General features: G+C 40.4%; 2 protein-coding genes across 3 annotated transcripts; both read right to left on the reverse strand.

The window, feature by feature from the left end:
- Positions 1-653: 653 nt before the first annotated feature.
- Positions 654-27,691, reverse strand: SSR1 (signal sequence receptor subunit 1). Of its 2 annotated transcripts, none has more exons than XM_015890767.3 (8): positions 27,488-27,691; positions 15,445-15,563; positions 14,174-14,261; positions 13,794-14,056; positions 12,620-12,696; positions 12,035-12,113; positions 10,420-10,525; positions 654-1,903 (listed from the first exon to the last, which is right to left on the reverse strand). In XM_015890767.3, exons 1-8 carry the CDS (start codon positions 27,573-27,575, stop codon positions 1,836-1,838), a joined length of 888 nt encoding a protein of 295 aa, XP_015746253.1. In that variant the 5' UTR covers positions 27,576-27,691; the 3' UTR covers positions 654-1,835. The 2 variants fall into 2 exon arrangements, with proteins under 2 accessions (XP_015746253.1, XP_007422195.1); XM_007422133.4 differs by having other exon boundaries at positions 10,432-10,525; positions 27,488-27,690.
- A 20,848-nt stretch (positions 27,692-48,539) lies between these two features.
- On the reverse strand, positions 48,540-49,717 carry LOC103065867 (hemoglobin subunit alpha-A-like). Its single transcript, XM_007422134.3, has 3 exons — positions 49,560-49,717; positions 49,248-49,452; positions 48,540-49,080 (listed from the first exon to the last, which is right to left on the reverse strand). The coding sequence occupies exons 1-3, from the start codon at positions 49,652-49,654 to the stop codon at positions 48,952-48,954; spliced, it is 429 nt and encodes a 142-aa protein (XP_007422196.1). The 5' UTR covers positions 49,655-49,717; the 3' UTR covers positions 48,540-48,951.
- Between the last annotated feature and the right edge of the window lie 7,283 nt (positions 49,718-57,000).

Here is a 57,000-nt window from a genome sequence, read left to right on the forward strand (position 1 = left end):
AGCTCTCTCATACCTGTATTTCCTTTACCAGTTCTTTGCTGTGTTCCTACTGCTATTAGTCCCAGCCTCAGCAATGGAGAGGGATAAACACATCTATCCACCTCTGTGAAAACTACTAATTTGTCAGAACTGTCATCTTTGTTCGATTTGCTCAACATGAATAATCTTTAGTAGTAGACAGCTCATCTCATTTACTATGCCAACTGAACAGTTTTATTAAAACAAGAACCATTAGAAATATGCATTTTGAGAATATATAATTAAAATACAACCTTCATGATCATAACTCCATTCAGTAAATTTCTCTAAGCTAAAGAGAAACCGTATTGTCAAATGGAACACTGAGCAATACAAGTTATTAGTTTCAAAAGACGGCCTCAGAGGAGAAAGGTGTTAAAATAGGGATACCAGAGGTTTCAGGCTATTTCAAGTAACTGATGGACAACTTTATCACAGCTTACAGATATTCTAAGACTCTGGCTTGGTACAAGTCCCAGAAGTACCTTCTGAGGTAAGGAGGATGATGCAAAAATATTATGTCTCAGTTTCACATCCTGAATCCCCCTCCCTTTCTTTTTTGCTCCATGACCAAGGTTAAAAGAATCAAATATTAGGACTTAACATATTGCTTCAGCATAGCTTCTAATCTTCCATTCTACTTTTAGAAACTGGATTTTATTGTAATAGTGTAACAGAATATTATATTCTAGTAGTACGCACATTATCACACACCAAGGAGATCAAAATTAAACAGTATAAATTATGGAATTAATATAGTTTCTGGTTCTGAAACATGCAAGCTAACTGGAAGTTAACAGAGTTCAAAACAGAAGAAGCACCACAAAATGCAAAAATAAAACGTAAGTTACGTTTTTACTGTCATTTCAAAACTTATTTCATATACAATCAAATATGGGAACACGGTTCTGCTGCATTGCTTACAAGTTGTTATCCAAACACACTTTCATGAACGTCAAACCTTATATCCAGCTTTATCTATGCAATTTAATAGATTTTGTTATCCATGATTGAGTTTCTAAATGGTGGGAGAATCCCTGAACTTATACTGATGAGGCTCAATTTTAAACAATTCGAACTAGCATTCAAAACTTACCTGGCTAAACCACCAGAACACTTGACTGAAGTCAAATTACTAACGGTTACAGATGCAGAGTTATATTGCAATCAAAAGGAGAAGACAGATGTCAAAATGAGCACACAACCCAAATTTCAGAACTGTAACTCTGCTGTACAGAGTATTGGACATATACGCAAGAACATATGGGGTCTCAGATTCTGTGCACACTTTATCACATCAGCAGCCATTAAAAAAATACTGCTAAAAGCAGTTACACCTGCTTGTGCCTTTAGAATAGAAGCTACACAAAAATGTGATTCAGTGCTTTATGAGATTCAACATGCGTACTAAAAATAGCTGCATACATATAGCAAAGAGTGAGATCAATGACTCAAGTACGAAATAAGAAAATGAATAAAGACTGTATAACAGGGTACAATTAGAATAGGGTGGGAAGTGACATTTTCATTTGTGACAAAGTCAGAAACAAAAGCATGCAAATGACAAATCAGCATTATGAAGAGACTCTGAAGGCACATTTCAGAAAGCACAATGATTTGTAATTAAAAGTTTCTTTAAAAGGAACTTGAAGTGCATTCTAAGCAATGTTCTCTGAACACAACTAAATGCTTAGTTCAAATATTTCATAGTATTCTCCTCAGTCAATATGGCTTTTCAGCACAACTCCCAATTCAAGCCAAACATGAGGGAGGGGTTTGATGGCTGGGTTAGTAAAGGTTGACTGTGCTAACAAAATTTACTCATCCGACCCCACTGATCTTTTCTGTGACCTCTTGCGTGGCAACCGTCTTGGAGAAGCTTTATCTGAAGTAAAAAAAAAAAAAATGAACAACAGTTACTTAACATTATCTGTTAAAGAAAGCATTCTTTGGCAGAGGAAGTTACATTCTCATTTACTTAAAAAATTATCATGCAAGCATCACATCCAAAAGTATGATATGTATTAATTAAGCATATGCAACTACTATCTATTTCTTATGCAGCCCTAAAATAATGGGAAACCAGATATCCAATCCTAGCTCTGCTCTGGAAATGGGACAGCACTTAGTGAACTCTTTTTGCTCAATTCATTTCCTGTACTTTCAGCAGGAGTAACGTACTTCTTGGTAAGCTGCTATAAGGAAGAAGGAAACATGATGCCCTGTTTTCTTCTATAGCTCAGGGCAGCCAGTTCTAAAAATAAACTTCACATCCACATGTTTGAGAATTTCCTATCTATACAGTTATACTTTGCACTAAGCAGAAAGGATGTAGTAGTATATGGCAAAAAGATATGACATTTGGAGCAAACACGAAGTTTACACTAACTTATATTATTAGAGAGCCAGTTTGGTGTAGTGGTTAAGGCACCAGGCTAGAAACCAGGAGACCATGAGTTCTAGTCCTGCCTTCGGCACAAAGGCAGCTGGGTAATCTTGGGCCAGTCACTCACTCTCAGCCCTAGGAAGGAGGCAATGGCAAACGACTTCTGAAAAACCTTGCCAAGAAAACTTCAGGAACTTGTCCAGGCAGTCTCCAAGAATCAGTCATGACTGAACAGATACAGTGGGGCAAAAAAGTATTTAGTCAGCCACCAATTGTGCAAGTTCTCCCACTTAAAAAGATGAGAGAGGCCTGTAATTTTCATCATAGGTATACCTCAACTATGAGAGACAAAATGGGGGGAAAAATCCAGAAAATCACATTGTCTGATTTTTAAAGAATTTATTTGCAAATCATGGTGGAAAATAAGTATTTGGTCACCTACAAACAAGCAAGATGTCTGCCTCTCACAGACCTGTAACTACTTCTTTAAGAGGCTCCTCTGTCCTCCACTCGTTACTTGTAGTAATGGCACCTGTTTGACCTTGTTATCAGTATAAAAGACACCTGTCCACAACCTCAAACAGTCACACTCCAAACTCCACTATGGCCAAGACCAAAGAGCTGTCGAAGGACACCGGAAACAAAATTGTAGACCTGCACCAGGCTGGGAAGACTGAATCTGTAATAGGCAAGCAGCTTGGTGTGAAGAAATCAACTGTGGGAGCAATAATTAGAAAATGGAAGACATACAAGACCATTGATAATCTCCCTCGATCTGGGGCTCCATGCAAGATCTTACCCCATGGGGTCAAAATGATCACAAGAACGGTGAGCAAAAATCCCAGAACCACACGGGGGGACCTAGTGAATGACCTGCAGAGAGCTGGGCCAAAGTAACAAAGGCTACCATCAGTAACACACTATGCTGCCAGGGACTCAAATCCTGCAGTGCCAGACGTGTCCCCCTGCTTAAGCCAATACATGTCTGGACCCGTCTGAAGTTTGCTAGAGAGCATTTGGATGATCCAGAAGAGGATTGGGAGAATGTCATATGGTCAGATGAAACCTAAGTAGAATGTTTTGGTCTAAACTCAACTCATCATGTTTGGAGGAGAGAGAACGCTGAGTTGCATCCAAAGAACACCATACCTACTGTGAAGCATGGGGGTGGAAACATCATGCTTTGGGGCTGTTTTTCTGCAAAGGGACCAGGACGACTGATCCGTGTAAAGGAAAGAATGTATGGGGCCATGTATCGTGAGATTTTGAGTGAACACCTCCTTCCATCAGCAAGGGCATTGCAGATGAAACGTGGCTGGGTCTTTCAGCATGACAATGATCCCAAACACACCACCCGGGCAATGAAGGAGTGGCTTCGTAAGAAACATTTTAAGGTCCTGGAGTGGCCTAGCCAGTCTCCAGACCTCAACCCCATGGAAAACCTTTGGAGGGAGTTGAAAGTCCGTGTTGCCCAGCGACAGCCCCAAAACATCACTGCTTTAGAGGAGATCTGCACGGAGGAATGGGCCAAAATACCAGCAACAGTGTGTGAAAACCTTGTGAAGACTTACAGAAAACGTTTGACCTCTGTCATTGCCAACAAAGGATATATAACAAAGTATTGAGATGAACTTTTGATATTGACCAAATACTTATTTTCCACCATGATTTTCAAATAAATTCTTTAGAATTCAGACAATGTGATTTTCTGGATTTTTTCCCCCCATTTTGTCTCTCATAGTTGAGGTATACCTATGATGAAAATTACAGGCCTCTCTCATCTTTTTAAGTGGGAGAACTTGCACAATTGGTGGCTGACTAAATACTTTTTTGCCCCACTGTATATATTATTGTTGTTGTTGGTCACACAGTCATCCAGATGTTTAGACTAGATTTGGCATTTTTATCCACCTATTGAGTCCTTCCCAAGGACCTGGGATAGGCAGTTGTTTGATGGTGTTAAAAGTTTCATCACAGGATATAAGCTGTTTATTATTATGGCTGGTTGCACAGACAGCCAGATGTTTAAACTGGATTTGGCATTTTTATCCATCTATCAAGTCCTTCCCAAGGACCTGGAATAGGCAGATGTTGTTTGATGGTAAAGGTATTATCGCAGAATATAAGATGTTCCAAGTAAAGCTCCCTTTTACAGTTGACTGATGGTGATTTTGTCAATGATGATAGTGTTCAAGTGGTGCTCCAGATGTTTTGGGATTACACCTAAGGTGCCTATAACTATGGTACTATTTTTGCTTTCTTTTGTCATAGTCGTTCTACTTCTATTTGCAGGTCTTTATATTTTGTGATTTTCTCCAGTTCTTTCTCTTCTATTCTGCTGTCTCCAGGTATTGCAATGTCCGCTATCCAGACTTTTTTGTCATCGTCATCATCATCATGTTTTTTGGAAAAGCCAAATCAAGTTAACATTCAATAAGCCACACGACATTTTGAACAGAACTATGAATGCAGTTGAGCAGCTTATAATTTCATATCCATGTTTATCCAGCTGCAATTATTTTTGGGCTTTGGTTTTCATCTTAAAGTTTGCAATTCACAATACTGCAATAACAGCAGAAACTGTAATTAGCAGAATAATAATGCTAATTAAGTATGATAGCAGTCTTTCTTTGACAAGTAGGGGAAAGTTGATACATATTGTGGAACTAGCAATCTAATACCATCTGTCAACTTCCAGTACCAAATTGCTCCAAGCCTACTTTGACTCTCCACTGTATTCTGCAAATTTTTATAACCTCCCATATCTATTATCCAGTATTTTGCCCCAGCCACAACCTCAACTTCATCATTAATTGTTTGCTTAGGATTCTGAATTTTAACCTCTTTGTAACTCTCACAGAAAATGTTTTGCTAATTGATTTAGTTCCTGAAGCAACGAAATATTTGATACAATTGCACCAATTAATGCAGCATTAGACTTTTCTCCAGTATTAATTGCCCACACACCAGCCATAACAGAAGCATAAAGATCAAGTCCAATCAACCAAAGCCTTTTAAGTAATCTCCTTCAAAAATTCATAATAAATTTCTAAACAGTAACACCCTCGATTCATAATATAGAATTAATAAGATAATTATATTAAATATGCCACAGCATGAATTCTGAAAATTGTTAGGGATTTTATTTAGTCTTTCAAAGAAAATCCCACATTTTTTTTTAGGAAATTATATATCAAACACTGTAGCACATCTAGACAAAGCATTACAAAGAGAATTTTTAATTCTGAATTATGCTAATGTGGTACATTAATGCACTTAAAAGTTAAATAAGGAAATCCCATATCTGTTATTTTGCCTAATAAATATCACTAAACCACCCTTCCCTAAACTGGTGCCCTCCAACTCCAATATCTCAGTACTACTGCCAGCACAAGAAATGTAATTAAACACATCCAAAGATCAGTGTTGATGAAAGCTTCACTAAGCTATTATCCCTTTAGTTAACTTACACTTTACTCATTTAAGAAAGGGCAAGTCTTTATAGCAAGACATATTACGTTCCCTGCAGAAATAACAATTTCTCTGATATTTAAGTTTTAATTTGTAGAATTCAGAAATGAAAGAGTAGACAGTACATTAAGAGATGTAAACTCTTAATAAAAGAAACTTTTATTATTACAAACTATTTATAAGCTTTGCGCTGAATGAAAGCATATAGTGCAGTCTATATTTTAAATATTTTATATTTTAAAATAATCTATTCAGGACATATGCTGCACCTAAGTTTAAGCTCCTTTAGCTTCTCTAAGGAAGAGTTCTGAGATCAACAAAAGCTTCAGTCCCAGACTCATGCTGCAATTCTATACAGGTAGTCCTTGCTTAACGACCACAATTGGGACCTGAATTTAGGTTGCTAAGCAATGCAGTCATTAAGTGAATTACCACATGACTGCTTCGCTTAGCAATCGCAGTCCCGGCACTCCCAGCTGCCATCATTAAGCAAGAACTGGGGGTTATTAAGCAATGGAGTCCTAGGTAAGAAGAGCAGGAATGACTCGGGGATGGGGGAGGCCCGGGGAGGCCTGGCACAGGCCACGCACAAGTTGGGGGGGTGCTGCAGTGTGGTGCAAAGTTGCAGCCACCCCTGGAAGCCTCAGCCACCCCAGCCTGGCCCAGCAGTGCTTACAACTGCAGAGGTGCTGCAACTCCCCCCACTTGCCTATCTCCCCCTCATCTATGCCCTTTTGGCCGCCCTGCACAGCAGCACTTGTTGGCGGCAGCATCAGGGCTGGAGCCATGCTTCTCATTCCTTTCCTAAAGCTGGTGTCCCATTCTTGTGAAACCTGGGGAAGACCAGAAGGCTTCCGAAGGATTGCCAGAATGAGATGCCGGCTTGTAGAAGGCATGGGACACATGGCTTTGGGAAGGAATGGGATGACGGCTTTAGGGAAGGAAAGAGAGGTGCAGCTTGGGAAATGGCACAAGGCGGTGAAGACCAGCAGTGTGGGGCTTGAGGCAGCATTTCTCAGTGGCGGCAACAGCGCTGGGGCTGAAGTTGAGGCCTGGTGATGGTGGCAGCTGGCTGAGACTGCTGAAGGCCTTGGGGCTCTACTTCAGCGCCAAACCCGGTGCTGCTGCCAACAAGTGCTGTTGTGCAGAGCAGCCAAAAGGGCATAGCTGAGGGGGAGATAGCCTGGTGGGGGGAGCTGCAGCGCCCCTGTGGTTGTAAGTGGGGGCGGGCTGCCAAGCGCCTGAATTCTGATCATGCTGGGTGTGCTGCAATGGCCATATTTTCATAAGTCCATTTTTTCAGCGCTGTCATAATTTTGAACAGTCACTGAACAAATGGTTGTTAAGCGATGACTACCTGTATATACTATCTTAGATATAAAAGCAACCAAGAGTTTTATGGTACCTTAACTAGCAAATTTGTATCACAAAAGCCAATCACATTTATGCCTTGCAAAGCATGTAGAACCATAGTTAGGCTCATTAAAAAAATCCAAGTGAATTCTAGTTGACTCCAGTGGAACTTAAGCAAGCAACTTTTTAGTAAAGATAAAATTCTGAACTATAAAATTTGAGATTAAAAAAAAAAAAAAGGAACCTGGGTATTAGCCAGTCATGTATACAGTTTTCTTATTATGTGATACAATTTCAGAGAAAAGCAAAATAATATATTGGTGTAGGCTCTCATGGCCAATATCTGTTGGGCAGTGTTGGGCTTCAGGGTTTAGTGACCGCGGTCTAGACAACAGATTTCCTGACATTTCAACAGCAACGTCAGCAATGTGCCTCTGAAGATGCCAGCTGTAGTTGCTGGCAAAAGATCAGGAAATCTGTTGTCTAGACCACGGTCACTAAACCCTGAAGCCCAATACTGCCCAAAACCAAAACAGTTTGGATGTTACTGATATATCTCAATCTGTGTATTTTAATACAGCCCAGAAAGAAATTGTAGTGGACTATGGTCCTTTCCTTCATCATACTAATTTTTGATGCTACTCTGGTCTGACAAATACAATTCCATCTTAAGTAAGCCTCTTACACCTAATCAGAAATCAGTGGGCTGGAAGATATTAAGCATGTAATACATGGCCATGGTCAAAGAACACAGAAGTAAATCTCACAGCATTATACAACTGAACAGAGTGGAAATAATTTTGAAACTGAAAAAATGGGATGGATGTTCTGAGCATGCTGAAAGTAGTCCAACTTCAGAATGGAGGTGGGAATGATCTATTCTAAGGTCAGAATATTTCAATTTCTAATTGGATAATCAAGTTTATTTAAACTCCTACAAAATCCAGTGGGGCAAAAAAGTATTTAGCCAGCCACCAATTGTGCAAGTTCTCCCACTTAAAAAGATGAGAGAGGCCTGTAATTTTCATCATAGGTATACCTCAACTATGAGAGACAAAATGGGGGAAAAAATCCAGAAAATCACATTGTCTGATTTTTAAAGAATTTATTTGAAAATCATGGTGGAAAATAAGTATTTCGTCAATATCAAAAGTTCATCTCAATACTTTGTTATATATCCTTTGTTGGCAATGACAGAGGTCAAACATTTTCTGTAAGTCTTCGCAAGGTTTTCACACACTGTTGCTGGTATTTTGGCCCATTCCTCCATGCAGATCTCCTCTAGAGCAGTGATGTTTTGGGGCTGTCGCTGGGCAACACGGACTTTCAACTCCCTCCAAAGGTTTTCCATGGGGTTGAGGTCTGGAGACTGGCTAGGCCACTCCAGGACCTTGAAATGCTTCTTACAAAGCCACTCCTTCATTGCCCGGGTGGTGTGTTTGGGATCATTGTCATGCTGAAAGACCCAGCCACGTTTCATCTGCAATGCCCTTGCTGATGGAAGGAGGTGTTCACTCAAAATCTCACGATACATGGCCCCATACATTCTTTCCTTTACACGGATCAGTCGTCCTGGTCCCTTTGCAGAAAAACAGCCCCAAAGCATGATGTTTCCACCCCCATGCTTCACAGTAGGTATGGTGTTCTTTGGATGCAACTCAGCATTCTCTATCCTCCAAACACGATGAGTTGAGTTTAGACCAAAACGTTCTACTTTGGTTTCATCTGACCATATGACATTCTCCCAATCCTCTTCTGGATCATCCAAATGCTCTCTAGCAAACTTCAGACGGGCCCAGACATGTACTGGCTTAAGCAGAGAGACACGTCTGGCACTGCAGGATTTGAGTCCCTGGCGGCGTAGTGTGTTACTGATGGTAGCCTTTGTTACTTTGGTCCCAGCTCTCTGCAGGTCATTCACTAGGTCCCCCCGTGTGGTTCTGGGATTTTTGCTCCCCGTTCTTGTGATCATTTTGACCCCATGGGGTGAGATCTTGCATGGAGCCCCAGATCGAGGGAGATTATCAGTGGCCTTGTATGTCTTCCATTTTCTAATTATTGCTCCCACAGTTGATTTCTTCACACCAAGCTGCTTGCCTATTGCAGATTCAGTCTTCCCAGCCTGGTGCAGGTCTACAATTTTGTTTCTGGTGTCCTTCAACAGCTCTTTGGTCTTGGCCATAGTGAAGTTTGGAGTGTGACTGTTTGAGGTTGTGGACAGGTGTCTTTTATACTGATAACAAGGTCAAACAGGTGCCATTACTACAGGTAACGAGTGGAGGACAGAGGAGCCTCTTAAAGAAGTAGTTATAGGTCTGTGAGAGCCAGACATCTTCCTTGTAGGTGACCAAATACTTATTTTCCACCATGATTTGCAAATAAATTCTTTAAAAATCAGACAATGTGATTTTCTGGATTTTTTTCCCCATTTTGTCTCTCATAGTTGAGGTATACCTATGATGAAAATTACAGGCCTCTCTCATCTTTTTAAGTGGGAGAACTTGCACAATTGGTGGCTGACTAAATACTTTTTTGCCCCACTGTATGTAACAGCTATTTGCCAAGTTAAAATTAAAGCTGGTGAAATCCTAAACGCTTTAGTATTATTTTATCACCACATGCAGTTATATGCATATACCAATCACCAGGAATGAATTCTAGGTAAAATTTTAAAAGCCTCAACCCAGTAAAGTGTGTCTCACCTCTTCTACTTTGCACTGAAGGCACAGAAAAACAAAAATAAAACAAGATGTTAGCAAAGTTCAAAAGCATTTAAAAGATGTAATGTATTTGGATTTATTTTTGAGTTAAATAGAAGCAGCAAAATTTAAGATCCCACAATGCCCTCAAATCGACAGAGGCTACTTAACATCATCAATAGTCATGGAATTATAGGGCTAGACACTAATGCCACTAATGATGCCATTCTGACAAAATGGAATCTTAACATTCTAAATCTGCTCTTAAGAGAAGGAAAACCTCTAGAACACAAAGGAAAGATAGGGGAGAGCAACAGGAAGTTCTGTTGTATTTTTTCAGCACTGAATATAGGCTAAAGCTTTGTCTAAGAGCACTTGCCATTAAATATACAAACAGCCTAATATATTTAGAAAGTACATTTGTAAGTCAATGTTCCATTAAGAAATTCACTTTTCTTACAATGCAAATCAATTTATTATCGGACAACCTACCTTGATACTTACTGATCTGATTTAAAGTTTCTTGAGGAATCCAACTCATGTCAACATCATTCTGATTAGAGGTTCCCATCTCTACTTTTTGAGCTGGTCTTTTTCTCTGAGGGGATTAGAAACAAAATGTAATATATAAAATATTATTCTCTCTAATGACACAAAAGCAGACTATTAAATTATTTGGGCATGATACCCAATAAATGAAAATAAGCATTATCCAACTATTAATGTAGATCTATTAACTAGAAATCCAGTTTTATAACAGCTACTTCATTAATTGTCTCCTTTTCAACATTTATCATTTTTTAATTAAAACTTTTATTATGATATATAAAAAGCAGTTAAAATACAAATCTAAAAGTATAACGAAGAAAGAAGAACTAAAAGAAAAAGACGAAAAACTAAAATAGTGAAAATAGAACAGAAAATGACATCCAACTATCTCCAATACAGATATAAATACAAATTTTAAAAAAATTAATCTCTTACTACTATGTAATCCAAATTCACATTATTTCTATCAGCACAAACCATTAAATCCCACAATCAAAGTTTCATTTTTTCCCACTCAAGCATGTAATCTAAGAAGGGTTGCCATGAGGAGACAAATTTAGAAACAGTATTATCTCTTAGTAATGCTGTTAATTTCGCCATTTGAGCCAAGTCCATTAATTTAATAATCCATTCTTCCACTATAGGTATTTGTGAATCCTTCCATTTTTGCACATATAACAATCTTGCAGCTGTGATCATATATATTTCTTTATCATTTAAAATATCTTCCAAGTATAAAAAAGACCCCTTTGAAATGCTGTTGCTGTTAAATTATTGGTATCAGTTGAAGCCATTCAACTTATAGTATTTTTTTACAATCCTAGTAACAGTTAATTTTTACACAGGTATTGACTTGCCTAAAATTTTTAGCACTTTCAGCACTGAGCAGTATGGATATGATTAGCTCTCTATGTGCATATCTTACAGGTAGGCAAATATATGGTTTGGGCTGAATCCATACAGTGTTGTTCCTCATCTCTGAGCTGTTTCTTGTAAGATATTCTTTATTCTGGATGAATTAAACTACACAGTGTAGGGAGAATCAAGTTAAACCCTGACTGCAGATTTTGTATATATCGCAAATGCCACAATTTATCAGTCTGATGCAGAAAAATTATTGCATTTTTGATATTATATGTAAGGAACTAAACTGTGCTTAGTTGCATACCTGACATAGTAAATATAACAAATGACTCCATTTACAACACTCTGTGTGACCAAATATGTGTTGATAAAGTAATGTATTCATTAACTTTACAGGACTGTAAAATAAATCTTTATGAAGATATTCCCTGAAACAAATGTCTCCAAATTAGTTAATTTCTACTATATGATTAATTTTCTATATGTATATTTTCTTAAGATTTGTTTAAAAAAGCACTAACAAACCATATGCCATCATCTTTCTTCTATGGAATTTAGAGCAAGGCATACAAATTTCACAGTCCTGCACCAATCCACATATTCAGTTAGTTCTTGAGACCATCCTCTTAGCTCAGAAGGAATACTGATATCATTCTAAAGTCAGGGAAAAGGATAATTAAAAATAGTTACTTACCTTCCTAGATTCCAACAACTGATGTAGACCAACAATGACAAGCAAGCCAAGTCCAGCCAGGAACATATACATAAAGATCCTTATTTAGAAAGATGAGAAACTCTAGTAAATTCTCAATTCTCTTTATGGCAAAACTTAAAAAAAAAAAAATCTGAACACTCTTAAAAGCTTATGCAAGGCAGCTGATATCCTAATACAAGGTCTTCCTAACAATAATCCAAAGATTTGTTCCCAAATAATAGTTGGACTCCCCAGATTATTCTATCATAAATTAATATGTGACATCACTATCTAAATAACCTTGGTGAGACAGCCAGCTGCTAATCCCAATCAGTGTTCAATTATTGTTGTGCATTGTTTGTTATTATATTCAAATAACAAACAGTGCACAGTACATTATGGTTTCTCAGCACTCATGATAGCAAGCTGCTTCTTCTCTCCCTGTCCCCAGGCTTTGGTGATTAAAAAAATAAGGAAAATCTTAATTTTTCAAAACCTAAGTGAATATGCATGTTCTTTTATAATAGTATAAAAAGTCTGGTTATCACCATTATAAAAATCAGTCAGTAGAATAATTAATCTTACGTTTCACCATCTAATCCATCTTCTTTTTCAATAATTGTAACAGTTTGATTGAAGACAGCATCTTGAAAGAAATTCCCCTAAAATGAAACACATTAACAATAAAATAAAACAAAGCTATCAGATTCAGGCCATCAGATGGCACTATTGTTACATGGGGACTCCAGAGAAAAACTGAATTCCTTGCACTTGCTTCTAGCTATTCTGCAATGTGTTAAAAAAATGAACAGCATTTGTTAATTATTTGGGATTGCCAATCTTTTTGCAGCTGCACTTTTAAAGTTATTTTTCAACTATCAGTTTTCAGTAAATGAGGGAATTACATTGTGTCACTATAGGAGATGAGATTTTCAAATCATTTCTCTATTCTCCTTAAATATTAGGGTGTGGTAGTTTTGGGGTGGATGCAACAAGCTTACAACTACATTAACCCTACTAGAAAGATTTACACTCCTAATCTGGAGTTTTACTGCAATGGAGTAAAACTCCATTGTTTTAATGGATACTAAACCATTATTTAGCAGTTTACTATCAAATTCCAGTGATGCATTCCTGAGCCTGAAAAGAGACCTGGATGCTAAATGAGGCCCATAACTTGTATTGCCTTATCATAATGAAAGCCCTTAATGCCTTGGGTTTTGAAATTTTAAAACAGTATTTCTCTTCAAGTCAGAGCAGTTATTAAGAAATTGTTTTGGATAAGATGAACAATACACTTTCTACTGGGTTGCTGATGAGGTGAGGAAAATAACTAAAAAATAATGAATATTCACTAAATACTCTCAATAAAATATGATTCCATGGTGATCCAAACAAGATATAAAACATGCAAACATATAGATATACTGACATGGATGTTACTGGGTGAAGTCAACATGCAATTTTAAAATGCCTTGTCCTTTACAGCCATTAACTTTCTTAAAATGCTTTGTTCTTCATAGCCAATATCTTTATTAACCTAATCCAAACCAGGCTACAAGACCAGCCGTAGCCTATAATATCTCATTCAAAAATCATCCTGATGCATGATAGCAGAACAGCTCCCCATGGATTAAGAAAGGCTAACTGGATGACCAATTTTTGCATTCATCTCAGGTAACATTACCATAAAAACACAGACAAATACTAAACAAATAGCTTCACCTTAGAGATAGCCAAATCCCATATTCTCACTCACGTTTTGATCTTTGTAATTCAAATTGATAACCAGTCCAAAGGGACGGCCACCCATTGGCTCTGCAGGAATGAAGGAATATTCAAATGTGGCTTGTCTCTGTGGTGGAACAACTGTGTTCAGAGGAAGAGCAGTGAAATTCTGAATAAAAAACTGGTAGTCTTGTGGGTACCGGAATGAAGCATCTAGTGATTCTACAATGAAGTCTTCTGTACCCTTATTAGTAAAGCCTACTAAAAACTTCACAATGTTGTTTGCTGGAAAATCTAGAAGGAAAAAAAAGAATGTAAATACTTACAAAGTGTTGCATTTTTAAGCTGCAATTTTAGAAGACAGAATTGATAAGATATGCTGGCTTGAGGTAGAATACAAACTATGTTTACCTTCTCCTTTCACAAACAAGATTGTTGTATCAGCATTAGGTGATGCTTTAGGTTCTCCTGATAGGTCATCTTCCTCTTTCTCTTCTGTCTAATATAAAATAATGTTTTGAAAAGCCTATGAGAAACAGTGAAGCAATGAATATCCAGATATTGTAAAGTTTTATTGTACTGTATACTCCCACATAAAAGTATTTCAATATACAAAACACATTAAAAATCCTAGATTTGGGGAGAGTTAAAGATATAACGACAAAAATGATATTCAGGTCAGGGTGTTTCAAATTATGTTCTGCGGAACTCAAGATTTCCAAAAAAAACTTGATGGGGTTCTGTGAAATATCAAAGCCCCCCCCCCCCCCCCCCCCAAGAGCAGCCAATTTTCTATAACTAGTGTTTTGCTCGTTGATCAGCGGTTCTGGGAAACTTTGTTTTTAACGAACAGGTTCTATGGAAAAAGTTTGAAAACCCTTGACTTAGATGATGAATTAGGTGCAGCTTAGGCTGATTTCCAAGGAAAAAAAGGATAGTATCTAAGCCTACCTGGATCCAAGACATGTGTCTAATTCCCAACAAAGAGCACAATTTTTTATGGAACAGAGATCCAGATTTTGCTGGACTATAACTAAGGCACAGACTATAACAGGCATAGATTATAACTAAGCCAAATATATTTAACAAATTGATCAGATACTCCTAAACCAGATGACTAGATTGTTAAAACTGAAAATTTACTACAGTTAGTTCAATAACTCGGAATATAATAGCATTTAATTGAGTGCTTCCTTAAAACTCAGTTGTAACCTACACTGAGTAGCCAGGGATCTAGAAAAATGCACTGAAGTCCTGAACTAAAAGGGATCAGATTCACTATATTTTTAACTAAGAGTATGAGATATTAATCTTATACTGTATAAGCACTGCCTATCTCTGTATCAGAAATTACTGTATAATTGAACAGAAATAGTTAAACTCATAAAGTATATTTAATGCCGTTTCATCAAATCAGTTTTTTATTTAGATTTACTACAATGTAAAATTTGGCACTATATACATAATTAAATTTGTCTCACTGTCCCTGCACCAAACTTTTTAATAACTGGTGGCACAGTTATATGTTTCAGCTAGCAAAACTCCTTAGCATATCCTATTTCAGCTGGGGCCCACAAATATCATGCTTGTGACAATGTTAACACTCTTGGTAATATATCTATTGTACAAACAGTGCTGATGGGAAACATCAGCATGGAATTTAAAAATTCTTGTAGCTGTACCAATTCTGTGGGTTCATCTTCTTCAACTTCAGCTTCATCATCTTCATCCTCAACTATTGTATCTTCCATTGCTTCTTCATCTTCAGTAGCATCTTGAGCAGCCACAAGCAAGCTAGAACCTAGAGACAAGTGAAAGTTTGCCCATATTAGAAGTATTAGAGAACAATTCAAAAGGAGCCACATACTGTATTTAGTTTTTTTTTTTTTAATTTACAATTTACTCTCAGAGGTATAAAACAGTTGTCAATGTCCAGGTTACCTGAGAGATCATCTCACCCCCATTACATTGATCCATTCCACCTGGTCCGGCAGAGAAGACATGTTAAGGATCCCGTCAGCAAGAGAATGTAGACTGGCGGATCCCAGGAGGAGAGCCTTCTCTGCCATTGCCCCCACCCTATGGAATACTCTCCCCCAGAGGTGAGGCAGGCCCCTATCCTCCCAGTTTTCCAGAAGGAATTGAAGACCTGGCTCTGCCAACTTGCGTGGAGTGGGAAGAGATACAACAAAACCTGGGGGTGGCTAGCACCCTGAAGACACTCCCCAAGCTTATTAACGCCTAATTAATATCAGTCTCTTGGAAGTATTATATAGGAATCTTGTTGCTGTAGTGTCTTTTAATTAATTAATATTTATTTTATTTTAATTAATATTTATTCTGTTTTTACTGTAAAACACCCAGAGTCACTCTGCAGTGAGATGGGCAGTGACAAATTTGAAATATAAATAAATAAATAAATAAATAAATAAATATATTTATGTAGTAATTTTTCTGCAAGATACCACACACATTTTATTTGGAATACCATAATTATAATGCAGTTTTAAATTACCGTACTCAAAGGACTTTTCAGTACGGGTAATCCTCGGGATACAACCATTCATTCAGTGACCAAAGTTACAATGGCGCTGAACAAGGGGGACTTAGCTTCTCAGAGTTCCAACCATCACAGCGCCCCCAGAGTCACATGATTGCGATCAAGATTATGTCATCATAGCAAGCTCTGGTCATATGATCGTGATTTCCAACATTTTCTGCCAGCTTCCCACAAATGACAGCAACCAGGACTGCCAGAATTGCCACAACTGACGTAGTCATGTGATGTTGCACTTTATGACCATTTTGCTTAGCGACAGAGTTCCTGGCCCCAATTGCCATTGTAACCCAAGGACTACCTGTAAACCAAAAGCCAACTTAAAACCATGCTTCCTCATCTCCTGATCCTAAAAGCCCCTTCCATACAGAGACAGAGTAACAATTGCAATTCTGGTCCCAACTGCTATTATAAACCAAGGACTACCTGTAACTTTGCAACCAATCCTCACATTTACAACCTTTGCAGGTCTGTAAAGTAAAAGAAAACTGAAGTAAGATAATAAGCACAATTGTGGTCTCACTTAGTGACTGCTTTGTTTTATGATCTAGTTGCCAGTCCCAATTTTGGTCACTAAACAAGGGCTACCTGTAGTTTATCTTGGGTATTACATTCATGTTGATATTGCAATAGATCCTAACCAAGGTAACTTTAGGTTCCTCTACCGTTCAAGGTCTCTTTTAATCTCTTGCCATAATTTAACATAGTTATTTAGATATATTTCTTATTTCCTGTCAGGTAGAAATCAAGATATTTCCCTGAATGGGCTGACAACCAGATCCTTCTTGCAAAAAAATTATTTCTTCCTGTGTTAAAAATCTTGTAATTATTTTTGTTTTCAGAATATTGAATTTATATCCAAAATAGTATCCATAATTATAAATTGTTTTCATTAATAGCTTTATTGCCTTCTGTGGGTCTATGATAGTTAATATTACATCATCTGCATAGCATTTAAGCTTATATTCCTCTCTATGAATTTTGAGACCTGTTATTTGTTTATCACCTTAGACTTTTTCTGTCAGTATTTCTAACACAATGATAAATAGTAAAGGAGAGAGTGGATATCCTTGCCTTGTTCCTTTACTGATTTGGAAATCTGCAGAGTGCACTCCATTAGCCATCATCTTTGCTTTTTGCCATTGATATATACTTTTAACCCAAGCTTGAAATTCTTCTCTGGGGTTCCTTTTACTGAGTACTGCCAGCATGAATTTCCACTGCAAACTGTCAAAGGCTTTTTCTGCATCCAAGCAAATTAGTGCTGCTTTCTTCCTTTTTTTTTTTAATTTATGTGTTCTATTGTAATGATTACAAACCCACTGTTGTCCTTTATATTTCTCTTTGGGGTAAAACCAGTTTTGTCTATGTGTACAATATGTAAACACATTTCTTTAGTCTGTCAGCTAATATTGTAGTGAAAATCCTATAATTTGCATTCAGCAAGGAAACTGATCTACAGTGGGGTAAAAAAGTATTTAGTCAGCGACCAATTGTGCAAGTTCTCCCACTTAAAAAGACGAGAGAGGCCTGTAATTTTCATCATAGGTATAACTCAACTATGAGAGACAAAATGGGGGAAAAAATCCAGAAAATCACATTGTCTGATTTTTAAAGAATTTATTTGCAAATCATGGTGGAAAATAAGTATTTGGTCAATATCAAAAGTTCATCTCAATACTTTGTTATATATCCTTTGTTGGCAATGACAGAGGTCAAACGTTTTCTGTAAGTCTTCACAAGGTTTTCACACACTGTTGCTGGTATTTTGGCCCATTCCTCCATGCAGATCTCCTCTAGAGCAGTGATGTTTTGGGGCTGTCGCTGGGCAACACGGACTTTCAACTCCCTCCAAAGGTTTTCCATGGGGTTGAGATCTGGAGACTGGCTAGGCCACTCCAGGACCTTGAAATGCTTCTTACAAAGCCACTCCTTCGTTGCCCGGGCGGTGTGTTTGGGATCATTGTCATGCTGAAAGACCCAGCCACGTTTCATCTTCAATGCCCTTGCTGATGGAAGGAGGTGTTCACTCAAAATCTCACAATACATGGCCCCATACATTCTTTCCTTTACACGGATCAGTCATCCTCGTCCCTTTGCAGACAAACAGCCCCAAAGCATGATGTTTCCACCCCCATGCTTCACAGTAGGTATGGTGTTCTTTGGATGCAAGTCAGCATTCTCTCTCCTCCAAACATGACGAGTTGAGTTTAGACCAAAACGTTCTACTTTGGTTTCATCTGACCATATGACATTCTCCCAATCCTCTTCTGGATCATCCAAATGCTCTCTAGCAAACTTCAGACAGGCCCAGACATGTACTGGCTTAAGCAGGGGGACACGCCTGGCACTGCAGGATTTGAGTCCCTGGCGGCGTAGTGTGTTACTGATGGTAGCCTTTGTTACTTTGGTCCCAGCTCTGTGCAGGTCATTCACTAGGTCCCCCTGTGTGGTTCTGGGATTTTTGCTCACCATTCTTGTGATCATTTTGACCCCACAGGGTGAGATCTTGCATGGAGCCCCAGATCGAGGGAGATTATCAGTGGCCTTGTATGTCTTTCATTGTCTAATTATTGCTCCCACAGTTGATGTCTTCACACCAAGCTGCTTGCCTATTGCAGATTCAGTCTTCCCAGCCTGGTGCAGGTCTACAATTTTGTTTCTGGTGTCCTTCAACAGCTCTTTGGTCTTGGCCATAGTGTAGTTTGGAGTGTGAATGTTTGAGGTTGTGGACAGGTGTCTTTTATACTGATAACAAGGTCAAACAGGTGCCATTACTACAGGTAACGAGTGGAGGACAGAGGAGCCTCTTAAAGAAGTAGTTACAGGTCTGTGAGAGCCAGACATCTTGCTTGTTTGTAGGTGACCAAATACTTATTTTCCACCATGATTTGCAAATAAATTCTTTAAAAATCAGACAATGTGATTTTCTGGATTTTTTCCCCCATTTTGTCTCTCATAGTTGAGTTATACCTATGATGAAAATTACAGGCCTCTCTCATCTTTTTAAGTGGGAGAACTTGCACAATTGGTGGCTGACTAAATACTTTTTTGCCCCACTGTATATGGGTGTGGTTTCTCTGGGTCATTCCCTTCTTTACGAATCAGAGTTATATATATATATATGCCTCTTCCCATGTTGGTGGTATTGCCTTTGTTTCTTTAATTTCATTTATTGTATTTGTCAATGGTTCTCATAATTCTTCTTCAAATTCTTTATAATACTGAGCGATCAACCCATTTGGAGCTGGTGCTGTTCCTAATCTGATTTGTTTTATTGTTTTTTAAATTTCTTGAACAGTTATAAGTGTACTTAATATTTGCCTATATTGATCATTAAATTCTTTGATAACCAATTTTTCAATATATTCATCATAGCAGCTTCATCAACATTAGTCTTGGAATATAATTATTTAAAAAAAACCTGCCAATTCTTCTTTTATTTCCAATCTTGAATGTAACAATTTGGGCCCTTTATTTAACACTGATATTGTTTATATTTCTTTCGTGTTCATTTTTTTTCTTTTTAGCAAATTTTATTTTCTTCTATAATTCTTCTGTTTCTAATAAATTTAATTGCAGTTCAGTTTATTGCAGTTCTTTCATTATTTGTGTCTTTAGATTGCTTTTATGCTTTTGTTACAATTCTCTTATTTTAACATCTAACTGTTCTTTTTGATTATTGTATTCTCTTGTTTGTTTTTGGGGCTAATCTGATTAAAGGGCCCATCTTATATGCTTTGCTGGTTTCCCAGACAATACTATGAGAGATTTCTGGTGTCCTATTTGTATTGTAGAATTCCTCTTTACTTTTTTGTAAAACAGTGTCATGGAGTACAAGCCTATCACTCATTTTCCATCTGAAGAGTAGTTTTCCACCAAGGCTCCATGTTATTAAAATTGGATTATGATCTGTGTATGTCATTGGGAGAATCTGTACTTTTTTGAAAGATGGTGTTAAAGTCTTAGAAGCCCAGCAAATATTTATTCTAGAGTATGACTGATGTCTTGCCAAAAAGAAAGTGTAGTCTCTCTCTGTTGGATTTTGCTTCCTTTCAAGATACTGCATTCCACTTTTTAATTTTTCCTTCTTTTATAAGCTATATAGCATAATGTTTACTAAAATAAACATTAAGCATTTTTATTTTCTCTAACATTTTACATTCTGTGGCCACTAAACATATTCAGTTCCAAAGGGCTATGAAGGAAGGATTCTAATATATTGTGTTTTTTAATATTTTTTTTCCTAAAGCTTGCCCAACTGATAATTTGGGCATGGATTCCCCCTTTTAGCCATACACAATTATATATGCAAGGATACATATTTGGTGACTGTCTTCTGTATTAATAACAAGAAAAAAGTTGTAATGATATATCAGTATTAAGCTTATTTCCCATATTGAAATATTTTGGATTTCCATCGCCAAGCAAATTGAAGCCTTTACTCCGGACAAAGAAGCTGAGGTCAAATAATTTAGCAGGAGCCACTCACTTTCAAAATGAATCCATGCTCCCCTCTCCAGCTCTAAAATAGAGAGCTGGAGAACAAAGTGAAAAACTGCAGTTAGTTTAAACTTTTTAATGTTGTTTTAGTTACTTCATATTTCGCCTTAAGTATTTTACATTGCAAATTATTCTGAGTCAGTTTTGCCTATCTGCCTCATCACTGCCAACTTCTAAGAAACCTCTGAATTAAATGAATTACTTTACCTGAGGCTGTGTTTTGGACGAGTACTTATACCTTTCATAACCTGTGGTCTTAATACTAATTTTATTAGTACTTATTCCTTTATTATACATAAACTGTCTTAGTGGGGAGGGGGGTTGCCCTTAAAAGCAGCCGAAAATATTTTAAATAAACTAAAATTAAATACATTTACTTGGAGGCATTGACATAATTCTACCAAACAACCAGGTGAATGTTGATGTTACAAGTTACCCAATCAGAACACACAGCAAAGCCTGGTGGTGCAATGCAGTCTGTAAAATGTTCTTTGGTGCTCTCCAAGGTCCCTACCCTATTTTTTTTTTAATTACAAAAATGTGAAAAAGCCAGCATGGTACAAAACTATTTTTAAATGATTATTACAATTATTACTACTATTATTATTAGAGAATTTACATGGGCTATGCATCTTATATATCCAACTCTGGAGGTGAACAACAATCCACAAAAACAAACTAATAAAACCTCCATCAAAAAACAAAAAGTAAAATTAAAATAGTCATAATACAGTAACTGAGGGACCATATCCAAACCTATAACACAACCACACTTATATAGGGCTCCTCTGACATTCCAGCCCAACACCTAGGGGCATAGCACAGCCTTCTGGAAGACCAGGAGAGTTGAGGTCCTCCAGATCTCAGGGAGGAAGCTGTTTCAAAGAGCAAGTACACCTCCCAGGTCCCACCAGATGACACTGTTTAATAGAAGAGACCTGGAACACATCTGCCCTGTCAGATCTGGTGCAACAGACTGAAATGCTCAGAGATAGGCAGTCTCACAAGTAATCTAGTCCTTTGTCATTCATGGCTTTAAAGGTGATAATCAGCATCTTGAACTCACCTAGAAGCATACTAGGATGCAGTGCAGTTTGTGCAATAGCCATGTAGCACAGGTTAATATTGCCCAGAACTGTTGCATTCCGGACCAACTGAAACTTTAGAGTATTTTTAAAGGGAACTCCCATGTAGCCCAATTGCAATAATCCAGTCTGGAAGTGACTAAGGCATGAGTGACAGCAAATAGAGCCTCCTGGTCCAGGAATGGACACAACTGGTACACAAGACGAATTTGTGCAAAAGTCCCCCTGGCCACGGCTGCCAGGTGCTCTTTAAGCAGGAGCTGTGAGTTCAGGAAGACTCCCAAGTTGTACCGCAACTCTGTTCAGGGGAGCACTACCCTACTGAGAGTTAAAGATGAACAAACTCCAAATCCAGGGGGTCCAAAATCTCAAAGCCACTCAGTCTTGCCAGAGTTAAGACACAGCCTTTTCTTCCCCTCACAGCATCCAGGCATCTTGACAGCATCACATCTTTGGCCAAGGTGAGATGTACAACTGAGTATCATCAGCATACTGATACTTCATCCCATGCTGACAAACGATCTTGCCCAGCAGTTTCATTTAGTTGTTAAACAGGAGTGGGGAGAAAGCAAAGCTCTGAGGCACTGCATGTAAGAGATCTCTGACCCCACCAACATTGACTGGAACTGGCCCTGGAGGAAGAAGGAGAATCACTGCAGCGCGCTGTTCTGCCCCCCAGCCCCACGCCTAACCTTCTAAGTCAGTCCAGAAGGAGACCCTGAATGATGGTAACAAAAGCCACTGAGAGATCCAGGAGGACAAAGATGAATGCATCCCCTTATCCCAGTCTTCCAGAGGTCATCCACAAGTGCAACCAATGCCATCTTGGTACCTCAGCCTAGCATGAATCCGGACCGAAAAGGGTCCAGATAATCTGCTTCTCCCAGGGGCCTTAAACTGTGCACCTAATACCTTCCCAATAACCTTCCCTAAAAAGAGAAGGTTAAACAAAAGTTGTCTAGTACTCTTGGACGCAAGGATGGCTTTTTTAGGAGGGGAGGGACTAGCACCTCCTCCTATCAGCCTCAAACACAGCTCACATGACCAACAGTGCCTTTAAGCTCCACATAACCCAGAAGCTTTCTTAGAAAATAAAGTGTATTTAAAATAAAAGCTCAATGATTTTTAAAATTTTCTACTATATAGGCATTTTGTAATTAGATATTACCTACCAATGATAACCATTTTTCAAGGGTGCCCTTTTCATGATCTCAAAATTTGCAGAAAAAGATGGTTGCTACAGACCTGTTTGCCAAAACTGGGCATAGCACTGCATGAAAGAAATGCAATAAAGGATTTCAGGACATTTTCTTCAAATAAGAGGGTCCAAAGCAAACTTGTCTATCAGGGAGGAGAAACAATCAAACTTCCCTTTTTCTTAAGACATTACTTTGAAAAAAAATTAGTCTACCAAGCAGCCACTGCTTAAAAATTTAACCTGAATTAAAGCTGAAGATCAATAATTTGCAATGTATTAAGCAGAACATAACTTATATCAGTAGTAGCCTCAAAACATTGAAATTAAATAAAACCTGTAATAGATTATTCAAGGATAGAAATACTTCAAAATATGTAAAATATTTCTTTTATTTCCCAGTTTTAATTATTTCATTTAATTACTTCTAGCTACTGTTTCAACAAAATATTCTTTAATGGTTTCTCTAAAAAGAAACACAACAGGCATCTGAAACGTAAGCTCATTTCATTTTTTTCAAGCCTCTAGTATGCATTTTAGAACGAATGATGATGTGGCATCATAGTGGACAGAAAAGAGGGTACTGAACATCTGTTAAGGCAGCCAGACACAATCTCAAAAATTTAGGGTAATGGTATCTTCCACTCTTCTGATACAAATACAGTAGTTACTGTAAAGGAAAAAAGCTTGAATAATGTTTGAAGGCTAAAGGAAAATGAAATCCTCTAGCATTCATTTGTGGTATTAAGTTAATTCTCAGTCAGAATATCTTGCTTGGCAAAATACCTAAAAGACATAATACAGACACTCTACTATATACTGCTGTCATACAGGCATAATTTTAAAAAATCAAATTAATGTATAAATTCCTTCCAATGAATAAGATTTGCATAATCAATAGAATATACACCATTCTTTCACTAAGAAAGCGTCATCCACCCCATGAGTAAAACATATGATTTCACTGTGGCTAAATTTGGCCAATGAATGTATACAGTTTACATTTTAATATATATTACAGACTCTCAAACTTTGCAGGACAACTACCCACTGCAGCTAGTGCAAGCAAAATGAGTAGCAAAGCCCAGAGTAAATTTTGTCAGCATTTCTACTTAGCCTAGGCAAGACTAAGTTTTTTTTTTAAATGTGACCCCCTGCTCCCCTAAGTCTCTTGTTATCCCCCAAGATTCCCACCCCATAGTCTAAGAACCCCAGAATGGCCAATAACCTTGACATGAAAAAAATAATGATCCAACAAATGAACTTGTGGTGAATAAATAGAAAAGATGTTGGGGCTGTGGTGGATAGGTCAATTAAAAATATCAACCTATATGGGAAGTTGGCCATAGTAAAAATGTATAAAATAAAACACAGTTTTATAGTAATATTATATATATCAATAGAGCACCCACACTTGAAATGCTGTGAATAGTTCTCTCACCATCTACTTTATTCAAGTCTTTTGGCCACAGTAAATATTATGCATACAAAATACCATCCATTTTAAAATGATACCATAGAGAATATCAGCTACATCTATCAGCTGGAGCCTCTTATCCATAAGAGAAGATTGCATTTGGGGTTATGCTTTGGGCCTTTTAAAGGAGAAAAGGTGACATGACATACAATTCTATTAATATTATACTTGTAGTGCCGTACTCCCAGACAATAATGCATATAACTGCCTAATAGGAAAAGGGTAGAAATTTATAAAAATGCATGGTAGAAAAATGAACAATTTTTTTTTCTTTTCCCCAATATCTCAGTAGAAACTGGTAGGACACTGAGAACAAACAAATATAAGTTTTCACATTTATGGGATTCAGTCCTAGCTAAGACATTATGATAATGGCTGCTCAAGTGTTTTAAATGGATATTAAACAAACCATGAATTTCTGTCAGTAGCAATTGGACAGAGGTATGGCTTTTGTGCCTTGCTTATTTGTTTCCAAGAGATGGCCTATTATTGTAGGTAACAAGATGCTGAATAAGGATGACTTCTGATTTGTCCAGTAATTAATTTATATATTATGCATTATGCAAAACTGTATTACATTTATATCCTGCTACAATCCAACAACTCTCAGTGGCTTACAAGATATATAATGCATCAAAATGTTAAAACATTCATGGTATGATTAAAAATATTAATAAAATAACAGTCATAAAACCTCAATACCAAAAACACAATATAGCCAAAATAAAATAACAAAAAGTAAGAGAATAAAAATGAATATATTGTGTACCCCATATAAACCTCTCTAATTACATCATATGGAACTATATATTATTTATTCATTTTATTAAATATATATACTTGTAGATCTTGCAATTATAAAAAACTACATATAATACATTTTTCTAATTTTGATATACATTTTCTCATGTTGAGAAATTAATTATCAGAAAATAATAAATAAGCATACATAATAGAATAACTTTTGAGCTGTTCTCATGTAGAGATATAGAACATACAGCATTTACACTTGGTATAAGACACCTGCAATTATTATTTGATGCTGTATTTTATAATTTGTATGAAATTACACATTACATTTTCAGTAGTTTGTCACAATAGATGGCAACACCTAGACAACCTTGTCTGATCTTGAAAATCTAAGCAAAATCAGAACTGGTTACTACTTGGATGGAAGACTACCAGAAAATCCAAGACTGAAGGCTACATTGAAAAAAAATCCCAAAAGAAAGGAACAAACCACTTTCACCAAGAAAACAGCATAGTCACCAGGAGTTGAGTTCAACTTTAGGAGCATTTTACTTAAAAAAAAAAAAAATACTCAGATTATATAATATGCAGAGCTATGTGTTAAGAAATAATTCTACTGCCTTATGAGACATCCACTTAGCTCATCCAACAATTTACTGCTGCTTCCAGAATGGTGAAACTGCTAGTGTAATATTATGCTCGTTTCTCTATATCCACATATATAATACAAGGACAAATCAACTATTCAATATTACCAACAATTGTATGGGTTCCTATTTTTAAATAAAGTGAAGGTCTGGAAGATATTTTATGTGGTATAAGAAACTGCAGATAATTTATAAGAGACTATGCATAATATTTGTCAGCATTCTCAGGTAAGGAGCACATAATAACTTATACTATGGTCATGTGCAAAAATGGCTTAACTCTGATAACAAGCTAAAAATATGTGTTTTTATCCTCCAACCCTGTGTTCCTTCAGATGTATTACACTAGAGTCACAGCTGTGCTAGCCAAGTATAATGAAAATACAGTCCAAGAGATCTAGAGAATGACCAAGCTGCTAAAGAGTGAACATGGGCTAATAACTAGGTCCAATTCACATATTTCAGCAACTTTTTCTGAAATTTTTACCCCCTTGCCACAGGGTACCACAGAGCATGCCTAGGACATTATCTACAATCACATGCAGCTATACTGATTTTCAGTTAAAAGATAGTGAAGAATGGAATAATGACTTCATGGGGTTTAGTTAGCATTAACATTATTTCACAATACAGTAGAGACCAACATTCGTGGCAAAAATTGGTGCCAGTTATTAATTAAAATTATTTCAAGAAAACTTGATTGAATAGTGCAAATGCTACAAAATGCACAAGTTAGCATGACTTTTTAATTCTATTAGGATGAAAAGAACTTAGCAAATTGCAGTTGGACTTAATACCTATCCAACAAATTGTCTGTCAGGATCCTGGCAACTGGAAGCACATTACTTCTGTTTGATGCTTGCATTTCAGCAACTCTCATCCCTTTTTTAAAAAAACCAATAGAAGCAAGCGTTCTGATCGCTGCTCAATGGCCAGAGTAGTATCGTACCCGAATTAGCTCCTAAGACTTCTGGTGCGGTCAAAGGACAAAGATGAGCGCAACGACTCAAGAGAAACTGCATGTGGTTTCAGAAAGGAGGGAAGGAAGAAGCAATCACAGCAACATCGGGGTGTTAAGCAACACACCACTTGTGTCAACAATTAAAGCAGAGTAGAGTTGGGGACTCGCCTTCGGCCTTAGCACGTGTCACATTTATCGGCCCTCAACAAGACAGCCGAAGCCGCATCATATGGAACTAAACTAAGTTCCAAGTCACCCATGAAAATAAGGGGTGTCGGCGGAGTGATCTGACACGTCAGCCGCGAGCGGGGAAGGGGAGGGGAACAGCGCAGCCCCCCCCCAAGATCACGGACAGGCGCTGAGGCGGAGCAAGCGTTCGCGCTTTCCGAATATCCACCGAGCGAGCCGACCCAACAGTCCCCTCACGCGCTGTTCTCATTTCAAATAGGCGACCTCCCTCTCCTCCCTCCACTGCCCCACGCGCCACGGCCGCCTGCAACGGCCATCTCTCCGACACTGGTCTTGCTTCAGCCCTCGCTCTCTCCCTCACCTGGGCCAGATCGGGCGCCGCCGAGAAGGAGGACGGCGGGGAAGGCCAGCAGCACGAGCAACAACAGTTGGGTCAGTGACCGCCTCATGGTTGCGAACCAACTACCGCCTTCGGTGGCAGTTCCTACTTTTTTCCTGCCACTATGCAATGGCGCTAAGCTCCCATCCGGCCGACGTCCCGCCTTTCTTACTCCGCGACGTCCTGACGTCACCGGGGCGTCACGCAGACCCGCTAACCCCGCCTTTTTCTTCCAACAGTACAGCAGACGTGTCTTCCCCTGGAAGGAGGAGGGAAGGGCACGTGACTCAAAGTTACTCCTCCGGTAGGAGGTTTCCTCAGAACTCTCGTGGCTGTCTACAGGTGCGCTTGCGCAGTGGGTTCTCTCGTAATCTCAGACTTTCCTGTTCTTCGTGGTTGCTGACTCCTACAGCGCCTTTCTTTGCCTTTGGCGACCTTTCCGCAGTGCGCGCGCGTAGCTTTGCCATGTGCGGTGGAAGTCGGGATAGAGTTTGGGCTCCCTTCAGGGTTTCGCAAAAAATCGCGGGCGGATTTGTTCCACATAAATAAATTTATTTTTGTATTTGTATATTGCATTAAACTTTTTTTCTCCTTTCTACGGCGGCTTAGATGAGACTGAGCAAACTCAGGGAGGCAGTGAAGGACAGGAAGGCCTGGCGCAATATGGTTCATGGGGTCACGAAGAGTCGGACACGACTTAACGACTAAACAACAAAAGTAACTCCGAGCTAATCTGATCGGAAGATCAAACTTCAACAGCAACAAATGGGCTTTGGGGATGGAAGGGCCTTTTTGAGTACAGGCTGAGTACTCAATTTACTAGGTTCTTTTTTTAAAAAAAAATCCTATTTTTAATTTTATTTTTAAGTTTATTTATTTATAAATCAAATTTATATCACCGCCCAACTCCCCCACAAAGACAGACTCTGGGCGGTTCACAACCAAACAGTTAAAACCAATAAAAACATAAATAGTACAGCATAAAATACAATTATTAAGTATGATAACATCCAAGCGATGGTGGTATTGTTGCAGCCTGGGACCAGATAAAGTTGGCCTATTGTGAAGTAAATGCATATGAAGTCTTAAGATTTCCATTCTTCACTATCTTTTATCTGAAAATTAGTATTGCTGCATGTGCTTGTAGCTAATGCTCTAGGCATGCTATGGCAGGGATGTGGGAATACTCCAAAAGTTTACTGCAGTACATGAAATAGACCTAATTACTGCTCCATGTCCACTCTTGCACAGCCTGGTCATTCTCCAGATCTGTTGGGCTTATTTTCATCATACCTGGCTGGCACAACTCTGAGATGCTTAGGGTGATACATCTGAAAGAAAACAGGTTGGAAATTGATTGATTGATTATGTGCCATCAAGTCAGCTAGCAACCACATAGATACATTTTCTCCATGACAATCTCTCTCCTTCTTTCAGGGCTCCTAGCAGTGTACTCTTTGCCTCTTTAACTGAGTCCATCCACTTTGCTGTTGGTCATTCTCTTCTCTTTCCATCCACCTTTCCCAGCATTACACCCATCTCCAGAGAGCTAGGTCTTTGCATAATGTATCCAAAGTAGGATAATTTGAGCCTGGTCATTTGTGTCTTGAGTGAGAACTCTGGGTTGATTGGTTCAATTATCCCCAGGTTTGTTTTCTTGGCTGTCCACAGTATTCTCAGGAATCTTCTCCAACGCCAAAGTTCAAAGGCATCAATACTCTTCCTATCCTGCTTCTTCAAAGTCCAACTTTCAATTCCGTAAGGTGTCACCGGGAATACCATGACTTGCACAATTCTGATCTTTGTAGATATACAGTAGACACATCACAATTGATAAGGTGATATATCTGAAAGAAAACAGGTTAGAGGAGGACAAGATAAACCATAAGTTTTGGCATGCTGTCAGACTTAAGCTGTTTTTGCACATGGCAATAGTACAAGAGGTACTACTTTCCTGAGAATGCTGACAAATGTATTGCAGAGTCTCTTACAAATTGTCTGCAGTTTCTATACACAAGAATGTCTTTTCACCCTTCACTTTATTTAAAGGTGGAAACCAACCCCTACAGTTGGGCTAATATTAGATGAATAAGTTAACCCTGTATTATTGTACGTACATATGGAGAAACAGGAATATAATATAAAGCTAGCAGTTTCACTATTCTGGAAGCAGAGGCAAGTTATTGGTTGAAATTGGCCTTGATCAGACAAAACAGTCGAGTGGAGTCCTTGGTGGTCTCTGAGCTTGGTTGTTTGCTTCCAGACAGTTCATTACCCGACTAGGTAACATCATCAATGCTAGTGAGTTTGGGGTTTACTCCCTGTTTATACACAGTAGCTTGCCCTGCCAGTGTTGGTGGGTGTGTGGTTTTCTCCTTGGTAATTCCTTGATCAGGGTATTGTTTTCTGCTTGATTGTTTCTCTAGTGTTAATCCCTGCTTATCTGGGTGTAGGCTGCTGGAGAGGATGTGTTCTGGTCTTTTTGTTTCCTCTCCAGCCAAAACCCAGCAGCAGACTTTTTAAAAATCCAAGGTATTTGGCTACACTTAGCTTTAGTTTCCTTTAATATCAAGAACTCTTCCAGTTCATAGCCATTTCTCCAGTATGCCTGCAACTTCCTCAACTAAGTCTTCCCTATTATTAGAATCAAGTCAAGATTAGCTGATCCTCTTATGCCTTTCTCTGCCTTATGAGGAGACAGTTGTCAGCAAGATAAGAATTTCCTGGAAGGACCATGCCTAACAGAATTTGCCTCCCAAAGATACTGGGTTATTAAAAATATAGTAAACTAAATAAATTGCTACTTTATGCCTCTGATTTTTTAAAAAGCATCCACAACTTCTCACTGATCTGACAAGCAATAGCAGATAACCAAAGCAGTATTGTTTTTATCCTCTACTTATTTCAACCCAGATGCTTTTTTATAGTATTGTCAAATACATTCATTTGAATGTTTGAGCAAGTGTGGATACTTCTAAACATACTGCAATTTCTCTTCGCTTTCTATTGTTCGGTTCGTTTTGAAGTAATTGCTTCCTTCAAATGCTGAATTCCAGTCATGGAGATCATACCCCCTGGTCTCCATTACATCTTTTAAATCATATTTGTTTTTCTGTTTTAGGGAGGTTTGGCTTGTTTCCCATATTCTAAATATTAGTGTATAGATAAAACCATAAAATTTATGAGCCTTTTTTTTTTCACTGAGTGGTTTAAGAAGCCCATTTCAAGAGCCCCATTGCTTCTTTCTACAGTGTACAAGTATTTATTTGGGTTTCCATCTGTGACAACCCCCCACCCCAAAGATTCAGTTTAAAGCCCTTCTAATCAAATCACTCTGTTTCAGCCAAATATATTTTGTACTAGTTCTTGTGGTATTCAATCATGTGCCAGCAGTTTATCATCTAGCTAACTCAGGCCGTGGTCCTCAAAACCAAATCTCTCCCATCAACATCTTTCACATGGCTGGTCATTCACTTGAAGCATTTCCCTTTTAGTTCTTTCTGAAAAAAAGGAAGGATGGATGAGGCTACCACCTGAGCCTGCAGAGTCTTGGACATCTTTTCCGTATCTCCAAAGTCTGATGATATACCCATACCTATTCTTTGCAGTATCAGTTCTCCCCATATGTACAGTATTAGCAGGAAGGAGTAATTATCAGAGGATTTGATAAGTCTGTTCTGTTACATCCCTGATCTTGTCCTGGCAGATGCATGCTTTGCAAACGGATGACTCCAGTCAGCATAAGTTTGTTTTGATTCTTCATAGTAATCACCAGCTGCTACTTCTCTTTGTCTTCTTAAAGGGGAAGCTGTGTCTCTTCTGCACTTCAGAGATCTCCTGCCCTAACTCTTTAACCTACAGTATCTATTCTTCTATTACAGAATGCTCAGACCTCTTCTGAATCCCAATGGCACATAATATCTTCTTTCTGTCCTACCAGTGGTTATTACTGTTATCTACAGCACTTGCACCTTTGCCTATCTTGCTTTTGGAAAACTGCTTCTGTAAACATCTGTTCTAGTGCCTGGCTGTTTTGATACAAATCTTCATCCTTTTGAAGTGTGGACACTCATTGCTTCAGTCGGTTGCCTTTTTTTTAAGGGTTCAGGTTTGCAAATCTGAGCTGCTGCAAATATATGCCAAGTTTTTTCAGGCATGAACACAAACTTTCCACAAGCATTGCTGGTCAATAGCTATAGCTTTGTATTGATTCATCTTCAATTCATCTTCTTAGAGCACCACTAGTACAAAATCTTATCTTTCCTCTTGTTTACTTTTCAGTCTCTTAGGTTGGCCAAGTATAAGCAAGTGATTTAGAACATTTTATCAGGACTTCAAGTCTTCAAGCCAAGCTCCACTAGTAGACTCCAATTACGTTTCCCTGTTTGCTTGTTTGGCAAAGTTTTTTCTTTGAAACCAGTCTGTCTTGGATTTCTCTTACCATCTTTGTTTATTCAACAGGAAGCAGTCATTCAGTCATCCACAACAAGCAATCAGCAGTTCTCAAAATACACTCCTCAAAGTCAGTAGCTATTTCATTTATTTAAACCAGAATGTTTTACAGCTAGACATTTAACTATGGACACAACCACATGTCACATTTGCATCCCTCCTGCATTAGCTCTTCATCCTTGTGATCATATACTGTTCTTTTTCTTTGGCAGCTGAGTGGATTCACTTCTGACCCAGTTGCAGTGCAAGAGAAACTACTCTGCAGCCAGTTTTCTCCTAGATATGCTGGACTCTGGGGGATTTTATTTCCCCATTGAAGAAGGCTCTTTCTTCCTGGCTTCTAAGCCAAGCCACCTAGCAGATCCTATAAAAAAAGAGAAATGTTCTTGGTATTCTCCTGTGGTGACGAACGTTCCTTGTGATGTCACAAAGTGACAGTCACAGTTTTTGAAAAGAATCAGTTAGTAGCTACTTGAGAAGTACATACCCACAGTTGAAGAGGGCAGAAAAATAATTGGCAGGCTCCTCTGAAAAACCTGGGACAATCTCAATGGATTCAGAAAACAATCTACATTTTGGTATTAAAGCCATTAGAAATAATGACAATTAACATTCATGCTATGGAAGGGCATGAATCATTCCCCTCCCCATTTCTGTATGATCAACTACCATTGGAACACATGAAGACAAAATTATCAGGAAAAAGTAAAGAATATGTATGGGCTGTGGTATTTTATGCACTTCAGTGGTAGTAAATTTCATGGGACTTTGTGTTCACACAGTATGCTTAACAAGGTCAGTTAAGAAGTGATAGCCACATTCATACAATGCACCAGGTTGGTGTCGATTTTTGTATCTCAATCTATTGGACAAATCTAGTCCAGTGGATAGGTTATGGTTCAACTTATTGTGTAAATCCAGAAAAGATGTTAATTCAGTTGTCAAGTTAAGCATGTTTTGTGAACGCAGCCTTGCACAATTCTTACTCCTCCCTTCAGAAATTCTTGAGATGCCAAGGAAAGTTGGGTTAGGGTTAGAAAGATACCTACTTATTGAACATGAAAGGTTCCTAATTCCAAACTGGTGATTAATAGCAATTTTCATTCTGACCTGCATATTATTCACAGATGTTTGAAAAGTAGAAATACAGGTTTTAATCATTTTTAAACCTTCAACTATCATATGAAGACTGACACATCTTCTCCAGTTAAAACTATTAAATGTTGCTTAGGGATGAAAGATGGTGGTTGAGCTTTCTTTTTGTCTGACTTGCACAATGTATGAAATGTTGAGTAATTCTTATAGATATAACCACAAGTGAAAACCCTTTTTTGTAATTACTGTTTAGAAGATCACAAACTGCTGTAAGGGGTGTTGGATTATGGTAACACCTGTGTGACTGGGCACCATCTTGACTGTTGACATCTGGAGGTGGAGTCTAGTGAAGGGAGGGTATATTGCTATATTTTGTCCATGCAGAGAACATACGTGTATTGTATCTTCTCTTTTCCATATACCCTTTGCATGGGGGGGAAAGAACCCTCTCACACTAAAGCATATTGGAGATTTTTGTCTACTTTAAATTGCAGACAAGTGGAGGCAACATGATCCACCCCTTCCCAGTTAAAATCTTGATTTGCATCAGGCCTTTGGTGCCTGAATTTTAATGCCTTGTATGTTGGGTGGACAAAAAGAAAAGTTACTCCTTCATCACTTGAAAATCAAGAAAAAGATAATCAGTACATTAATACTGTAAGTATGCTAGCTGAGCCACAGCTGGAGGTTCCCTAATGTTGAGGAAATGATTGTTAGCTATTTTCAACTCAGTATGGCGGATAATGTAGTGCTGTACTAATTTCTAATCTACTTCTCCGTGGATAAGTTTCTTAGTATTCCTTTTGGCAGTTGACCACTACAGTGGTCTATTGTCCCTTAAAGAGGGTGTAAAAGATTCAGATTAGAGTGCTTTTTTTTTTTTAATGCTCTGACTGAAAAGATAAAGCCACTAATATACGACAGTATTTTGATTTGTAGGGGATGGGAACAGGACAATTAAATGCCCACTAAGAGATTTACAATGATTTAGTTAGAAGGAAATTTCTAATTAAAGATATGGTGGCCCTGAAAAGACTTTAGAAGTTTGTTATAGGCCAATATTATAGGCTAGCAGTATTGCAATTGTGCTATTCAAATTCCAGAATAACTAATGTTGAAGTAACCATTGTATATCGGGGCTCAGTTGGTCCTGAGAGTGCCCTGACAGAACTGCAGAGGAAAAAAGCTATTGAAAAATCCCACAGATCCAACAAAAATACATCAACTGTCAAAAGATTTATTTAACAATGTTATTTCTGATCATGTGCAGAAATACCAGATATACCTAACATTTTGGAGGAGTCGTTGTTGGAGTCCATTATAAAGGAGTCACCAATGATAGCAAGTTTTCTTACCACAGGGTCTGACTGTGGTGATGAAAGCAATATGGTAAGCTTTACTATCATTGTGTGCTTAAAATTGAAAGGAAGGTGATGATTATTTTAGGGCTGTTAGAAAATAATGGATTCTACCTATTATTTGATCCTCAGTTTATGGGTTCTTCCAGACAAGTACAGATATAATAAGGGATTGAGATAAACCCCTTGCTGATCAGATGACATCATGACCAGGCACTTATCATTCCAATACTTTGTAGCATATCCCTGTAATGCTTGCAATTTATTTAAGGACATCCTGTTGTCTACAGTGAATACTGCAGTAGCAAAAGCCTTGCTACTTTGGATTCCAGTGGGAGATCTATGCTAGAAGGGAATATCGTATGGTATATTCTATCTCCCAATATCCAGTTCCTAAGATCTGGGTATATCTATACGTTAAATAGGATAAGGAACTTTGAAGGCAGTGGATACACTAGCTGGTCAATTTTTTTATTGTTAGAAAAGGTATCAATACAATAGTGAGAACGACAAACTGCCAGGGGGTGGGAGAGAATGAGCAAGCGACACTGGTGGCCTTTTTCAGAGCAGCATAAATTAAAATAATATATTCAAGGATCCTGCAACGCATCTACCTTCAATATCATACTTTTTCTGAAGTATTAGGACTTCCCATTGGTCCCATAGGCATTCTTAGGAAATTAAATTTCTAAATGGCTATAGACCAATACTTTAAACAAAAAGTGTCCAGAAAAAAATCTAAGGTAAACTGAGGGTCATAGTAAGGAACATCCTAATTTGTATTTCATAAATAAATGTTCTGGCAGCCATTTGTGAATGGGCAAATGCAGCTCAGCTTGGGAGAAGATTAGTTTTCTACTACTATTGAATGCATATCAGACACCGAAGACATGGGAGATTTCATAGCAACACCATTTTTGAATGTTTAAATTAATTATCTGTTCTCAGAAATGACTCTTGTGTTTCAGTATGAGCTATTGATTGTTTTCCACAGGAAAGAGGTCAGGGCAGAGCAATTCCTTATGTAGAGAAGATGATGAGTACTTCTTTGGAAACTGAATTAAAAGAAAAAATGAAGAGACTGATATTTAAAAAGAAATTATTGGCAAAAGAGGTAGGGTTAGTTGTTACTGATGGTGGTAAGTGGTCTATGTCCACAATTTTATTTATTTATTTTTGAAATTTATCTATGCCGCCTATCTCACTATACAAGTGACTCTAGGTGGCATTACACATAAAAAACTATAAAATCCTAGAAAAATATATATAAGTTAAGAACTACAAAAGGCTAAAATTCAGCTAAAAAGTTAAAACTACAATGCAAACTAAAAAGGTGGAGAGAGCATCCTTAGGCTATCAGCCACCTCCAGTGCTGTGAACAGTGTTGGGTCCCCATGCAAGTTGGCAGAGCCAGGTCTTAATGCCCTTCATTAAGGGCCACCCCAACAGAGTGAGGACCAATCTCACCTCAGGGGGCAAGATATTCCAGACGGTGGGAGCCATGGCAGAAAAGGCTCTCCTCCTGGACCCCACCAGTCAAAACTCTCTAGGTGACAGGGTCCATAACATACCCTTCCTGCCGGACCAGATGGGATGGGTCAATGTAATGGGGATGAGATGGTTCCTCAGGAAACCTGGGGCCATGCCCTGAAGGGCTTTAAAGGTCATAACCAACACCTTGAACTGGATCTGGAAGCAGACCAACACCCAATGCAGCTCGCATAGCAGAGGTGTTAAATGCACAGTCCTAGAGACACCCATAATTGCCCGTGCCGCCACATTCTACACCAGCTGCAGCTTTTGGATACTTTTCAAGGATAGCCCCATGTAGAGCACATTGCAATAGTCCATACGGGAACTGACCAGGGCATGAGTGACTGAGAGAAGGATGTCTTTAATTGATGTCTTATGTCCAAACGTGTCTTCTAACACTTTGGATGTAGCCCCCAGAACCCTTCCAGAACTCACTACCACAGTCTATTTTGTAATATAACTAAACAAAAATGTATTAAATATATGACAGTTAACATTGTTTGTAATTAGTTTAATTTCTATCGTAATTCAAATTAAATCAAATTTTGGCTGCCTGAGACCATTTCTATGTTCTGGCTTTGCCTGTTTATTAGAAAGTAGTCCCCAGCAAATCCCTTCTGCCTTTCCCAGCATTAGAGCCATCTCCAGAGAGCTAGGTCTTGGCATAATGTGTCCAAAGTAGGACAGTTTGAGCCTGGTTATTTGTGCCTTGAGTGAGAACTCTGGGTTGATTTGTTTGATAATCCATTTGTTTGTTTTCTTGGGTGTTCACAGTATTCTCAGGAGTTTTCTCAACACCAGAGTTCAAAACATCAGTACTTTCTATCCTGCTTCTTTGAAGTCCAATTTTGCTTCCATTTTGCTTCACAGGGAAAACCATTGGTTGCACTATTCTGATCTTTCTCTTATGTATAACATTATTAATTTTTAGTTACAAGAACATAAAAAAGAGATAGCAGCTCTAAGGGAGATGATTATTAATATGAAATCATCTGAAGATCATGATTTTGAGGTGAGTTCATAATGGGTATTTAATGAAAAAATATAAAATGGGGGAAGAACATAGGGAGGATTGGGATGTGATTTTATTGAAGAAGGTGGTGAAAACAGCATTTAGATGGAAGGGATTGTACAAATTGGTAGAAGAAACAAAGCATGCTGGGAAAACTGAGGGACAAAGTTGAAGAAAGCCATAGGTAACTTTATAAACCAATGTTCTCAAGTTAATACATTATTATTATGTATTAAATTTATATGCCACTTGACTCCCAGCAACTGTATTTTAATGTTTTGAACTTTTGCAAAAGTGTATAATAATTTAACAATAGTCTTTGTGCTACATACAAAAGGTTAGTCTGAGGACTTGTTTTTAATTTATTAACACAATTCAGCATTGTTTAGCACAAATTATAATTTTAGGTATAATAAACCATAAGACTGTTGATGGTAAAGATTATTTTTAATCTTGCTGCCTTCATGTACACAGGGAAATGGGATACAAAGAACTAAGTTCATGTGTTCTGCTAAGCAGTAATGTAATCTGTCTAGTTCTGGCTCATGCATTATGTGAATCCAGACAGTTTGGTTTATAAACCAGGGGTTATAGTTAGCATGAGTTATATGAGAACTCAGTCACTGAGGCTTACTGAGCAAGCCTTCATTAAAATAAGCCATGATTTAGCACAATGTATGGACTCAGTTAATGTTTCCTTCAATAGCTGTGTAGTACAATATATTCCTGTTTTACATTAAGTGAATGAAATTGGGTAAAAGCATCTTACTTGAGATTACTTAGTTTCCATAGCACACCTGAGACTTAATATTATGGGTTCCCATTGTTTCAAGAATATGTATTTACTTATTTATTTAAATGATTTATATGGTGCCCAACTTGCAAAATGTAATTCTGAGTGGCCAAGTTAAGGTACAAAACAAAACAAGATAAACAATAAACATAAAAGAGCCATAACACAGTATAAAACAGCCCAGAGGCCCAAAACACAACATATTAACAATCCTAAACCAATTTACCAGTTGGAGTCATCTAGCATCCTAACCCAGCACTTGGGGGGAAAAACAAGCTTTTAAAGACAGCAGGGACACACCATCCAAACCCTGTTTGGGCCTCTTCCAAAGGGCAAGCACCACAAGAGTGAAGGCACACTTCCTGGGTCCCATTAGATGGCACTGTTTCTTGGAGAGGCCTAAAGCACACCCAGTCTGTCAGATCTTGTGGGATGGGCAGACATAATCAGAGACAGGCAGTCCTACAAATAACCTGGCCTTGTACCATGAAGGGCTTTATAGATAATAATCAGCACCTTGAATTGCACCTGGAAACCTATAGGAAGCCAGTGCAGCTCATGAAGTTAACAGTGTGGTACTACCCACACCTCTGCATTCTGAACGAATTATAGCTTCCGTATAGTCTTAAAGAACAGCCATACAGTGTGGGAGATGAGTGACCATAAGCAGGACCTCCCAATCCAGGAATGGGCACAACAAGATGAAATTATGCAAAGGTTCCCTTGGCCACGGTTGCTACCTGTTCTTCAAGAAGGAGCTGCAAGCGCAGTAAGACTCCCAAATTGTGCACCAGTTCTGTCTGGAGGAGTGCTACCCCATTCAGAGATAAAGCAGCCAGTCTGTCTTGCTTGGGTTGAGCCAAAACCTGTTCTTTCCCATCCAGACCACCAGACATTGGAAAAGAACCCTGACAGCATTACTTGGTTGGCCTGGGGTAGAGATATAAAGATATGTATCATCAGCATACTGATGATGCTTAACCCCATGCTGATGGTGGCCTGTCAGCAGCTTCATATGCATGTGAAATAGCAGCAGAGAGAGAGAGTAGAGCCCTGAGGAACCCACCAAAGTAGGGGTCTAGTGCTCGACCTCTCCCCTCCAACACTAACACAAACCAGCCTTAGAGGAAGGTGGAGAACCACTCTAACACTATGCTCCCCACTCCCAGTTCTAGAAGCTGATCCAGAAAGATGCCATGATTGATACTGAAAGCTGCTGAGAGATCAAGGAGGTCATCTATAAGTGTGTTCCTAAAAGGGAAGATTGGACAGGACAAAAATTGTCCAGTTATAACTGGAGATGATATCTTGAGGAAGGGGTGGACTACCATTTCTTTAAGAGCCAGCAAAACAACCCCCTCCTTCAAGGATACATTCACCACCTCCTGGATCCAACTATGTGTCATCTCTTGGGAGGCCTTAAACAGCCAGGAGAGACATGGATCTAATACACAGGTTGCCACAGTTACAGCCCTGAGGACCCTGACCACTTCCTTGGAACTGAGAGGCTCAAACTCTTCCCAGATAACAACAATCTCCATAGGACCTACACAGCCAGAGTCCAGCTCAGAGCAGATCCAAGCAATTCTGTCTGACAAACTACTCTTCACAGCAGTGCTGCAGATATTCCTCAGGCCCAGCCCTATCTAGGAGGGAGTGGGTCATCCTGATTATGGCCACCAGCCAGTCATCTGAGTGTTTTACTGGTCTTATTGCCATGGGGTAATCCTTAATAAAGGCTCTTACCCATGCTTGATCAGATTCGCTCTTCATCTTCCTCCAGTGGTGCTCTAGGCATCTTTTCTGTCACTTCATCTCCCAGAGCACCTATGAAAACCAAAGAGTTTTCTGGGATCCTTAAGCAAAGAGTGTCTGCACAGGTATGATCATTCCAATGTAAGTCCATCTCAGTCCCTCATTCTAGGCAGCAACTAAGTTGTCAGTCAAACCATGCATCGGAGCCTCAGGAACAATCTTTAATTCTCTGTATAACCCAATGAGTCCATCAGGCACCTAGGGTGGACCTATAAAATAGGGCCTTCCTTCCTGCAGCAGGGAGTGGCTGCAAAGAATTCCAAAGCCAACAGAGAGTGACATCCCCCCAACTTTAAATCATGTCACCACTGTTTCGAGAAAAAGAACAGTCTAACATGCAACTATTGCTGTTGGTCAGGCCTTCTATAATGTGGAGTCAGGTCCATGGTTGCTATGGTGGACATGAGCACTCAAGCCACCCCTGACTCCATACCTAGGGAAGGCAGGTTGAATTTCCCCAATACCATAAATTTAAGGAACTCCACTGCCAACTCAGCCACGGCATCGAGCAACTCAGGCAGGGAAGTTGCTACAAAGCAGGGAGGCTGGTACAGTAGCAGCAATCCCAATTGGTCATTACAGCACAAAACAAAACCCACTAGTCACTCCACTTCCATTCACTGGCCTTTATGGCTTTTAAAAGTCACATGTTGCTCCTTTTCTTTCCTTGTTCTGTGAAAATTTGATTTTGTCCTTCCAACTACAATCAGTTTCTTTACTTCTTTCCATACTGTTTTCTCTTGTTTCTTTCAGAGTGACAGTTGGCCTCCAACACCATGAGAATTCTCTTCTTTAATTCTTTACCTTTTTTCCATTCTTGTAAACTCTGTAGAATTGTTCAACAGGACACCTTATTCTACTGTTACTGGTGACTTATTGGTATTGCTGGTAGATACTGTAAATTTGGTAACAGTGACTTAACCCTGCCCCCACCCCCCGATGTGCTGCTGGGTCCTTCTCAGATGGAATATGTAGAATATGCAATGATTTCAAATTCGCTTCTTGCTAAGTAAGAATTTTTCAGAATGTAATGTAAAAAAAGTGTAGAAGAAAAGAATTTTAATTAACTGATGTTAAATAATTGCTGTTGTTTTCCATAGACAAAGAAGAGATCAGTAGGTTCAGATGAGTAAATATTACAAGGACTATCAGCCTTTACAAACTCAGCTGTTCCATTTTTTCTCTTATCTTTGCTTGATTTGAGAGCTGCACTGAGAAGCCTATAGACTGAGAAGACTATGAAATATTTCGTATTAAGCATTTAGTTGGTTTCTGAGAACACTGCTAAACTGCATTGCTACTTCCTTTTAAATAAAATTTCAATTACAAAGCATTATACTTTTTGAAAAGTGCTTTTATACGGTCTTCATAAAGTCTATTAGTCACCAACATATGTTTGTTTTTGACTTTTTGTTACAAATGCATATGGATTTTTTAATTTATTCTGATTATATTCTCTCATAAGGTCTTCACACATTTTTTTGTGTAACATTCAGAATATGAATCTCATTCTTTGCTACATGTATGTGGCTTTGTTTAGGACACACATTGAATGGTTCATAGAGCACTGGGTCACATAATTTGTGTAACTAATGCTCAAGACACAAGCTGCTATTGCTCCCACATAAAATGCAGCAGCAATTCATCAAAGGTACCTGGAGATGTCCTCATTATATCAGAAGCAGCCAAGTTGTTGTTGTCCAATAAGCTGGCCTCTCTTGCTGTATTCTGCCATCTACTGGCTATTTTTGCAAAACACACAAGACATTATTGGATCTTTAACTAGAAGATCTCCCTCCCTCCCTCCCTCCCTCCCTCCCTCCCACACACACACACACACACACACACATACCCTCCTTGGTAACTAGATGTTATGTGCAAAATTCCCAACCTAGTGCTTTACAGGTTTTTGTAATATAGCCTCTATCATCCCTGATTGTTGGCCATGCTGCTGGAAATTGACTGGAGCTGGAGACAAAACATTCTAGGAGATGCTAGGTTTAGGGAGGCAAGAATTCTATAACTGCGAACTGCTTAAAATTGGATTCTGATATTAACAATAATTAGTGGACAATATCTGTTAATTATTCTGACAGCACGAATAATGAAATCGAACATTTCATTCCATCTCTGAGTCCAAAAGGCTTCCAGAGCAATTTCAAAAGACACTGTAACAGTCCCATGTCTCAGTTTTACTCTTATAGGCATGACATAAAAGGGAGGACACTGACAAGCTCAGAGCATATGGTCAATTATGTAGCCCCTGTTTGATCCTCAAAAGTGGATTGAGTGGTCTTTACATGCCCTAATTTCTACTTTCCAGGCAACCATCTTTTGTACTGGACTACAGTACTTTATACATGAACTGATTCTATTTTTCAAATTATTGGACTAAGTTATTTCCTGTAAGAGATAATGGTGGGATGGATTTGTCTTTCTGCACCTCCACAGAGAGGTCTCATCAGAAGAGAAGGAGAAGGTGTCAGGGAAGACCTTGGAACTGATGGATTAGAGCTCAGAGGGATGAGAGATGAACTGCTCCATGCTAAAGGATACCTTCAGCCCCAAAACGTGAATGGAACCCCATCCAATACCTGCTAAATTTAAACAACTAAAGGGCTAAAAGGCACAGAAGCTCAAGATTACAGGGAAAAGCTCCTTGAAAGTAATGGGAATTGCTGTTGCTCCCACATTGATCAATATTCTGAACTGAGCTAATAAAGGCTAACTATTTTACAAGGGAGATTTAAAGCCTGGGATTTAAAGTGAGCCAGTTGAAGGTGTTCCACTGCTGGAAATGTTATTATTACTCAACATGCTCCTCTGACCAGTTGTTCTTTTAGACCTTTTGCTTTGGGCCCTAAGATTATGTGTACTTAGATCTTGATGATGACCTGATATTCTTTACCTCTTAGGCCCTCTGGTGTTTGGAACTTTTTTGTTTTCCTTGACTGCTTTTGAACTCTTGATAGAACTCATCTCTGCTTCAGTCCTGCACTGGTTGTTGTTTAGCTAGAAGGAAAGATTTGGGAATCCTATCTACTTGCCAACTACAATGTCTCTTCTGTGAGAACAGTACAACCTCTTTTCAAGGAAGTGGGGAAGGGGAATACAGTCTAGTTTTTCTATTGCTTGGTGGTTCTTCCCCTGTCTCCAGACCATGTATGGATCCAGCCAGAGACATCCACCTCACAAATGGGGAAGAGCACTGTGAATATTAATGATTTGAATAAGGAGATGGAGAGAATGGTTGCCTGCATATAGTACAGAATTGAGTGGGATAGCTGAAATCCTATATAGGAATAAAACTCAAAATAATCTTGATATGTTTAAAAAATTGGCTGAAAAATCCACCAAAAGCATTTTTGCATTGGTAAATGGAAATCAGATGCACGGGCATAGAATAAAAGATACTTCACTTGGTAACATAACTTGCAAAAATATTTTGGAGATATAGCTGATTACGAACTGAGTATGAGCCAGTAGTGTGATGTGACTGCAACAAGGCATATGCAATTTAAGTCTGCATCAACAGAAGTACAGTGCCCAAATCATGAACAATAATTTTTCTACTTCATTCTGCATTAGCCAGAACCCATTTAGAGCTTTGTTTCCAGTCTCTCCATTCAGAGAAGCTGGAATAGATTCAGAGATGAATAATGACAATGACCAAGGGTCTAAAAACTAAATCCCATAAAGACAGGGTAAAAGAACTGGAATATTTAGGTATAAGATAATAAAACTTATATGATCATATCTTTTAAATATCTCAAAAGGTATCACAAAGAAACAGGTGTTTCAATGTTCCAGAAAGCCAAATATTTTAGTTGCAAGAAGGCAGATTCCACTTGAATGGTAGAAAAAACTTCCTAACAATAAGCAGTTCAGCAGCTGAAGTAATTATCAGATAGAGATGGGCTCCCTTTTACTGGTGTGTTCAAGGGGAAACTAGGCAACCATTTGTCAGGGATGCTAACGTTTGGATTCCTGCACTACACACTCCATGGCCTAAATAGCTCCTTCCAAAATTATAATTTTGTTCCATGAATTCTGTCCACTGTGTGGTGGGCAACTTAAAAATCATGCACGATTTTAAGTTGCAGGAAAAGGCCAGAATTATGAGAATGGATGGATAAATACTGGGGTTGCTAGTAAATTTCTGGGGGATGCTGTAAATTAATGAAGATAGGCTTGGTGTCTAGATAAAAAACTTCCCTCAGTTTTTCTGCAGGTGCCCTGGTATAAGGCCCAAGTCCCTACCCCTTCTTCTACTGTTAGACCCTTTCATTCAGAACCCTTGGAAGGAAGCCAATGACTGCAGCAACTCTCAACAGAGACAAGATAGGGACTGGCAAAGGGGACAGTAACATTTCAAGCTAGTGTAGTTTTTCTCCAACTTGATGCTGGATGGATAAGTCCTTGGTTGCACAAAGTTGTTCTCATTTTTCCCCCCAACTTATGAGTAAGATGACCATACCAGTGTAAAAGTGGCATTTCCTCTCTTATTTCATTACTGTCCTATTATAGCTTTGAAGTGCATAAAACCTGTAATATCTTAATATGCATTGTAGGGAGTCCAATTTTTATTGATGATGTGTAAGTTTGAATATATCAAAGAAACACTATCTGGAATAATTAAACATTGATTTGCCATAAAATCAGTCTGAGAGGAGCCAGCTGGCAAAGATTATGTTCTGTTATTTCCTCTTTTATTCCATCACTATCCTATTATGGCTATTATGGTTTTGAAGTGTGTAAAACCTATGATGGTTTGTCATCCATTACATAAGTCTGATTAATGTTTTCCCCCCTTCTGGTGATGTGTAGTGGAAGTGAGGCGACAAAGCTAGGGGAAATCTCTTGCCTTATACACTAATAAACAAGAGGCTACCATTTGGGGGTGTCATGCCTGTGGCAGGATAGGGATCAGCAGTGGTGGCAGCAAATGTTATGCCAGTATAATTTTATGCTGGATCGTGGATGGCTGAAGTCAGGCGGCACTTTAAAGGAGCTGTGAGGAAAGAGCTTTACCATGGAAAAGGCAGCAGTCCAGCCTAGAGCCTTTCACTTCTGCCATCTCACTGCTCTGCAGCCTGTGCTTTTCCTGGGATCTGGGATCTGCAGCAAGAGAGGGGAGCTGGCCTTGAGGTGGTTACCGTCCTTCCCCTCTCAGTGCGTCTTGGTACCAACCACTCGACTCTTGCCATACTCTCCTGGAGAGTTAAGTGCCTGATCACAACAAGAACAACCTCCTGGTAAGGAAGGCCAGCATTATATTCCCAAGTATTTCACAGGAAAGTGAAAGCGGGGAGGGGGGGAGACAAGCTCCCCCCCTCCGCCCCTTGCAGTGTTCGCCTGCAAAGCACAGCACAATGCCACAATGTCCGGAGTTTCACCTCGAGAGATTTCCTGACGGAGGAGTATGCACCTTGCTCAAGGGCGGAATTGGAGTAGGAAGCAAGACGCGAGACCGGAGGGCTGCTGCGCAAGGCCGCTGCCCGTTCTTTACATGAGAGCCAGCGGCCACTGGCCGGCCTGCTTCTCTCCCTTCTAGGCTCCGCGAGGTAGGGCGGTATGGCTTCGGGCGACGGGAGAGGGCGGCCTCAGCTCGTCCGCGGCTCGAGGGCTCGAAAGTGCCAGGCGGAGTTGAGAACAACAGCGCTCCGCCTGGAGCCCCTCTTTAACAAGCGAGCCTTCCCGAGACCTGAGAGTGCGTCGGCTGCCTGCGCGTAGCCCGCTTCCCTATTGCTGCGCCGCTCTCTGGCCTCCTTCCCCGCTCGCTGCTTTACAGGCTGTCCGCAGCGCGCCCGTCCGCTAAGACCTGCTTCTCTTATTTCAATCTAAACGCCGATTGCAGCGGCATCAAGGCGCCCGGCCAGAAGGCTCTACATGGCTGGTGCCCTCAGTAAGCTTACCGCATTGAGAGCTAATAAACCCCCAGGGCCCCCTTCACTTTGGGAGCCGCGAAAGTAGGTTGGCGGGCGCTCTCTTTCCTCTTCGGGGTCTCCCTGCTGTCGTAGGCGGCTGAGCGGCCGGACCTTCTCCCGGCTCGTTCTCTTAGGCGTCGCTGTCCTCTTCGCAGGAGTTCGGCCCCGGCATCCGGGGAACCATGCCCTCGAACAGCAGTGCCCCCCCACACGCGCCTCTCTTTGGGCAACTTCATCGGCCTCGCCGCTGAGGTGAGGAGTGAGGTGTATTTCTAAGCGGCAAAAGACCGCGTCAGAGAAATGTCCCGGAAATCTCGCATCCCAACGTAACGGGACACTTGCCTCCGACCCGTTTATCTTGTGGGCTGACGGACCCCCGAAAACCTACTTTGCATTTCTTCTGTAGCCTAAATTGTGTAGCTAAATTGACTGTGCAGAGAGCAGACTATCACCACATTATAGTAACGGCAGCTCCTTTTCCTTTCCGGCTTGTTTCTGCTCTCGCTGTTGTGCAAATTGTCGATCGCAATTAGCTTTATCGAATGAATGAATGAATGAATGAATGAACGAACCAAAAACATTAGTCGGGTGTCAAAGGTTCCTATATCAATAAGCTGTTTTTAATTGTTTCAATAAACAATTTCTAGAAATTGTTTAATTCTTTAATTGGTTCTTATATGAAGAAGCTGTCTTCCATTTCTTAGAACACAAAGTTCCCTTTCCATCTAAACATTCATTGAAAACTGCCTTCCTTTTTCTGGAGGCTTTGCAACCAAATCCATGTGTATTACTATCTGTGCTGGTAATGGCCCTCTAATTATCAGCACAGATAATTATCTACTTATCTCTCTAATTATCAGTTTGGATGGAAAGATTTTGAGAACAATCAATTTGATGCAGGGTTACAGAACCTGATTTGTTGGGAATACAGGTATTTTCTTGCTCCTCCTAAAGTCTTTTTACATGGAAGTGTGGCTGTCATACTTTATCCAGTTCCTCTACAACCCATTTTGAGAAAAAGGTCAGCCAAGATTTCCCCTTCAAAAGCCACATCTGCCATTTCCTCCTGATGTTCTCCTGTGCCCCCCCCCCAAATCCTCAATAAAATTTCTGACAATTCTCATTAACACCAGGCTGATTGGTGTTATCAGTTATAAAGTCTTGGAAAGTACCTCTCCTACTGGCCAGCTGAAAATACACAAGTCTGTAAGTTTTTCATCCCCACTGTATTACAGTACTTTCCTCCAATTTCTCATGTGAAACATCAGCTCATAAAAATGGCACAGTGGTTAAATAGCTGGAGGGGGATGAGGGAAGTCCAGGTTCAAGTCCCCACATAGCCACAGAAACTCTGTGTGACTTTAGGCCAGTCACTCTCTTTCAGCCCGGGCTATCTCACAGCACTGCTGTGGTGGGATAAAATGAAGGAGGATCCCCATGTAAACAACCTTGAGCTCCTGGAGGAAGATGAGATACAATTCTAACAGATTTTTAAGATCATCTTCAGGAATGTCCAGATATTGCTAGCACTCAGAGTTTTCTGCTCATCTTTGTCCCATTGCCCTAAGAACAGCATCGTTTATGAACTTCTAAAGGGAAAAATACACTTCAGCTTTGACGGCTTTGACACTGTTGCGCCACGGCCATGGTTGTTGCTAAGTTGTTGCCCAGCAGCTGCAGAGAGGACGGTGGCATTAAGAGAGGCAGAGCATGGCCCACCCCAAGTCACTGACCCAACCTGCAAGGATTCCCCAGACACCAAAGGGAAAGGTGAAGCAGGCTGGAGGCTTGCACCCTTCTCCACCCCAATTCTGCTCAGAGAAGGTGACTCACCTTAAAGAAGAGGAGATCCATCCCAAGGTTGCTGAGCTTGGAAAGGGCACCTGCTATACTGTCTAGGTTGTTGACTTTGGTGAACGTGTCGATCACCCTCCTGCCGTGCTGGAGCTGGGGTTTAAGTCATAGTGGGAGTAGAAGAGCATGATGGTGGGGTGCACTATGAACATCCTGCGGGAAAATGGACAGAGAAGGGGAACATGGGAGGTCAGTGGGCGACACTGAGGTGAGCTTTGCGCAAGCCACAAGCAGAGTTTCAGGGGGGTAGCACGGGGGCTCACCTGGAAAGGACCCCAGACCCATAGGCTTCGGCATTCTTGCTCAGAGGGATCCACCCTGGTCTTGACCTTGTCGTTGAGCACCATCTTGACATGTTCGAGCCCTCGGCGCCCGGGCTGCCCTTTTATCAGGCCAGGGAGGGCGAGCAGAGCGCGCCTTCCCCTCCCGCCCAAGGCACCACACCCCTTCTCATGGGGTGTGAGGAGCAAATCACCTTCAGGAATGTCCAGATGTTGGTAGCACTCTGAGTTTTCCGCCCGATGTGCAATCCATCCCATTCTAGAGTGCACCAAGCCTCTGATATTGGACACTTACGCTGTAACTGCCAAAGTTGGCAGTTAAAAGTTCCTACAGCCCTTTGCTTAAATATGTTTGCTTGGATATCCCAGAAAAATTCTGTTAGAAATAATGAGACTCAAATGCTTGAGATGAACGTGCTGTTGTTGGGCTAGCATAACATGCTAGGCTAACCAAAAACTACAGTTTGGTAATTTGTGATTCAGGGTGTTGTAGGAACTCAGTCAATGTCTTATCATGGTGTGTGAACCAGACCATCATCTTTAACCGTGACATAGTTTCTTTGGGCATTGCTGTTATTTGAACCCCAGCTATTTAATTTGATTAACCTGGGTTTAAGTTTAACAATGTTATGCAAATCCAGGTGTTGCGTTTGGTTTAACTTAAGCCTTCCCCCAGATTCTCCAAGAAGTTGCCTTGCACTTTTCCCAAACAAAGGACATTTGAGCCATTTCATTCATACTGAACATGTTTTTTTCTGCAACTGCTGCCCTAAGAACAGCAATGAACCCCACCCCCCAAACTGCCCATCCACTTCAAGATTACAAATGTTCTCTGCCCAATTCAGAAGCACATACTAACAATGCAGCAGAATGACTTGAAACATTAGACAAGACACTGAAAACTGCCATTCACCTCTTTTCCTGTGCTTTTCTTTATTTGTTTGAATAAGGGAGATTCAACAAGTGGGAGAAAGCAATGAAATCAATAATTTGCACAACAGTGGGAGTAGAACCAGCTCAGAAATTAACGGTGGTGGTTGACATTAGGACGGTTGAGGATTATCCACATCTTTAGGCGCCCCCCCAAAAGATCTTCGGCTGCTCAGTCCCACTGCAGACGGCTTGGGCCTGGCTTTGAGCTTGGCCAATTCTGCTACAGGGCAACTAGCAATTCAGGCTCCAGGAGACACTCAAACTAGGGTTCCACAAGTGAACCCTGTGGAGTAGAAGAGATGCAGGCAAGAGATGCTGACAGGGTTCTCATCGCAGATGCAGAGAGGAGGAGGGTCATTGTTTCAGAGCACAGGCAGGGCGCATGCTTCCCGTCTAGCGGTACCTGGAGATGAGCACCTTGCCGATGTCGGACAGGTACTTGTCGACTGACAAAAGCACCTCAGGTTTGAGGGGCCCGTTGTTGTGAACGGCCATGGTTGCCAGTAAGCAGTGGCTCAGCAGCTACAGAGAGAAGGGCAGTGATGTTAAGAGAGGCAAAGTGTGGCCCACCCCAAGCCACGGAGGTGGAGACGCCCGCAGGGATTCCCTGGCCACCAAAGGGAAAAGCGAAGCAGGCTGGAGGCATGCGCCCTTCTCCGCCCCAATTCTGCTCGGAGAAGGCAACTCACCTTAAAGTTGACGGGATCCACGCGCAGTTTGTGGGCATGCAGGTCGCTGAGCCTGGAAAGGGCGCCCGGTATATCGTCTAGGTTGTTGACAGCTTCAGTGAGCGCGTCGATCACCTTCCTGCCGTGTGTCTTGAGGTCGCTGGAGCCGAGACTGAAGTCGAAGTGGGGGAAGTAGGTCTTGGTAGTGGGGTACGATAGGAACATCCTGTGGGAAAATGGAGAGAGAAGGGAAGCGCGGGGGTCGGTGGGAGACACCGAGGCGAGGTTCGCGCAAGCCGCAAGCTGAGTTTTGTGGGGGGTGCGGGGGCTCACCTGTAAAGGGCCTCACACCCATAGACTTCGGCATTCTTGCTCACGGGGGCCCAGGCGGCCCGGATCCTGGTCTTGTCCTCGTCGCTGAGCACCATCTTGGCAGGTTCGAGCCCTGGCTCCCGGGCTGCCCTTTTATCAGGCCGGGGAGGGCGAGCAGAGCGCGCGTTCCCCTCCCGCCCAAGGCACCACACCCCTTCTCACGGGGTGTGGGGAGCAAAGCCACGGGCGTCCTCTCTCCGGAGGAGATTGTGGCCTGATCGCTTTGTCTTCCTCTCCCGTCTGCCCTCAGCCATCCACCCGTGCCTGCCGTGCCTGCCATCCAGAAATTGTGCGGTTCCCAATGGGGAAGCCTCCGTGTTCTGCCCTGAAGGCTCCTCCGTTGGAAGAGATCTGGAAGCCCTGGGATAGCTGATGGGGTATCCCTGGAGGACAATGTTGGAGAAAATTGGGGGTGGCGGTTGGGAAGGAAGGAGAGAGGAAGTTTGACAGAGCACTTATCTCTCTCACAAAGAAAGGGACAGGTTGAAGTGAGTTCAGATCAAGGGGAATCCCAACTGGGGGTATGGATCTGGTTTGGAGACAAATCATCCAATTTCTCCCCTGCACCGCCAACCACTCTCCAACCAGCCATTGCAGAGCTGGAATTACTGACACATTGCAGACTGAGTCTGGTTCCTTCTATTATTGATGAGAAAGAGAATCCCCTTCTCGAGCTCTCTTGCAAAGTTGAGAATCCCAACCCACCCACCCAGTTGAGGGTTCTGCTCATTGGGGTGATGAAGATGCCCAATTCGAGCAGCAGCCAAGAGATGGGGAGAGGCTCCTTCTCTTATCTGCGCAAAGCAGCCACTGGGACTACAGCTGCTCCTATGGGTGGGGCAGCTAAGCCACTGATAAGCAGGCAAGGCAGCCTTGAAGTATACTTCCTAATGCTGGAAGTTCAAGAACGAATGGATGCCGGATTCACCTAGAGCATGGAAACCATAGGTTGCCTCATATACTGAATAAACCACAACAAATATAGATGGATACTATATTTCACTCAATATAGTACCCCTATTCACTATGTTATGAACAACATAACATTGAGCATAAAAACAAACCAACTACATTATGGTTTAGCATTTTATGTGAATGAAGTCATGGTGGGTGTGTTGGGGGGGGGCGCTTTGAAAGAAGCTTCTTTACCAATCAATGGGTGAGGGATGACGCTCAATGGGAAAATCCAAGTCATTTCTTTCCATGAGGCTACCCTATCTCATAGGGTGAACCTAGGAGGAAAAAATACTCAATTGTAGCAGAAACAGAAACTTGAGCTACCAGATGTGGACTGCAGAGATCCTGACAACCACCAAACAGCAGCAAAGAGATACAGGAAGCTCTATTTCTTTGCTGCCATCTTGCAGTCATTTCAATTTTGCAGCTCAGATATGGTTTCCCTACTTTTGCAAAAGTAGATGTGCCCCCATCCTTATTTGTAATGAGTGCATTTAGTCACCACTTCCAAGTATAGTGTTCTCCCTTGTATTTGCATTGGGCTTCCATGACTAGCATGAGCCAGGAAACCTTAGGGAAGTCTGGGAACTTCCTCAGCTTCTTGTAAGTGAGGTGGTGAGGAAATAAGGCATGGCTTTACACTACAGGGCTCCCAGAGCCCTGCTTGGAGGGACTAAAGGAGGGTTGTTTTTCTCTTTCCCCCCTCCTCTCTACCTGGGGTGTGAAATGAACAGCGCAGCTGGTTCTTTCAGCGTTCTTGCTTAGTATGACTTCAAACAGCCCACACGTTCATCTTATCCTCTTTGGGTTGAGTCCTTTAGAACCTGGGCATCTTTTGTCATATCTGAATGTCATGACTAGGACACCATCCCCTTTCCACCAAAGGCACTACACTGCTTTATCAGGCCTGGAGGGAAAGGCTCTGGCCAGCCATTAATTGCAAACAATCTACATAGCAGACAGAGATCTATTCATCACATTATGGATCATTCATAATGCCCAGATTTCTAGCTTTCATGAAAAAAGAACTAGTGTATTACCTTTCTGGAAGCTGAGGTTTAAAGCAAAACTTGTATTGTTATGTCCATTTGAAGAAGAAGAAGAATAGGTGACAAACTTGCAACTTGAGCCAGTGCTGCTCTTGATATGCTTTTTTTTAAAACGGAAAACGTAGAGAGTGGAGTTGAAGTTCACTGTAATACAGTACAATTTGTTAAGGACTGAAGGGGACTGTGGTATATGGCTATCCAGTGTAAAGCAGGGGGGTACAAGTTCTTCTTTCTGCTCCTGTCTGGGTTAGATGCTCCCTCTCTTACAACAGTTTCGATGTATGGCAGTAGGCTATGCAGCTGCTCAGAATGTAGTGAAGACTCTATTATGTGTACAGAGTAGTACCTAAGTAATTTTCTGTGTACTCAGAGAGAAGAACATAGAAGAGACTGCAAGCTAAAAAGTGACCTTACTTTGTTGAAATAAGCCAAGTTCATTTATATCCTATCTGTCTCTTCAAGCTGGCACTCATGCCAATAAAATCCCTTTACTTGCCTTTGACTGACCAGGAGCACCTATCTAATCTGGATTAAACATCAATTTGGTTTTTTTCATCCTGTCCGTAGCTGGTTTCTAATTCTGTTTTAGGAGTTGAATAATGTTCTTGGATCCAGCTCTTAACAATAAACAAAAATTGTTCATCGACTGAAAGACTAGACCAAATATATAAATTTCTCAATCTTAGACCCTATTTATTATACAAGCTGCTCAGTCACCAGGACTCTTTGAAATGGGAGACCTTTCTTGGACGCTATCAAGATTTTTAAATTCCAGAAACAAGCATGTAGAAACAAGCAAAATGTATGTGCGATGAAAATTCCAAGGAGTGCAAAATAAGTATTAGTTTAGCTTATGAAAAAAGGGGCTAAACGACAATTTGAAAGTAAGGTGGGTTCCAGCCTTACGAAGAAAAATCAACCAAAGTGTTGTAATAATATATATGGCTGTTACAACCAGGTCCTACATTTCATGGAAAATTCTTGTGGACACCCACACCATTCAGTATCTCCTTGGCTTGCACTCCAGTCTGCCCCACAACCTGTGGCTTAGAAAAGCTGCATCCTAGCTGATGCTGAGGATTGCCTGCAGTTACCTGTGCTCTGGTGCTCTGCAGGCTGCTTTCATAAAACATTGCAGTGCCAAGGAGGAAGGGTAAGTGGGGGTCCCGCTGAACCATTATCACTATTCCTGATATTAATGCATAAGCCCTGCTTTTCGCTGTCATGAAAGGCTTCCTTATCCTCATAACCACTTCTGTAATAATGGGGAGATTGTCAAGATGACTGACCTCAGGCATGTGATTCTCAGGAAGAAAAAGACAGCAATACCTAAGCATAGCTAGAAGATGGTGCCACTGCAGAAGAAATTGGGGGTAGATGCAAGTTTTGAAAACCGCTCCTTGGTCTGGCTTCTTCAAAACATTAGTAGAGGTCCAAAGAGTAATAATGCAAGAGACCCCAGAAGTGAAAGGCAGCCTATGGGGATGCAAATGTGATTCAGACTGGAAGTTTTGGCTCCTCCTGTGCTTCTGACTCTTCTCCCACGATCCCCTTTGGGAAGTAAGGTGGGACTTCTATCCATTACTGAGGATTAAGGATCACTGAGGGAATCCTCCCTCTCTTGTTAAGTCTGGGAGAAGGGCCCTTGGCTAGTTGGATGGGGGATACACTGCCACTAAGACAACCCTATTTTTCCTCTCTTTTCTCCACCATCCCAACTCAATTGTCTAGGGCAGCGGGAGGGCACAAGATGTGGTGGAAGAGGGAGAATCTCACTTGGCGACTCTTGAATATACAGAGGAGGAAAGGGTAAGGGCTTCGGGCTTTGCACTAGCATCAAGGAGATATTTCAGGAAGAGATACTTCTTCACCCGTACACATAACCCCTAGCCCCTGGTCTTCATTCATCAACAGTGTCCCTGGGATTGCATGGCAATGGCTAGTATTACCTTTTCCCCCTGGTACTGGCCTTATCCCTGGGTCATGATCATAACGCTTTATAAGCTGCCCTCGGGGCCATGGATAACACAAATAGCAATCCATCACTATTTCCATGGATATGCGTAGGCATGATTTGCAGAGGTGTCTATTTAGAGCTCCAGCTACAAAGCACACGGGGTTATGAGGACTATGCTAACAAAGCTGAGTAGAAGCTGGGTTCTCCTAAGAATGTGCAGCAAGGCAAGGCTTGTCTCAGGCTCTGGGCAGTGGCTCTGGGCAGGGCAGCGAGGTCCCTGATAAGCAAGCAGGGCCCTTGGAAGCCTATTCCCCAGGCGTGAGAGGGAATGGCTGCCACTGACTGATTTCATGCATCAGACCAAGCCATCGTTTGCTTCGCCTTGTTTTATGAAACAAACTACAGCTAGCTGGGTTTTCTCTACCTAGTAATCTTGAGCTATACTTTACAGCAGATTAAGCCAAAAATACAAATACAATATCATGGTACATCTCAGTGTGTTGAGTGAACACAGTTGGGGGGGGCAGGATGAGAGACTGTGAAAAGAAAACCTACACTCTGGGATAGGAGTTAGAATCCTGGATTAAACTGCTTTTCTGAAAATAGCCTACAAATGTTATTAACATTCCTAGCACTTGGTGAAGTACTCTGCTTCAGTCCCATGGAAACCAATGGACAAAAAGCACTTTTTAAGGACTGGATTACCCAGGATTTCTCTTTCTTCTGCTGACCATAACCTACAGTTTTAATAAAAAGAATCCTGTTTGCTTCTAAAGCAGCATCTTTTCTCCAATATGCCCATCTCATGTTTCTTGGTTTGCTTTCTACTAGGCACCACCAGTGCCAAGGCAGCCTAACAAAAGATGGCTTTCTCTTTTGCTTTTCTGGTTTTGCAATTGCTCTGGGATGTCTCTTTTGGTTAGAGTCAAGTGTGCAGTGGGACACAGGGGCTGTGCGGGGTCCTGCTCCTTTGTATTCTTGATATTGGTAAATGTCCACAGGCCTAGTGACAAATCCTCTGCTGATCTAGAGGATTTGAAGGTCCCTGACACTTACAGAAAGGTGGGCTAGATTGGAGTTTTTTTATAACAGCTGTATTAGAAGACTACTCCAGCACAGTAAGGAATATTTTATTGCAGACGATTGTTGCATTGCATACTTCTGGCGTGTTCTATGGTCAGTTGATCTCAGCATAGCAAGAGGCCTATGACAGGTGGATCTTGGGCTGTAGATTAATTCACGATCACTGTCTTCCTCCACCTGACTAAATTGTGCCATCTAGCTCTGGACTGCAAAAATCCAAATAACTATTAAACAGTGAACACAGAAGTCCTGGAAATTTTGCTACCATCTAGTCCAGGGGGTAATTTGGGCCTTTCCTGGAGGTAATGGAATAATTCATAATTGTGCTTGTTTCTGAGTCGAGGATCCAGTTTGGGGCTGCCACTGCTGAGTCACTTGTGTAAAACAACAGGGTCTGGTTTTTGTTTTTGTTTTTGTGGGCGTAATAACACTATTTGGGATCGGGGAAAGGGGGTAATTGGCTCAAACGGTTTAAGAAACACTGAACTAGTGTTTTCAATTTCTTCTTACTGCCATCTAGTATTGTTCAGCTTTTTGCAGTCCAGATCTGGTATTGCCTGAGAGGCAGCTTTTTTTAGGCAATACCACACCCAGGATGAATTCCAGAACTTGCAACAGTTTGAGCCAAGGACAACAAAGTAATAATGAGAAACAGAAATAATTAAAAGCAAAACATGCATTGGAAGACTTTTTTTTTTAAAAAATGAAACGTTAACAACTGTAGAAATGATATATTTATGGAGTAACTTTTCTTGAGCAGAAACTCCTTTGGAATCCCCAGTCCCTTTCTTGATACTCTTTCAGCTAATCTGCAGACTATCATTGCACAACAAGAAAAAGCTGAGATTACTTGGAGATGATCGCCAATTTTGCCTTTATATCAACCAGATAGAGATTATGCCTACTAAACAGAAAAAGGGAAAGCAAAATTGCTAATCAGGAACAAGACTAAAGTGATTTGCCCACTTTTAACAGGCAGGAGTTGGTGAATGCAGCTCATTGTGGCTTAGTCAATTAAACCATAGTTAGTCATAATATAGTCTGCATGTTTCTATGGCTTAACATCTTATGTGGTTTATAAACTATGGTTACCAAGCTGAGTTAAACCAGCCAATTGTGGCTTTTATTCAGTTAGGCAACTAAGTCTAAACCTGGCTGGTGGCATCCATTCCTTCTTGGGCCTCCAGCAGTGAGAAAGATACATCCAGGCTGCTCCATCTGCTTATCAATGGCTCAGTTGCCCCACCCAGGGGCACTGCCTGGGAGTAGCTGTATTCCAAGTTCCTGCTGTGTGCAGATAAGAGAAGGAGTGTCTCCCCCATTTCTTGGCAGCTGCTCCAGTGGGCATCTTTGTCATGAAGCAGAGGCCGTAATAAGCCCACCATTTTTACTTTGAGAGGGCCTCAGGGTGAGATTTTCCTTCCCCCAATATTATTAGGGCCTAGGCTTCATGTTCAGTCTAGAGATGACCCCAGCACTGCCTACCCCACCTTTGGGGTGGGAGGAGGCAGGGGAGGGCAGATCCCATCCTGAAGCAGAAAATGCTGAAGTTAGTACATATTCTAAGTTGTTTATTCTTGCAGAACTTTAAAAGTCAATCTAAAGTTATTATAATACTGTATTTAAAATTAAGTATAGAACATAACTATTTCTCTGATCAGGACATTTTGCACTTTAAAAGAAACAATAATGAAAGAGAAAAAAATAATAGTACTCTGCACAGGAAAATCTCATTTTGATCAATCCATAGATCAATTAATCTTCAACACCAAAGGCATTGCTTCGCACAATTAACTTCAGGGCCCACCCCAAATCCTACACCCACAAGCTCCATAGACTCTCCTGAATGTGATTGGGCTCCACTTCAGTGTAAATTATACTCCTGACACTCTAAGTTATGGTGCACTTAGTTAATTTTGCTCAAAATACATTGAAGTACAGAGGCTTTCTGCCAAAAAAACATCTTTGGCACCCAAATCATCTGCTCAAATATCCAGCTGACCATCCTGAGTGTGTCCTGTATTTCATGCAGGCCAAACATTTCTGTGCAGCAAAACATTGCAATGTACCAGGCTATTTTTCCTCCAAATAAATAAAGGAAAACTAAGGATGCCTTCCAGTCAAACCTGATTCCTTATGACTTCAAAGACATCACGCCCTTATAATTCTTTTGGCAGAAGTATTTCCTGCTGCTGCTTCAGGATTCCCCCCCCCCCCCCCCAATTTCCCAGTCTAAGCTGTAGGTTTGGATTTTTCTGGTGGTCACATATCACTGAGGCCTGACCTTGTTGAGCTTTTCAAAATCAGCCAAGGTCAGCTGGATGCAATCAAGAAATAGGCTACTAGACTTCAAAAC

The sequence above is a fragment of the Python bivittatus genome, unplaced genomic scaffold, assembly GCF_059951505.1.
Source record: "Python bivittatus isolate LINGU-HERP-01145 unplaced genomic scaffold, Pbiv_v1 ctg000840_np1212, whole genome shotgun sequence".
NCBI lineage: Eukaryota > Metazoa > Chordata > Lepidosauria > Squamata > Pythonidae > Python > Python bivittatus.

Bases quoted from the DNA above. Each gene is read 5' to 3' on its own strand.
- SSR1 (XM_015890767.3), bottom strand. From the start codon at position 27,575: ATGAGGCGGTCACTGACCCAACTGTTGTTGCTCGTGCTGCTGGCCTTC. The intron at 14,262-15,444 runs GTACAGCTACAA...ATTTTATATTAG, and splicing joins AAGATGAACCCACAGAATTG to ACAGAAGAGAAAGAGGAAGA. The intron at 12,114-12,619 runs GTAAGATTAATT...TTTCTAAATAAG, and splicing joins GATGGATTAGATGGTGAAAC to GATCTTTATGTATATGTTCC.
- LOC103065867 (XM_007422134.3), bottom strand. From the start codon at position 49,654: ATGGTGCTCAGCGACGAGGACAAGACCAGGATCCGGGCCGCCTGGGCC. The intron at 49,453-49,559 runs GTGAGCCCCCGC...ATTTTCCCACAG, and splicing joins GGGTGTGAGGCCCTTTACAG to GATGTTCCTATCGTACCCCA. The intron at 49,081-49,247 runs GTGAGTTGCCTT...TTCTCTCTGTAG, and splicing joins TGGATCCCGTCAACTTTAAG to CTGCTGAGCCACTGCTTACT.